Genomic DNA, 61,357 nt, shown 5'->3' with positions numbered 1-61,357 from the left:
GGTGACTGAACGCTGCAAGCCGGAGGACACTGCCCCCACCCCAGTGTCCGGCTCTCTAGTTTCTAGGTGGGGAGGCACTGGAAAGCATTAAGCATTTCAAATAGGAGGGGACAGAAAGTGGATTGCTTCCAGAACGCTGGTGGGATCACTGTTTACTTTGTATTCTGGTTATTTGCATTCACGTCTTATCTCCCCCTTTGGGCTCCTCTGAGTGCCAGAGCTGACTCATTCTGTCTTCCTCGGTCCCGCACTGACTCACTCATTCATTCCTCATCCTCCCATTCCACAAAGACCGGTTACAGTGTGGAGGCAGGTAAAAAGACCTGACCCGGAAACCAGGCTTCTGAATCGCATCCAGCACTGCTGCTTTCTAACTCTGGGCCCTTGGGCAAGCCTCAAAAACTCTGAGACCACGTTCCTCAAATTGGATAAAATAATACTAACCTCATGGGTTTGTCTATGGTTCAACTGAAATATACATATAAACAAATATATTAGATATTCAAAGGAAGGTCATTGTTGTTGGTTACTAAGTAGTTAAGAGAAATCGTAAATAGAAATCCGAAAAAGTCAGGGAGGATGTCCAATTAATAATTTAAATTCTCAGGCAAACAAGAAGAACCAGTCAGTCAGTCAGGGCGCGGGTAAATGGGTAGGTGGACAGGAGCACATTTTGAGACTAGGAGCCAGTGTTGCTATAAATAAAAAAGACAAAACAAATAGGGGTTTGAAGTAGCCCAAAGCACTTCCTGACTCACTCCTTGATAAAGGTAAGGATATAATTCGCCATTGGAAAGAAAACAAGGATGGAATCCTACTTCACATCAATAATCAGGATAAATCCAGAAGCATCAAAGATTTAAATATGAAAAGGGAACCGCAAAACTTGCAGAAGAAAAGCGTGGGAAGCTGTCTTCAGGAGTCTGCGGTGGGAAAGGTCCTTCAGCCAAGTCCAGAAGCTAGAACAAAAGATGGATACATTCAAATATATAAGAAGTCTTCTTATATAAAACCCAGAGCGTCTCACGCGAAGTGTAAAAACAAAAGATTAAGCAGTGCAAATTTGTAAATCTCTGTGCTCTTGACCCACCAAGCTCCTCTGGAGGTCAGTGGTCCCCAGGCCTGGCTGCTTTCTGGAGTTCCAGGGATGTCCTGGCCCCACTCTCGGAGATTTTGATGTAATCGATCTGAGGTTCCGCCTGGGGGTTGAGATACTTAAAGGCCCCCCGGGTGATTCTCTTGCACAGCAGGGGGCTGCAGCCACGACTATGCTCACGCTCACAAGTGTGTAATTCTTTTCAAGGTTATTCACGGACCTTTATTCCCAGTAGCAGGCGGTTCCGAGCAACCTGAGTGCCCGTCAATGGTGGGGCGGGGCGGGGGTTGGGGGCCAGGACAAATAGATGAGGACACGGGTCTGCCCTGGAGAACCGAGGCAGCTGTGAAAGAGAGATGGGGGAGGGGAGGTTGGAGTGGGGGAGGGGAGCCCTTCTCTGTGGACTGATGTGGAACATTCTACCAGATCCATCATGAGCACACAAAGCGAGGTACAGAGCGATACGTTCAGCACACCCTTCGGTGTTGCTAGCTTTGGGGTAAAGCTGGGCGTGTAAGTGGATATTTCTATTTGTTCATGCATGCATAGAAACCTTCGAAGTGCACACAAGAGAAAAGTCACAGTCGCACCTGTCGTGGAGGTGAGGTTGGAAATCAGGCGGAAGGGGAAGGGGATAGAAAGATGTATTCCGTTCTATTCCTGAGCCATGGGAAGGAATGATCTATTCAGAATAGATTAAGTAAAGTCCCCCGCCCCCACTCCCTCCGAAAGGTGGCTCCCATCCTGATTGTGCCTCCACCGCTCAGCATCCCCAAGGGGCGCCTTGCCTGGGCTGCGCCTTAAGCGGTTGTTCTCCTTCGGCTCGTTGTTGTGGTCGCCCCCTGCTGGACGGAAAGTGTAAAGGGCCGGGCTTCCGGGGAAGGGGATTCTGAGCGCCCGGAGGTCCGCTTGCACAGTAAAGGCAGAAAAAGAAACTTCACACCGGAACTAAATGCCTGTCAATCGTGGTTTAAGTCGAAATCCGCACAACATGGAAAGCAACCTAATTCATGGGTCTTTAGAAAGCAGATAAAGCTATATGACACTTTGTGTAATGCACTGTGTCAGGAGCTAAGGGAGTGTTATGAATTTGTTCATTCATTCATCCACCCATTCACCCACTTATTCCTGGAACCGGGCCTGTTAGGTGTCCAAGGGGATCACTAACTCCCTCGCCTGCAGGGGGCAGGCGCGCAATGTAAATGAGCTAAGACACCATCTGCAAGGAAAATGTTTCTGGGGAAGGTGATGCTCTCTACTCGGCCCTTCCTGGGCTGCCAGTTCCATCTTCAGAACTGGCCCTCAGCTCTGCCCTCCTTGCAATGCAGGAATCTTGGCTTGGTGGCTCTAAGCCCTCCAGTCGTCTAAGAAAAGCAAAACAGGGATGTCTGGGTGGTGCAGTCCGCTGAGGGTCGGACTCTTGGCTTCAGCTCAGGTTGTGATCTCAGGGTTATGGGATCCAGCCCCATGTTGGGTTCCGTGGTCAGTGTGGGGTCTGCTTGAGACACTTTCTCTCCCTCTGCCCTCCCCACCCTGCCTGCTGGTGCTCCCTCTCAAATAAATAAATAAATCTTTAAAAAAAGAAAAGAAAAGCATCTGAACCTCTTTATGAAAGCTCTTGATTCTTAAACTTTGTCAAGAGAGATGTTAACATGCAAGAGCTCCCTGTGTGCAAATTCAAGTTAGACAAGTACTCCTGTGGCTCTCACAGGGCTTACGGTCTGGTAGGGGAACAAGCCGTTCCTTTGGTGTGAACACTATTGCTTGTCAACAATAGAAAATTCTATTCAGATAGGCTTCCACAAGGGAGGGCAAGTAATGGCTCAGAGACTGAAAAGCCCAGAACTAACCGGGCTTCAGGCACGTCATGAACAGGGTTTACCCCTCTGTCTTTCTCGGTGTTTCTGTTTAGCCCTTCCTTGTGCATCAGTTTCCACTTCAGGCAAACGCTGCCCCTGTGACTGGCATAGCCCACCCCAAGCACTGCAGAGCTGACCTCCGACCCAGACCTCCAGTGATACCCTCAGAGAGGCTTTCCCCTGCACCCCAATTTAAAGAGCCCCTCTGTAATGTCCACTGGTCACTCTCTATCACATAACCTCCTTTTGGTTTCCGCGGCACTGGTCACTGTCTGAAATCGTCTTTTTCCTTAATCTCTTTACTTGCCTATTGTGCAGCCGCCCCCAGAAGAATGTTGGGTCTGTGAGGCCAGAGAGAGTATCTGTCCTGCTTACTGTTGTAGGCCCATGTCCAGACACAGCACTGATCCCAGACAGACGCAGAGTTTACCCTCGTTGACTGGATGGATGGAGGATGAAGGAGAGGGAAAGCCCAAAGAAGAGGATACTTGCAAAAGGATAAACATACAGATGAAGGGAATACCATTAAGAATCCGTAATAAACTCTTATATTGATGGCCAACTGCTTTTCTTTTTCTTTTTTTTAAGATTTATTTATTGGGGTGTCTGGGTGGCTCAGTGGGTTAGACCTCTACCTTTGGCTCAGGTCGTGGTCTCAGGGTCTTGGAATTGAGCCCTCTGCTTGGTGGGGAGTCTGCTTCCTCCTCTCTCTCTGTCTGCCTGCCTCTCTGCCTCCTTGTGATCTCTCTCTCTGTTAAATAAATGAAAAAAAAATTTTTTTTAAATTAATTTATTTATTTAGGGGAGCCTGAGTGGCTCAGTCACCAAGCAGCTGCCTTCTGCTCAGGTCATGATCCTGGGGTCCTGGGATTGAGCCCCACATTGGGCTCCCTGATTGGTGGGAAGCCAACTTCTCCCTCTCCCACTCTCCCTGCTTGTGTTCCTGCTCTTGCTATCTCTCTATCTCTCTCTGTCAAATAAATAAAGAGAATCTTTAAAAAAAAAAATTATTGGAGAGGAAGCAAGATGGCGGAGGAGTAGAAAACTGAAATAGCATTAGATCCCAGGAGTTCAGCTAGATAATCATCAAACCATTGTGAACACCTACAAACCCACCAGGAGATCAGAGAAGAAGAGCAACAACGCTAGGACCAGAAAATCGACCACTTTCGGGAAGGTAGGACGCGCGTGGAAGTGAGTCCAAAGCAATGGACAGATGGACCGCGAGGGGAGGGGCCGACTCCTGGGTGGTGGTGGAGCAGCAGAGCACAAAATCCGAACCTCTAGAAGTCTGCTCCACGGAGGGACATCACTCTGGAGGCTACGTGGGGGTGGAGCCCTCGTGGGGACAGTGTGGTCTCGGGTCCCGCGGGGTCACAGAAAGACCACGGGTGTCTGAGTGCAGCAGAGCTCGCAGGTATTGGAGCGGGGAGGCTGGCGGCAGAGCTGGAGCCGAGGAGTGAGCTCTCAGCTCGGGGTCACCTTAAACTGTGATCGGAGGCACAGTCGGGCCACTGCTCTCCGAGCAGGGACCCCACAAGAGGGAGATCCGGGGACACTCACCTTCCTCCTTTGGAGGCAGGAATCTGCTGAGTTTGGAGACTCCAAACGGGGAGACAGACACAGAGACGCTGGGTCACAAGCCAGGTGAGCTGGGAGCGCGGCTGGAGACCAGGGAGACGGGAGACACTGACGGCTTTTCTCCGCCGGCGCACTGAGGAGCCGCCCCAGCTCTGGGTTCCTCCAGCGGAGACTGGGCGGCCGCCATCTTTATTTCCGCCTCCGGGGCTCTACGGAAAGCGCGCGGGGACCAAAAGCTCCGAGAGCGAACCCAGCAGATGACTCGGCCCGGGCCCTGGCAAGGGCCACGCAATCCCGCCTGGGACAAAGACAATTAAGAATCAGGACAACGGGGGCGCCTGGATGGTTCAGTGGGTTAAAGCCTCTGCCTTGGGCTCAGGTCATGATCCCAGGGTCCTGGGATCGAGCCCCGCATCGGGCTCTCTGCTCGGGGGCGCGCCTGCTTCCCCTTCTCTCTGTCTCTCTGCCTACTTGTGATTTCTCTGTCAAATAAATAAAAATTAAAAAAAATTAAATAAAAAAGAATCAGGACAACAGGCCCCTCCTCCAGAAGATCAGCAAGAATGTCCAGACAAGACCAAGTTCACCCATTAATGAGAACTGTGGAACTTCAGAGTTACGGAGAAGCAACACATAGAATTCATGGCTTTTCCCCCATGATCCTCTAGTCTTGCAAAGTTAATTTATTTTATTTTATTTTTTTCTTATTGTATTTTTTTAACTTTTCCTCTTCTAGCTTTTTTAAAAAGATTTTATTTATTTATTTATTTGACAGACAGAGATCACAAGTAGGCAGAAAGGCAGGCAGAGAGAGAGGGAAGCAGGCTATCTACCGAGCAGATAGCCTGATGTGGGGCTTGATCCCTGGACCCTGGGATCATGACCAGAGCGGAAGGCAGAGGCTTTAACCCACTGAGTCACCCAGGCGCCCCTTCTAACATTTTTTTAACTATTTTATCTTACCTTTAAAAAAAAATCTTTTAAAATCTTCATTGTTATAGTCATATTTTATTCCTTCATTGTATTTAACCTTATTTTTTGTATATATACAGGTTTCTTTTCTTTGTAATTTTGGGATATAATTTCTTCTAGTATCAAAATATACCCTAAATCCAGCTCCAGCCTTATCACATTCTCTCCTCTTTTTTTTTTCTTTTTCCAACCAACTTATCAACTCCTTTTTTAGAATCTTTTAAAATCTTCATCTTTAGGGACGCCTGGGTGGCTCAGTTGGCTAAGCAGCTGCCTTCGGCTCAGGTCATGATCCCAGCGTCTTGGGATCGAGTCCCGCATCTGGCTCCTTGCTCCGCAGGGAGCCTGCTTCTCCCTCTGACTCTGCCTGCCTCTCTGCCTGTGCTCGCTCTTGCTCTCTCTCTCTCTCTAACAAATAAATAAATAAAATCTCAAAAAAAAATGTGTAAAAAAAAAAACTTCATCTTTACAGTCATATTCCAGCCCTTCATTGCATTTACCCTTATCTTTGTGGGTGTATATATAAGTTTTTCTTTCTTTAAAATTTTGGGAGGTAGTTTCTTCTAAGAGACCAGAATACATCCAAAATTGAGTATGTGGCTCTGTTCTATTCACCGGTCTAAATATATTATATATATATATACACACACACATACATATACATATATATTCCTATATATATATTCCCCCCTGCCTTTCTTCTCTCCCTGGTTTTGGGTCTCTTCTGATTTGGTTAATGTATATTTCTCTGGGGTCTTTGCCACCATTTTAGTATTTTATTCTCTCATTCATGTATTCTTATCTGGATAAAATGACAAGGCAGAAAAACTCATCAAAAAAAAAAAAAAAAAAACAAGAGGCAGTAATGATGGCTAGGGACCTAATCAATGTGGACATTGGTAATATGTCAGAACTAGACTTCAGAATGATGATTATCAAGGCACTAGCTGGGCTTGAAAAAGTCATGAAGATATTAGAAAATCCCTTTCCAGAGAAATAAAATCTCTTTCTGGAGAAATAAAAGAACTGAAATCTAACCAAGTTGAAATTTTAAAAAGCTATTAATGAGGTGCAATAAAAATGGAGGCTCTTACTGCTAGGATAAATGAGGTAGAAGAGAGAAATGGTAACACAGAAGACCAAATGATGGAGAATAAAGAAACTGAGCAAAAGAGAGACAAACATTTCTTTTGATGGCTGCATAGTAATAAAAAATTAAAAATAAAAAAAATAAAAAAATAAAAAAGAGAGAGACAAACAACGACTGGATCATGAGGGGAGAATTTGAGAGATAAGTGATACCATGAGATGAAAAAATATTAGAATAATTGGGATCTCACAAGAAGAAGAAAGAGAGAGGGGGCCAGAACGTATATTGGAGCAAATTATAATAGAGAATGTCCCTAATATGGCAAAGCGAACAAGCATCAAAGTCCAGGAGGCATAGAGAATCTCCCTCAAAACCAATAAAAATAGGTCCGCACCCCATCATCTAATAGTAAAACTTACAAGTCTTAGTGACAAATAGAAAAATCCTATAAGCAGCTCGGGTAAAAAGGTCTGTAACGTACAGACCTGGTAGAAATATTAGATTGACAGCAGACTTATCCACAGAGACCTGGGAGGCCAGAAAGGACTGGCATGATATATTCAGAGCACTAAATGAGAAAAATATTCAGCCAAGAATACTATATCCAGCTAGGCTGTCATTGAAAATAGAAGGAGAGAAAAAAGCTTCCAGGACAAACAAAAATTAAAAGGATTTGGAAACACAAAGCCAACCCTACAGAAAATATTGAAAGGCATTCTCTAAGCAAAGAGAGAGCCTAAAAGTAGTAGACCAGAAAGGAACAGAGGCAACAGATACTAACAGTCACCTTACGGGCAATACAATGGCACTAAATTCAAAAGAACAGCAGAACAAATCAATGAAACTAGGAGCTGGTTCTTGGAAAGAATTAATAAAATTGATAAACCCCCGGCCAGACTTATCAAAAAGGAAAGAGAAAGGACCCAAATTAATAAAATAATGAATGAAAGAGGAGAAGCCATAACAAACATCAAAGAAATACAAACAATTGGGGGGCACCTGGGTGGCTCAGTGGGTTAAGCCGCTGCCTTCGGCTCAGGTCATGATCTCAGGGTCCTGGGGTCGAGTCCCGCATCGGGCTCTCTGCTCAGCAGGGAGCCTGCTTCCCCTCTCTCTCTCTGTCTGCCTCTCCGTCTGCTTGTGATTTCTCTCTATCAAATAAATAAAATCTTTAAAAAAAAAAAAAAAAAAGAAATACAAACAATTATAAGAACATATTATGAGAAAATATGCCAGCAAATCTGACAATCTGGAAGAAATGGAGGCATTCCTAGAGACATATAAACTACCAATGTTGAACGAGAAAGAAATAGAAAACCTGAACAGACCCATAAGCAGTAAAGAGATTGAAGCAGTCATCAAAAAGCTCCCAAAAAACAAGAGCCCAGGGCCAGATGACTTCCCAGGGGAATTCTACCAAACATTTAAAGAAGAATTAATACCTATTCTCTTGAAACTGTTCCAAAAAAACAGAAATGGAAGGAAAACTTCCAAACTCATTTCATGAGGCCAGCATTACCTTGATCCCTAAACTAGACCAAGACGCCATCAAAAAGGAGAATTATGGACCAATATCTTTGATGAACACGGGTGCAAAAATTCTCACCAAAACACTACTCAATAGGATCCAAAAGTACATTAAAAGGATTATTCACCACAACCAAGTAGGATTTATTCCTAGGCTCCAAGAATGGTTCAACATCTGCATATCAATCAATGTGACACAATACATTAATAAAAGAAAGAACAAGAGCCATATGATACTCTCAAGAGATGTGAAAAAGCATTTGACAAAGTACAACATCCTTTCTTGATCAAAACTCTTCAAAGTGTAGGATAAAGGGTACACACCTCAATACCATCAAAGACATCTATGAAAAACCCACAGTGAGTATCATTCTCAATGGGGGAAAACTGAAACCTTTGCCCCTAAGGTCAGGAACATGGCAGGGATGTCCACTATCACCAGTGCTATTCAACACAGTACTAGAAGTCCTAGCCTTAGCAGTCAGACAACAAAAAGAAATAAAAGGCATCCAAATTGGCAAAGAAGAAGTCAAACTCTCACTCTTTGCAGATGATAAGATATTTTATGTGGAAAACCCAAAGACTCCACTCCAAAACTGCTAGAACTCATACAGGAATTCAGTAAAGTGTCAAGATATAAAATCAGTGCTCAGAAATCAGTTGCATTTCTATATACCAACAGCAAGACAGAAGAAAGAGAAATTAAGGAGTCAATCCCATTTACAATTGTACCCCAAATCATAAGATACCTAGGAATAAACCTAACCAAAGAGGCAAAGAACCTATACTCAGAAAAACTATAAAGTACTCATGAAAGAAATTGAGGATGACACAAAGAAATGAAAACATTCTATGCTCATGGATTGGAAGAAGAAATATTGTGAAAATGGCTTTACTACCTAAAGCAATCTACACATTTAATGCAACCCCTATCAAAATACCATCCAATTTATTTTTCAAAAAAATGGAACAAATAATCCTAAAATTTATATGGAACCAGAAAAGACCCCAAATAGCCAGAGGAATGTTGAAAAAGAAAGCCAAAGCTGGTGGCATCACAATTCCAGACTTCAAGCTCTATTACAAAGCTGTCATCATCAAGACAGTATGGTACTGGCACAAAAACAGACACATAGATCAATGGGACAGAATGGAGATCCCAGAAATAGACCCTCAACTCATTGGTCAAATAATCTTCGACAAAGCAGGAAAGAATGCCCAATGGAAAAAGGAAAGTCTCTTCAACAAATGGCGTTGGTGGGGCGCCTGGGTGGCTCAGTGGGTTAAGCCGCTGCCTTCGGCTCAGGTCATGATCTCAGGGTCCTGGGATCGAGCCCCGCATCGGGCTCTCTGCTCAGCAGGGAGCCTGCTTCCCTCTCTCTCTCTCCCCACCTGCCTCTCTGCCTACTTGTGATCTCTGTCTGTCAAATAAATAAAAAAATCTTTAAAAAAAAAAAAAAAAACAAATGGCGTTGGGAAAATTGGACAGCCGCGTGCAGAAGTATGAAACTGGACCATTTCCTTTCACCACACACAAAAATAGACTCAAATGGATGAAAGACCTCAATGTGAGACAGGAATCCATCAAAATCCTCGAGGAGAACACAGGCAGCAACCTCTTCTTAGAAACATCACCAAGGGCAAGAGAAGCAAGGGCAAAAATAAACTATTAGGACTTCATCAAGATCAAAATCTTTTGCACCGCAAAGGAAACAATCAACAAAACCAAAAGAAAACTGACAGAATAGGAGAAGATATTCGCAAATGACATATCTATGTCGTTTGACATACTAGATATGTATGTATGTATATGTGTATGTCATACTAGTATGACATAGTAGATAAAGGGCTAGTATCCAAAATCTATAAAAAAATTTTGTCCAAGTCAACACCCAAAGAACAAATAATCCAATCAAGAAATGGGCAGAAGACATGAACAGGCATTTCTGCAAAAAAGACATCCAGATGGCCAACAGACACATGAAAAATTGCTCCACATCACTCGGCATCAGGGAAATACAAATCAAAACCACAGTGATATACCACCTCACACCTGTCAGAATGACTAAAATTAACAAGTCAGGAATGACAGATGTTGGCAAGGATGCGGAGAAAGGGGAACCCCTTACACTGTTGGTGGGAATGCAAGCTGGCACAGCCGCTCTGGAAAACAGCATGGAGATGCCTCAAAAAGTTGAAAATAGAGCTCCCCTATGACCCAACAATCTCACTACTGGGTATCTATCCTAAAGATACAAATGTAGTGATCCGAAGGGGCACGTGCACCTGAATGTTCATAGCAGCAATGTCCACAATAGCCAAACTATGGAAAGAACCTAGATGTCCATCAGCAGATGAATGGATAAAGAGGAAGTGGTATATATATAAAATGGAATACTATGCAGCCATCAAAAGAAACGAAATCTTGCCATTTGCAATGACATGGTTGGAACTAGAGGGTATTATGCTGAGCGAAATAAGTCAATCAGAGAAAGACAATTATCATATGATCTCCCTGATATGAGGAATTTGAGAGACAGGGTGGGGAGGGTGTGGGGGGTAGGAAGGGAACAAATGAAACAAGATGGGATCAGGAGGGAGACAAACTATAAGAGACTCTAAATCTCACAAAACAAACTGAGGGTTGCTGGGGGGTAGGAGGGTAGGGACAGGGTGGTTAGGTTTTGGACATTGGTGAGGGTATGTGCTATGGTGAGTGCTGTGAAATGTGTGGGACTGATGATTCACAGACTGTACCCTTGGGACAAATAATACATTATATATTAATAAAAATAATTTTTTAAAGAGTTATCTATTTGAGAGGGACAGAGAGAGTGAGGGGGAGGCGCAGAGGGAGAGGAAGAGAATCCTCAAGCAGACTCCCTGTTGAGCACAGATGCAGGGCTCAATCCCAGGACCCTGAGATCATGATCTGAGCTGAAATCAGGAATCTGCCACTTAACCAACTGAGCCACCCAGGAGCCCCTGGTCAATTGATTTTCAATTCAATTGATTTTTAATTCAAGTGCCAACATCATTCCACAGAGAAAGAATGACCCTTTTCACAACTGGTGCTGGAACCACTGAATAGGAAATGCAGAAGAATGAAGCCAGACCCCTACCTCCCACCATATACAAAAATTGGCTCAAAATGGATCTTTTTTTAAAAGATTTTATTTATTCAGTTGAGAGAAAGTGACCATGAGTGAGGAGAGGGGAAGAAGGAGAGGAAGAAGCAGGTTCCCCACTGAGCAAGAAGCCTGATACGGGGCTTGATCCCAGGACCCCGAGATCATGACCTGAACCAAAGGTAGATTCTTAACCATCTGAGCCACCCAAATAGATTTTCTAAGAATTGCTCTTAGAAGGATACATGACCTTGGATTAAGCAATTATTTCTTAGCTATGTTGCAAAAAGCAGAAGCAACAAAAGAAAAAAATTAGATACATTGGACTCGCCAAATAAAAAAAATTTATGATTCAGAGGCACCAGCAAGAAACTGAAAAGACAATGTGCAGAATGGGAGAAAGTACATATCTGAAAAGGATCTGGAATCCTTTTCTAGGATATATAAAGAACTCTTACAGCCAAAAAAAAAAAAAAAAAAAGAGACAAGTAACCCAATTTATTTTTTTATTTTTATCTTTATTGTATTTTTTGAGAGAGAGAGAGAGAGCGTGAGTGAGCTCAGGTGAGGAAAGAGGCAGAGGGAGAAGGAGAGAGAGAATCCCAAGCAGGCTCCGTGCTCAGCACAGAGCCTGACCCCGGGCTTGACGGGGGCTTAACATGGGGCTCCACACACAATTAGACACAGGGGTTGATCTCACAACCTTGAGATCATGATCTGAGCCAAAATCAAGAGTCGGACACTCAACCGACTGAGCGACCCAGGTGTCGCTCACACATAAGTTTTTAAATCTGTTATAGGAAATGGGCAGTGGATAGAAACTAGGGTGTGTGAGCCCCCTAGCTATTTCATAGTACTGCCTCTTTGGGATCCCCCCCCACCGTGCCTGACGGGGTGGTTATACCATATATGGATGTAGTAGCACATAGTATTAGTACCAGTGGTTACATGGCACATAGCTTATATAATAACTGGATCATGCAGTATCAGCAAGAGGAATGTCTTCTTGGTTGTGCACCAACCACCATGCTAAGTGCTTTACAACTATTTTCTCAGCTGATTCTCATTCAGCCAGAGTGACATTATCACTAACACCCCAATATGGACGAGGGAACTGAATTCCCCGCCCTCCCCCAAAGTTACCCAGCTAGAACATGGCAGAGATACTAGTTGGATGCAGGCAGTCTGAACTCAAGGTCTGAGCCTGCCCACCAGGAAGCAGTTTGGAGACCTTGACATTGACCCAGGGTAGCCCATCAACGCATGCCTTGAGACCATCAGAAAGGCTGTGCTGGCTTTTTAAGACCATCACTTTGGCACAGGTTTTCTTTCTTTCACTGCAAAAACCTTACAGACTTGGTGAGGTCAGCATTGTCCTGGTTTCTGCATTTTCCTTGGGGCTACAAATACAAAAGGCAAGAAAGAAAGAAAGTCTCACCTCAGCTGTAATTAGAGATGGGAATAAAACATAACCCCAAAACTTGCTGTTCTCAGCAAGGTGGTTGTCATTCTGAAGCAGGTGCCTTCATGGAATGAATATTTATAGAAAGTGGTATTTATAGAGTCGTGTGCTGAGCTCACCCATTGTCAAATCTCTGAGAAGAGGTTCCCAGGAACGTTCGAAAAATAAAGTTGCTGAGCCAGGGACGAGTGCAAAACAGAACACTTGCATGGTCTTTTTCAGGAACTGGGAGTCGCTCGGAGAGAACTCCACTCAGGTCCCAGGAATCCGGCAGGAAAATGCTGGAAAGTCCACATAACCTGGGGTCTTAGCTGCCTGTGAGTAGGACTGTGGTCTGATGGCTAAGGGTTTGTACAGCTGCAGTTGTACAATCTGGGCTCTGCCATAGCCCTCCCCAGCCTGTTTCCTCTTGCCCAACGGGTACCTCCCACAGAGGAATTGTCTGAGCGTCACATGTGGAAAATACATGTAAGGAGATTTACAGAAGCTGGTATTTTAAGTGCCACCCCCCACATCTGTTTGCAATCTTTTTTTTTTTTTTTTTTTTTTTTAACATATAATGTATTATTAGCCCCAGGGGTACAGGTCTGTGAATCATCAGGCTTACACACTTCACAGCACTCACCATGAACATACCCTCCCCAGTGTCCATAACCCCACCACCCTCTCCCTACCTCTCACCCACCTGAGCAACCCTCAGTTTGTTTTGTGAGATTAAGGGTCTCCTATGCTTTGTCTCCCTCCTGATCCCATCTCGTTTCATTTATTCCCTCCCTACCCCCAACGACCCCTAGCCCTGCCTCTCAAATTCCTCATATCAGGGAGATCATATGATAATTGTCTTTCTCTGATTGACTTATTTTGCTCAGCATAATACCCTCTAGTACCATCCACGTCGTCGCAAATGGCAAGATTTCATTTCTTTTGATGGCTTCATAGTATTCCATTGTATATACATACCACCTCTTCTTTGTCCGTTCATCTGTTGATGGACATCTAGGTTCTTTCCATAGTTTGGCTATTGTGGACATTGCTGCTATGAACATTCAGGTGCACGTGCCGCTTCAGATCACTACATTTGTATCTTTTTTTTTTTTTTTAAGATTTTATTTATTTATTTGACAGAGAGAGATCACAAGTAGGCAGAGAGGCAGGCAGAGAGAGAGAGGAGGAAACAGGCTCCCCGCTGAGCAGAGAGCCCGATGCGGGGCTCCATCCCAGGACCCTGAGATCATGACCTGAGCCGAAGGCAGCGGCTTAACCCACTGAGCCACCCAGGCACCCCACTACATTTGTATCTTTAAGTTAAATACGCAGTAGTGTGATTGCTAGGTCATAAGGTAGCTCTATTGTCAACTTCTTGAGGCTTGTCCACGCTGTTTTCCAGAGTGGCTGCACCAGCTTGCATTCCCACCAACAGTGTAGGAGGGTTCCCCTGTCTCTGCATCCTTGCCAACACCTGTCGTTTCCTGACTTGTTAATTTTAGCCATTCTGACTGGTGTGAGGTATCTCACTGTGGTTTTGATTTGTATTTCCCTGATGCCAAGTGATGTTGGGCACTTTTTCATCTGTTTACAATCCTTAGCTACTTTACTGGAAGTAATGTCCTTCATCAGAGTCCATGAGGAAACATACACTACACACATACACACACACACACACAGTAGAACCCTGAAGAATATGGGTTTTAAGCAGGCAAGGCCGCCTAGAGGGTGGAAGGTAGGAGGCAGGAAAAGCCTCCTACTGGTTTTTTACAGTACAGCATTATAAATGTATTTTCTCTTCCTTGTGATTGTTTTTAAAGATTTTATTTATTGGAGAGAGAGAGTAAGCATGAGCAGGGAGGAAGGGGGGAGGGGGAGGGAGAAGCAGACTCCCTGTTGAGCAGGGAGCTTGAAGCAGGGTTTGATCCCAGGACCCTGTAATCATGACCTGAGCCAACAGCAGAGGCTTAACCCACCGAGACACTCAGGGGCCCCTCCTTGTGAATTTCTTAATAACATTTTCTTTGCTCTAGCTCACTTTATTGTAGGAATACAGTGTATCATAATTAAGACATACAAGATATGTGTTAACTGACTGTTTATATTATCAGTAAATATTACCCAGGCAACTGTTGGTTATTAATAGTTAAGATTTGGGGGGAGTCAAAAATTAATATGCAGATTTTCAATGGTGCAGGGGTTCAGCTGCCCTCATTGTTCAAGGGTCAAGTGTACCTATGTTCTCTCTCTCTCTCGCCATAGAATCATCAACTGTATAAGCAGAGAGAATGAAATGGAAGGTATTGGATGGCCCAGGGGTGGGAGAGCTGAGAATCCAGGCAGGCTGGTGAAGCACCCCAGAAATGAAACACAGCACAGAGGGGCGCCTGGGTGGCTCAGTCGTTAAGCATCTGCCTTCAGCTCAGATCGTGATCCCAGGATCCTGGGATTGAGCCCAGCATCAGGCTCTCTGCTGGGCAAGGAGCCTGCTTCTCCCTCTCCCACTCCCCCTGCTTGTGTTCCTTCTCTCGCTGTGTCTCTCTCTGTCAAATAAATAAATAAACCCTTTTTAAAAAATAAAAATAAACAGCACGGAGACTGGCATCCAACCCTGGGCCAGAGGGACTCAGAGGGATGGACGGATGCTAGGGTCCTGGGCCTGGGGCCGCCCCAGGAAAGCTGGAGCATGGAGGGGGTATACCAGCTGGAAATTTGCTCCAAAGAAAAGTAGAAAGAACCCACGCTTTTCTTGCCTCCGACTCTCCATTCTCTACCAGTGTCCCCCATTGACCAGATCCAGTGGGAAGCCACTGGGAAGGGAGCCTGGGAAATACAGCCTGCAGGGGAGGCCCTCCCACCCCCAAAGCGATGGGCAGACTGCGGTTCTGAAGCGGCACCAATGGCCAGACCCAGGGAAGAGAAAGATGGGCTTTACCGTGGTGGTCACAGCACACTTTGAGACTCGTGTTCTGATTTGGGGATCGTGCTTAAAGGAGGACACCAGCTGACAGAGCAGTACTCAGTGCTTGGTGTTCAGGACAGAGGGCATGCGGAGCCACTGGCGTGCTCTATCCTACCGCAGAGCAGGCTCGTGAAGGGTGTGAGAATGACCCCTCCATTTGCCGGATGATCGTCATCCTACCGCAGAGCAGGCTCGTGAAGGGTGTGAAAACGACCCCTCCATTTGCCGGATGATCGTCTTCTTTTATGAACCTCCTGAAAGCAAATCAAAGTCAGTTACAGGAAGACAGAGTTGAAGTCCGTATAAAGAAGTTCTTTCTGATGCCATGGAAAGGGCTCCTCTGCGAGGCAGTGAGCTCCCCGTCACAGTAGAAGAATCACAAGTGTTCACTCTGCAACTGGTGATTTTTGCCATCTGGACTGGTTTCTGGTTTTGCCACGGAGGTTTCGGTAACACAGCACATCAGTTACATTTTTACACTTTCTGTCTTCTCTCCCTGACCCAGGATATCAGTCCCTCAGAGGCAGGAACATATTTACAGAGTCACGTGACTTTAAGTTAATGTAATATATGAAACTCTCGGTTTTGGGTTTAACAAAAAACAAACAAGCAAACAAATCTACCGCAGAAGTTTTTCAAGTGGTCATTTTCCCTGGAACTTTGAATACTTTCAGGTTCGGCGAAGATTGTTTTCTGAACCATTTATTTCAGGCTGGAGAAGGGAAACCAATTCACGGAGGAGGCTCACGGGGAGGAAGAAATTAATGTGGACAATATGCAAATAAAAAGCCACAATTCTCTGCTGCATGCCGTTAAAGTGAGCCTCCCTTCCGTGGGAAGCCACCCAGAACAGCAGCTCACAGTGAGCGGAGAAATACTGTGTAGTTAATTAACAGTGAATATCCTATTTAATTCGAGAAGCACAATGCATCAGAAATTACATATTAAATAGAATTACAATTATATACATTTTTAAAAAACCAGTTCCCTTTTTGGACATTTAATAAACAGAGGAAAAGGCAGGGAAAATAGCAGAGAAAAGAGAAAGGGAAACAGGAAGAAGGGAAGACCAATGGGGAACTTCAGAAAGACAAGGAGGCTTTCTTACCCTGGCAATCAGGACTCCAGCCAATCACCTCACAATTATGTGAGGCCAACCAGTCAGCTGTCTCGGGGAGTCCCCTGAAATGCATCCTTCCCATGTGGGTTTCACACGACCTGAGATGTGTGAGTGGACATTCTTTCCTCGGTCACGGCCTGGTGGCACAGGACTGTGTCATCTCCCTGTTCTCCCCGACAGACCACGTTACCACACATCCGTGACAGTTCCCCATTTCCTGCTCTTTGGTGCAGCTGGAGAAACTAAGGATGTTTTCTGAGCAGCGTGATGGAGAATCATCCCCTTTCCCCCTGGGGTTCACAATCCTTCCCACCTTGCCTTCCGGGGTTCAATAGCTAAATTCAGTATCACCTGACCTTGGACTCCGAGACTTCCCAGACTTCATGAAGACCATGTTCATCCCTTCTTGTTACCCTCACGTTCCACAGTGTACACAACACTTAATTGAATCCATTAATGGCAGTAATAAACACAACCACCAGGACCAAGCCTGGGCAAAAACGCAGAAGTCCCTGGATAAGCATCTAGGCCAGTCGGTAGGGGAAGGAGGGCATAGGGGTGGGGTGGAGGGTGCTCACGTGTTCTACACACAAGACAGGATGTATCTGCTAAGCTCATGAGTCAAGGATACGGAAGCTGGCTCAGAGAGTATCTTAAAAGATACATGTTTAAAAATTGAAATTTGGGGGTTGCCTGGGTGGCTCAGTGGGTTGGGCCGCTGCCTTCGGCTCGGGTCATGATCCCAGGGTCCTGGGATTGAGTCCCGCATCGGGCTCTCTGCTCAGCGGGGAACCTGCTTCCCCCGTCTCTCTCTCTGCCTGCCTCTCTGCCTGCTTATGATTTCTCTCTGTCAAATAAATAAAAAAATAAAAATCTTTTAAAAAATTGAAATTTGGTTAGAAATTCAAAGTTAAGGGTGAGTTTATTTTCCCCTAAGATTTTATTTATTTATATGACAGAGACAGACACAGCGACAGAGGGAACACAAGCAGAGGAAGTGGGAGCAGGAGAAGCAGGCTTCCCAGGGAGCAGGGATCCTGATGTGGGACTCGATTCCAACACCCCGGGATCATAATCTGAGCCGAAGACAGATGCTTAATGACTGAGCCATAGTGTCCCATTAAGGGTGACTTATGCATTAGCTCATTCTGTTTGGTCATCCATTCTTTTTTCATTCAATGAATGTTCCTTCTCTGATCTGATAATACTAGACACAGTGCTTAGCACAAGCTGATCAGCGGTCGGTATCACCATGTCCTTGCTATCGGTGGGGAGGCTGGGGCTCAACCATTTTTCCTCTGTCACGCGTGCGGCCAGTAAAAGGTGCCAGGCCTCCAACCCAGGTCCTCATGTACTTCCTGCTATGCAATACCGTGGGTTGGGATCCATCTTCCCCTTCGACCTGAAGTTCAGACTCTCCACATTGACAGGATGAGGCAGAAAGCGGACAACTCTAAAAGCCACTTTGGAAATTGACAGAGAAAGGGACAGAAAGGCAAATTTTTCCAGGGTAGGGAACCAGAGAGCTGACAGCAAACGGAAGGCACATCAGATGGAATCCTAAAGAGAATTTCATTAAGAGGGAACCAAGTTAGAACCAGCAAGGGCTACCGAGGCACCTGGAGATAGCGAGAATGGAATGTCACCCCCTCCACCAAACCTGGAGACACAAGGGCAGGAAGGAGTATTCCCAAGGCCTGAGGCACTGGAGCGTGGCCATTACAAAGGCTCCGCCTTGACCTGACATTAGTCAGGCTCTTCCTTGACCTCGGTTTCCATCCTGTCTTTGGCCTGCCAAGCCCAGTTTTAGCAAAGAGTCCTGCCAAGTCCATTTAGGGAGAATCCCCCGACCCTTGGTGTCTGATCAAATTCCCCATTCCCCACCTTGACATCTGCAGCAAGAAATTTCCACCTGGATGGCTCCTCTGGGCAGATTTCCACCCACCACCCCATCCAGCTGTAAACCCTCCGCTGTCTCTACTCTATTCGGAGGTTAGCTCAGAGTCTCTCTTTTATTGCCAAATCCCCCTTTTTTAAACATTGGGTAAAATTGTGCTTTTTAAAAAAAATTTATTTACTTATTGATTGATTTTTAGAGAAAGAGAGAGATCGGCAGAGGAGGGGCAGAAAGAGAGAGAGAGAGAGAATCCTAAGCAGACCCTCATGGCCAGCATGGAGTCCGACACGGGGTTCAATCTCATGACCCTGAGATCACAGCCTGAGCTGAAATCAAGTCAGATGCCTAATGGACTGAGCCACCCAGGTGCACCTTCTATTGTCATAGTCTTAAAACAATCCTGTCAGAATGATTTCTTTTTAATAGGATGACCTGGCAGGAGCTGTTGTCCTGGAAGGGAGCAGCCACTGACGGACACTCAGCCCAGAGCACAGACCTTGTAGGGGGAAGAAATGACCCAACATGTCCCCTCCCACCTCCCACTGGCTGCAGCCAGCAAGAAGTCCTAGGACAGGGAGCCCAGGTGGTGTCCGCCAATGCCAAACATCTGGGATCTGGAGAGCCTAGAGAACGGAGGTAGGGGGTGAGCAAATGGGGAGTAACCAGCGCACCCTCCTTGCTCATGGGTGGCATAGTTGATGGGGTCAGAATTCTTTTTCCCCCTTACGATGTTGAGAAATCTCTGAGATGAAAGCCAGAGGAAGTGGCAGGGATGGGAAAAGGAACCAGCGCACCCTCCTTGCTCATGGGTGGCATAGTTGATGGGGTCAGAATTCTTTTTCCCCCTTACGATGTTGAGAAATCTCTGAGATGAAAGCCAGAGGACGTGGCAGGGATGGGAAAAGGACATGGCAGGAGGACGGTGTGGGTGTCAGCCCGCCACGGGGTCAGAGGCAGTGTGCGGGGGGCAGGGAATCGACACCCAGACCAGGCCAGCCAAATCTCTAGACGCCCAGGAGGTGACCAGAAAAAGGACTTTGCACCAGAGTGAAGGTCAAGAAGGCTGAGATGAGGTTTGGCGGACAAACATGACTCCACAGCTCTCACCCACGTTCAAGAAAATCCCAAGAAGCAAGAGGCGACTGTGCCCCTCAGTCTGCTAGATGAGAAATGGTCACTTGACAAGGTACACACCCTTCCCATCCTCTCCCCTATCACTCACTCATTTCCCTGGCTGTTCTGCACAGGCGTCAGCACCTTCGTCAAAAGCAAAAGGATGGGGACACCCAGCCAAAGCCACCTACATTTTGCCTTCAGCCCCCAGACTTCTCAGACACCCTAGCGTGTGCAATTCCACTGCAGAGCCCTTAGGGGATTCGTACAGGCTCCACCCAGAACCTGGTGATGGGGTTAATTCCCCTGGGCTGTCCTTGACCAGTGGGGTGCGGGAACCCACACAAAAATGTGTCCCCCTATTGTTTCCTGGGTGGACAGTTCTTAGACACATTACAGGGCTCCTCAGAGGCTTCATGGGATCAACCATGGCAGTCACCCCTGCTGCGTTGGTGAACTTGAGGGTACATCCCTCTGATTCCCTGCCCCACACCCCATCCTGCATTCTTACTTTCTGGAATCACATGTATTACATAACTTGGAAGAGAAAAATACGACGCTTTCCAGTTGAGCTCAGCCTTCCGGGAACCAATCACATGGGAACGGCCTGGCCTTGAGTACACAGACTCATAATCCAAGATTCCCCGTCAACAAACATGTCTTTATTCCCGAAATGCTGCCACTTGTGAGTCTGAGGGATTAAAATAAGAATGGACTCCATACTAGTTAAGACTCAATTGTTGCAAGTGAGAGAACCAGAAATCACACTGACTTTAAGCCCATAGCTTGGAGAAGAGAAAGGAAAAGGAATGTACTGGCACAGCGTAACCATCTCCTGCAAAGAACTCCGCGCTTACATCCTCCCTCAGTTAGCAACAAAGAAGAGAGAGGACTCCTCGCTCCTGGCAACTGTATAAAAATACCAGGGAACAATTCTGATTGGCTCTGCTTGGACGACACGCCCACCCTTTCAGCCAATCACGGGGGTCAAGGAATCGGCACTCTGATTGGCTAAATATGGGTTATATGCCCACGCTTGGGGGTGGGTCTCTCAGACTGGCAACTTCAACAGAAGCGCCTGGAAAGGATTGTGAGCAGAAACAGCTTCCTTAAAGGAAGGTGCAGCCGATGCTAGTGGTGTTCCAATCGTGTTGCTCAGGCCTCAGTATCTGCAGTCCTGGGTCGGAGGGCTTTGCCTTAGATGGACAGGGGATGTTCTGTCCTCCTGCCCAGCAGGCTGGAAGTGTGGGCTGATGCGCCCTGTGAGCAGCTGTCAGCCAATACACGCCAGGAATGTGGTGTAAGTCCCCGGTCTGCCCCACCCCTTGGGCAGGAAAGCTCTCCAGGGTGTGTTCGCCGATTTCCGAGAGTCCCGATGTATAAAGCTCCAGCCACCCTCGAAAGTGGCTGACTTTGCTTGTGCCGCCGGGACCGCTTCCCTCTGCTGTCTTGCTTCCTCCTCCCAATCACTATTTCTGCACTTTCCAAGTTAGCTACTTGAACTTGAATCTCAGCCTCTTGGGAAACCCAGACTAAGGGGGGAAAGATGCGTAGGGGCGAGGCTATCACTTTACAAGAGAGACAAAACAACAGTTGTCACCTACAGCCCTGCTCCCTCATTGACTTGTCCTCTGCGGCATCTTAGGTCAGGCGTCTAACAGGCAGAGCTTGGGACCTGGACTCAGGTGAAGAGGAGGAGCCTCAGATATTCACATGGGGCAGGATCTGTGGGTGGGGTGGGGGGAAGGCAGCATCTTCTACTTGTGGATTGCAGCTTGGAGGAAAAGGGAGCCTCAAAGCTGCTAAAACTTGACACAGACAACAAACATATACAAAGTGCGACTCAAACAAAATTACACACACACACACACACACACACATATGTGTATATACGATACATGAGCTTTTCCTTCTTAACGTTTATGGTGCACTTATAGAATTTAAAATAAAGCTGCCTCAATCACCCATTGCCAGACACCCAGCTCGGTGCTAACGGGTTTCTGTGTTCCCTGACACCCCATTTCCTACCGTTCCCTCCAGGGGCCCATTGTTCCAGCCATGTGGAGTTCTTCCTGGACTCAACCGCTGCCTCATCCCTCAGCCTTTTGTACACCCGCTGTTTCCTCTGCGTGGGCTCCCCTTCCTTCTGCACCTGCCTATAGGTCCCCTGCTTATCCTTGCAAATAGCCTAGATGTCAGCCCCCAATCGGTAGGGGTCATGAGCAGGTAGGCTTTACACCAGTATGCCAGGGAAGTTTAGTACTTGAAAAAAAGGAAATGAGTTCATGAAACGTACCATGCCAACAGAGTAAAAAAGGAAAATCTCTGGGGACCCTGAGATGTGCATGTGACTGACAATAGCAGTGAGCCTGAATCGCGTACTTACTCCAGCGCCCCAGGCACTGTGCTAAGCTCTCCGCATGCAATAATTATTAAATCCTTCCTGAGACCCAGACCCTCCTTGGCAGGCTCTGTAGGAAATCCCATTTTGCAGAGGAGAACAGCAAGGCACAGAGAGTCTTGGTAATTCACTCAAGGTCACACAGCTGGTAAATGGTAGACACGAGACTTGAACTCCAAGGTTTACACCTGGTATCATTACTACACGCTGTGCTGAATAAATGATTGAATGGATCAGCAAAACCAAACCGACGTAAGATCCAGAGAGAGGACAGCCCTGCTGCATCACACAGGGCCATCTGGGTCAGTCTGTGCAGTGGAGGACAGAGCGATGGGGACAGGATGCCCAGGGGGTCGGGCTGTAGGCTGCAGTCCATGATGTGCTCCCCCCCCCCCCGCCGCACCCCCACCCAATGAGGCAGACTCCCAGGGACTGAGCGTTCCTCCCTCCCCTGGGTCCCCACAATATGGGGCCACGTCCGCCCTCCCCTTATCTCATCCATACTGCAACTGCATGCTCACGTGTCTGTCTCTCCCACTTCGGATCCAGGCTGGGCTTCACTCAGACGTTTTTGGCCAGGACTGATCTGCTCTGACTAGAAATAATCCACTTTTCTCGAAGAAAAAAAGAGGAAGAGGATTCGAGACCCCAGCAGCCCTGTGTGAACAAGGCCAGACCCCACTCCAGGAGGCAGCAAAGCAAGAAGCCCGTTGCTGGCAGGAGGTCAGAGCAAGACCAGCTGCTCAGCTGACAAGGTAATGACCAGCCCCTTGCTCTTTCTCCCAAGTAGGGTCAGGCCTGGGCCTGGGCCTGGAGTCTGAGCTTCCACAGGACCTAAGGGGTCCCTGCATCCAGGACTGTGGGAAGCCAGACAGCTTGTAGAAGAGTGAAGAGGTGATTTTGAACAGGATGATGTGAGTTCTGAGAGAATGTGTCTGAGAGTGCTACTAGATGCTCTGTTCCAGTGGAAAGTGTGCTGTGATCGATTAGCGATGTCTGCCATCGGTATAGGATGAGAAGTGGAAGCCTGTATGCTCTGTGTTCATCGTCCCAGTTAGCAGGGCTGTGGGAGAAGGGAGCTGGGCGGATTACTGGCAATAATAGCAGCTACCATCTATTAAGCACTTAGAATGTGCCAGAAATGATGTAAAGTGCTTTTCATTTGATCTGCAAACCAACTCTGAGATAAGTGCTGTTTTTGCCCCTTCTTTAGAAGAACAGTTCCATAGGGCACCTGGGAGGCTGGGTCTGTTGTGCATCCAACTCTGGGTTTCTGCTCGGGTCATGATCTCGGGGTCATGAGATTGAGCCCCACATCTGTACCAGGGTCTGCTGCTGGGCGTGGAGACTGCTTGAGATTTCTTTCTCCTTCCGCCCCCTCCCCCACTCTCTCTCTCTCTCTCTCTCAAAAAAAAAAAAAAAAAAAAAAAAAGGTCAGGGGCGCCTGGGTGGCTCAGTTGGGGAAGTGTCTGCCTTAGGCTCAAGTCATGATCTTGGGGGTCTGGGACCGAGTCCTGTGTCGGGCTCCCCGCTCCGTGAGGAGCCTGCTTCTTCCTCTACCTGCCGCTCCCCTAAAATTGCTCTCTCTTTTTCTTTCTCTCTGACAAAAAAAAAAAAAAAAAAAAACTTTAAAAAAAAAAAAAAAAGGTCAGTTCCATGAAGGCGGTGATTTTATTTATCTGGGTTGTTTAGTGCTGTATCCCCAGCCACTGGCAGAGTACCCAGCAGGCACTCAATTAAGCAGTTGCTGTTGAGTGGATTAACGCATTTTACAGCTGAGGAGATAGATGCCCAGAGTAGCCACTAACTCGCCCAAAGTCACACAGCTAGCAAGTGCTGGTAAGCTAGTAAGTCGTGCAGGTTGGACGGCATCTCTTGTGGAACTTTCTGAGATAACGGAAATATCCTGTAACCTCCCCCGTCCATTACAACAGCCACTAGCGCGTGGCTCTGTGGCACACTTGAAACGTGGCTCCAGAAACTAAGAAACTGAATTTTTAATTTTATGTGATCTTAGCTAATTGGAATTGAAATGGCCATGTGGGGCTGTCAGCGGCTGTTTGGGCACAACGCAGTTCTAGAGCCCGAAGGCTGGCTTGCCTCCCTAGATGGATCCCCGGTGCGGGACTCAGAGCGTGACCCAGGAACTCCGCAGATGCGCGTGAATGCACTGGGACGTTTCCAGTGATGGTTCCACCAGGGAGGGCAGGGGTGTAACCGACGAGCGGACATCCCAGCAGCTGCGTTTGTGCTCCTCCGGCTGCAACAATTCTGGGAAGGCTTTTGTCTGTGTTGTCTAATTTTGCACAGGGGAAGTGTGAAGATTCCCAAGGAGGATACAGCGCCATCAGGGCTACCTGCTGGCCTTGGACCCAAACCAGGTTAGCAAACCTGAAATCCCGAACATTTCATGTTAACCGATGGCAGAAGGGGAAGCACGTGGGGCATCTGCTGTGCCACGGAGGAGTTGGACTGCGCTAGCTGAGTTAGGGACCTCTGTGCTAAGCGGCAAAAGCCGAGACATAGTCGGCTCCGGGTGAAACTGTGACTGCAGGAAGCTTCCTGGACATCTTATCTGTGGCACCTGCTTCCCCTGCCGCTTTGTCCCTACCTCTGTCCGGGGGATGGTATGTTTCCTTCCCTCTAGTCACAGCAGGATCTGGAGAAAGTGCCCAAAGCTGATGAACACTACTAAGGTGTCTTTGACGAATAGGATGTGTCCACTTCCCGACAATTTCTATTTTGACAGGAAGCAGGGGCTTGGGCCAAGAGCAGCTCCCCAGAGGGGGGTCAGCCTCCCTTAGCAAAGGCTCAGATGCAGGCAGAAGTATTCGGCGGGCCCCATGGGAAGTGCTGGTCATGCACGACGTCATTTAACTCCGTCTCAGAGTGTGGGGAGCACGTGCGACCCCATTTGGAGATGGGGAAACTGAGGCACGCTGAAACTAAGTAGCTGGTCCAGTTCGCAGCTGGGGAGCAGGGGTCTGGCCAGGGCTCAGACCCAGGGAGAGCCGGCAGAGAAAAACGCTGGGGATGAGAGGGAAGGAGGAAGTGCCCCTTGGAGGGGGGCATTTTTTCTTTAATCTGAGATGAGGATTTGAGGACCCAGAGGCCGGGGCCGGGCTCCTGCCGGGCTCTACCCATTTGCTGGCCTGATCCTCCAGAAGCATCTGTTGCTTCTTGTCCTCAGGTCTGAACAGTTACAGACTTCCGAGAGCAAGCGGGCCAAGAATTCTGCTTGACTTTGGGATCCTGGTTGGCCCCGGGGCCTGCTCCTTGATGCCGGGCTGCGATTTTTCTAGATTACTCAGCCTTTGGGAGGGAAGCTGGGCCAAGGACAAACCCTTGGTGAGAAGAACAGACTGTTGAGAGAACAGACCCACCTCCTCTGCCCTCCCTCCTCCTCCAGGAGGCTGGGGAGCCTGCAAACTCCCTGCAGGGGTGCGGGGCTGCCTGAGCTGAGCCTTCTCTCCATCCGCCCCTGCCAAACCCAGCTGCTCTTGGGGAGCCTAGCTGGCAGCTCACTGATGCCTTTCCCTGCCTCCCCTTCTTACGGGTGGTGACCTCCTGGCAACCAGAAGGTCAGCGCCAACTCAGGAGCCCGAAAAGAAAGCAGCTGGCAGCCCTTTCAGCAAAACTTCTAACGCTCTGGTTAACTCTGGGCACGGACCCACAATGGCACGGGGGCTTTGTCCTGCTTCCTGCACTTGCCCTCTGCATGGTACTGGATGTGCTACGCAGTCCTTCAGGGCCTCTGCTTCCTCATCTGTAAAGTGGGGAGAACAGGAGCACGGACCCCGAAGGCTTCCCCGGGGATGATGCAGGCCACTGAGGGAGTGGGGCACAGGGTCTGTGCGTTACCCGCCATTCACCTGGGCCTCGCTTGCCTGTGCCCCTCCCCTGCCCTTTTTTCGACCTTCTGTGAATCCAGATGACCTGTTCTTTACCAGGGACCCTCTGCTGTGATGTGATTTTGAAGTATGGAGAAGAGTGACATGAGTGACATGAGTCTTGCCTGTCCCTCTTTGGTGACAGTCTCACCTGCTCCATCTGGCCAGCGGTGTCACAGCTCCACACTCAGGCCCCATGCTTGGGGTTTAACGCTCTGAGGTGGTTGTCTTGAAATTCTTAATAATTCTGTTTTGGGGGTTTGGATTGTGTAAGTGAGGCCGAGTGGGACAATGGAGCATGTGCTGGTGGGCTTGGTTCAGAGGTTTCCGTCCCTGTCATGCAGTGGGGACCTGGGCACAGGTGCAAGAAGACTTAGAGCCAAGCCTCTGGGCCCTGCCCACCAAATTACATGGCCCCAGGCACTGTGGGGGTCTGTATGTGCCCCACAAGTACACCGCCCCCCCGCAAGGCACACGGCACAAAACAGTTAATAAAAATCACCAGGACAGATCAAGAGAGATGGCAAAGAAAGGGAGTAGCTTTTTCCTGCTTTCTGATAAAGGGCCCTGCATTTTCATTTTGCCCCGACTCTGCAAACAAGGTAACTGGCCGCGGTTCCACCTGATGCACGAATCTCAGACATGTCAGGGGGTGGCCACTAGGACAGCTTTGTTGATTAGATTAGAGTCTTATTAGTACGTACTTCTCTGGCCCAGCAACTCGGTGTTATCATTAGAGACGTGCACATGGGCGTGTGTGTAAGAATGTTCACCCGTGTTGTTTCTAACAGTGAAAGCGGCTAGATGCCCCACGGTGAGGGAGGGTCCCGCACACGATGAAGGTGGAGGGCTTGAAGCCACTGTCGGAAGCATATCGCAGGAGAGAACTTACTGGCATGAGAAAAACTCATGATATTTGCAAAAGAGGAAAAAAGGCAGTTAGCAAAGGGCCTGTGCCATATGACTTCATTTGCATAGCTGCGTGGGGAATATATGCCTGGGGAACATACTGGGCTGATTTACACCTAAGTACTGACAGCTGTTCTCCTTGGGTGGGCGCTTTTTTTCCCTTTCGTGGGTGTCTCTGTTTCCAACTTCCGTGCAAGGAGTGCACCTCACCTTTACCGTGGCCCAGAGGCACGATGGTGCAGAGGGCAAGGTTAGTTTCGACCTGCAGAATGTGGGGCCCGACTATCTGGGTTCAAACCCCGCTCTGCTCCCTACAAGTTCTGTGACCTTGGGCAAGGGATTTCACATCTCTGAGCCTCATCTTCCCCATCCATAAACAGGGAAAGTAACAGTACCTGTTATAAGGGCAGGGAGCTTAGAGCCATGCACAGCACATAGTAAGTTGTATGTAGTGGGGTTATTTTCATAAAGAAATTACATAAGAGAAAAATCTGAAAATGCCACAATATTAACAATGATTATTTTGGATGGTGCAGAAGTGAGTGGTTTATTTTTCCTTTTGGACGTTTCTGTCTTTCCCAAGGTAAGCATGCACTTCTTTTATAACGTGAAGGAAAATATTAAAGAAAAAAGAGGTGAAAAGGTGGTGTGCTAAGTGCTGGGGAAAACAGGACGAAGTCAGGTTAGCCACCTCTGCATGCTTTTCAGGCCAAGATCAGGAGTGGATTCTGGAGCTCGTCTCTGGCCCTAATTTCAGACGTCCCATCATATTGTGTACCTTCTCATTCATAAAGGATCCAACAGCTGGTGGACAGACGCTAATGCCAAATGATAGGGTCTCAGATAAAATACTGCAGTTAAAGCTCTCAGATAGATAAATATCCATACACAAGCGTAGAAACATACAGATATTGTAACTCCATGGAGAAACATACAGATATTGTAACTACTTGTGTCATATCTATGCTTCTATTTACTTTGTATATAATATGTATATATAACGAGAGGGACTCTTTCACTACGCTATTACAAAGAGTACTTGCCACCCACAGCCCCCAAATATAACCCCAAGTGACTGACCATGATATGATAATTGCTCATTTACTTGTTTGCCTCCCTCCCTAAAATTCCTGAATATGTCTTCTTTCTATCCCTGGCATGTACCACAGTGCCTGGCACATAATAGAAGTTTCCTAAAAGTCTGCTGAATGAATGGATGGATGAATGAATGAATGCGTTCAAGTAATAGCAGAGACTCATGGGTCAAGATACACAGAATGAGATGTGGGATTAGCTGTTTTGCGGTGGAGATAGGTCAAGGGAGGGTCAAAGATGAGCGAGTAAGACTTTATAGTAAAGATGAGGCCTGAGTAAAGTACTGGAGGGTGACCGTGTGCTTGTCCCCACAGAAAAGGGAAAAGAATTGAAAGAAGAGTGGGACTAGCATTCAGAGGACCCTCTAGGTGGTTCCGGGGTTCCTTTTACCCTAATTCGCTTTGAATTTAAAAGATACTTTCTGTACTTTCATTTCTCCACAAATTAAGGATATTTAATACAAATCCCAATTATCAAAAGTGAAATTTTTCTAAGTCCCATAAATGTAATGCTTTTCAGAAAAAAGCAGGGCGTGAATGGGTGGTGGGCTCAACAGGGGAGGGAAGGGCTAGCTGGCTCTGCTCTCAGCGGACCCCCTTCATAGGCGGCGAGGAAACAGGCTCCGATGTGACCTCACTCCCAACAAGGTGAGAGAGCTTACCCAGGCGAGCTTACCCCACCTGAGTGCAGGCCTTATTTTGTACCACAGGTGACAGAGAGCCACCACCACCCCACCCCCCACACCCCAGGGCAGGCAGCCTCTGGGGACAGGTGCTCCCTGAGAGTCCCTGAGTCCAGGTCCAGGCTGCTCAGGGACCACACGGTTCCTCGCTGGGAATTAGGCTATGGAAGGGGCCTGAGTTGAGTGTTGTGTGTAGCACAGAAAGGACAAAGACAAGCCTTGAGTATTTGCCTGGACATGCTAAATCCCCATTCCCGGTTTTCTTTTCTGTCCTGGCCCAGCTTTGCAGCCCTGAATCCTTTCCAGAGAGTAGAAAAACAAGGAGAGAGAGGGCATTTAGTTTGTTTTTGTAACAGCTTTATTGAGATAGAATTCACATACCGTAAGTTTGCCCTTTTAAATTGTACAGCTTAAGGGGGTTTGGTATATTCAAGTTCTACAACCACCAACAGCATGGAATTTTCGGACATCTGCATCACCCAAGAAGAAATCCCTTATACTTTAACCGTCACCCCCACACCCCCCCCAACTCCTCAGACCCACGCAACCACCTGCCTACTTTGTCTCCATGGACTTGCCTGTTCTGGACACTTCATAGAACTCAAATCCTACAATCTGGGTCCCTTTTGTGTCTGACTTCTTTCACTGAGCCTAGTGCTTTCCAGATTCCTCCAAGCTGTACAGACAATGTCTGGGTGATGCTTAAATTCACTGGTCCCGCAGACATGTATTGGTTACTGAACACCTACTGTGTGCCAGTCCTGGGGGCCCGGCCAGGAATAAGAGCGACAGTGAACTCTTTCCTGGAAGGTTTCTAGTGGGGAAGAGAGAAAATACACCAAGGGAATCAGTAAGTGGCTTGTGATATTCCACGGTGCAGAGAGCTGCGTGCAGTGCAAAGCTAGGAGTGATCAGAGCAGGAGTTGGGGGGTGGGGAGGGAAGGTGTCCTCACCTCGAGGGGCCAGCGGGGGCCTCCGCTTGGGGTGAGCGCAGCGAACTGATGAGCTCAGCCTGGGAGCAAGTGCGGGAGCCAGGAGGCCGCCGCGATGACCCCTAGGGCTGCGCCGCGGACCGTGGCGGACCCCAGCGGGCGTTCCCAGGTGCGAGCAGGAGCGAGGGCGGAGACCGGGGCCTGCGGCCGACCGCGGGCGCCCCCACCACCGACCGCGCGCGCTGACCCCTCCCGCCCGCGCCCACGCACCGCCCCTCGCCCGGGCCCCGCGCGCCCCCCTCCCTTTCGGCCCCGCGCGCCGCCCCCTCCCCCTGCGCGCCGCCGCCCCCCCCCTTCCTGGGCGCAGGCCCCGCCTCGCCGCCGCCAGAGCCTACCTCCTCGCGGCCGCCGCCATTGGCCGCGCGCGCCGCCTCCGCCCTCGGCCTCGCACTTCCTGGCGGAGCCATGGCTGCGCAGCCGGCCGGCCCCAGGACTCCCGCGACCCGGCCCCGCCGCCGCGCCCGCCCGGTCCCGCCGCCGCCAGGGGTCCCCGCGCCGCTTCCGTAGCGCGCCCTCCAGGTGGGCCTCCGCGCGCGCGTCGGGGGGTCGGGGTCGGGGGCCCGGGCGGGGGGCGCCCACCCTGGCGAGCGGGGAGCCCCGGCCGCGCCGCCCCCTCTCCCTCCCGGCGTCCCCGGGTGCTGGGGGGACGCGGCGGGAGGGGGAACCGCAGGTGAGACAGGTGCGGCCTGCGCGGCCCGGCCCGCGCGGCCCAGGTGAGTGTCCCCGCGGGCCGCCGCGGGCGCCGGCCGGGCCGCGATCCGACTCCGCCTCCCTCCGCCGCCTCGCCGCCGGCTCGAGCCGGCCCGGCGGCCGTTGTGCCGACAGTTCGGCCCGGGGGTGCGGGCGCGGGTGCGGGCGCGGGTGCGGGCGAGCGGCCGCGGCGGCGCGAGACCCGGGGCTGGTGAGTCGCTGCGGCGTCCGAGTCCGTTTCCCGATCGCCGGGGTCGGCAGGTTCAGGCCAGAAGCCGGGAAGCGGCGCGCAGAGCAGGCTCCCCGGGGACCCTCCGTCCGGATGTCGCCTCTGTTCCCGTGTTTACTCAGAGACCTGTTAACGCGGAACCGGGCATCGCCCCTGCCTCTGTGGATGGCCTTGACCCCTTCGTCTGCCTCCGCCGGGAAGCACGGGAGGCGGCTGACACCCAGCGCTCCTGCGCGCGTTGGCCCCAAACCGCTTGCCCCGAGACAAAAGGGAGCCTCCAGCAGGGGAAACTCTCTCAAGAAATCTTGGCCTAGAAACGAAAGCTTTCATCGCAGAGAGGGAACCTGAGCCCTGGCTGGCTGCAGGGGTGGTGGGGAGAGAGGGACCTGCTGCTTTCTGGGGTGTGACCTTGGGCGGGCCTCTCTAGCACCTGAGCCTGGGCGTCGGCGGTGATCGCGCACCTGTCTCAGAGAGTGAAGGTAGTACGGCCCGCAGGCACTGCGTGAATATTGGCTTCCTGCCCTTCCCTCCTGGACCCCCCTGGCAGCCCCCAGGCCGTTAGGTCAGAAGGGACCGGGTGCTACAGCTGGCCTTTGTCACAAAGTTGCAAGTTTGTCAAGAAAAAGCTGGTTGTCCTTTCCTTTCCCCAGGGAGCTGGACAGGATGCGCTGTGCCCCAGGTTACTCCCTTGGAAATGCTGGAGCCCCCACCCCCACCTCGGTGTGACCCCCATTATCTTGACACAGTGCTTGCTTCTTGTGACATTGTTTTATTAGCCAAGGCTGTTTGTTCAGTAGGTAACAAATGGACTCTTCGTAACTCAGAGAACAGGGGGAAATATTCCTCCTTAAACCCAGTCTGTAACATGTAGCTGGCATAGTCCTTCCTCTGTGCTCCTAACCCCCTCCCCCCCCCCCGTGGTCCCCCAAAGCCTGGCTCTGTGCTATTATTAGTGAATTAGTTGGCATTTCGAAGCGGGAAGAAACTTCCATGTTGCCTGATACTCCAGCCCATCCCATAGAGATGATTATGAGGTCTAGAGAGGTAGATGTAACCATTCAGTTTTATACTGGACGTTCTAGGCAGGACGTACTGCCTGTGGGCATGCTTTTTTTTTTTTTTTTTTTTTTTAAAGATTTTATTTATATGGCAGAGAAATCATAGGCAGGCAGAGAGAGAGGGGGAAGGAAGCAGGCTCCCCGCCGAGCAGAGGGCCCAATGCCAATCCCAGGACCCTGGGACCATGACCTGAGCTAAAGGCAGAGACTTTAACACGCTGAGCCACCCACGAACCCCACTTTTTTTTTTTTTTTTTAATGGACAGGCAGGGTAGCTTGGGGGTTGAGAGCAAGGATGCCTCCCTGGTTGTAGTCCCACCGCGCAGCTCCTTCCTGTGTGACGCTGGGCAAGTGACCATATCACGATCAGCTTTCTCCTCCATAAACAGAATAATAGTTCTGGCCTCCTGAGGGTTTGGGGGGCATTAAATCAGTGAAGACCTAGGAGTGCACTTGTAGGAAAACCCCTGTGTCTAGAATGTGACTGTATTTCTTTTGTGGTTGTCATCACTGCATCACAGCCTGGCCTTTGCTGTGATATTTTAAAAGTAAGAGACTCCCGAGCCCTGGGCCACAGTGAGCAGAGCTTGTGGGTAAAGGGCGCACGTCTGCCCACTTTGAAGCTGGACGGGCTTAGGTTGGATTCCCTGCCGTTTACCAGCTTTGTGACCTGGAGCCCAGTGTCCTCACCTGTGAACGGGATGTGACCTTAGCCTGGTGGAGTAGTTGGGCTCAAATGAGATCACACACATACATCCCTTAGCCATATTCCTGGGTCCCAGTCCAGGCTTTGAAATGGTAACTATTGTCATTATAATTTAGATCCAGCCCAAGGCTTCCAAGAAGAAGAAGGCCTCCTCCGGATCCCGCAGATATTTGTGGGACAAGGCCTAAAAGACGCGACGTCAGGTTTTATTTTATAAATGAACAAGGTTAGATGCTCCATCTGATTCTCATTCTAACCTGATTTTTTCCAACTCTGTGTCCGAGAGCTCTTGACAGTCAGTATACGGTCTTCTCTCCCTCTTTGCTCCTGTGGCCGCACCCTGGCTGTGGCTGAGCTCCCAGCAGAGCTGTGATTCCTGAATGGCCTCGGGTTTGGTCTCCGATGCTCAGAGATCCTGTTCTCGTTCCAGGGCTGCGGTCTCTTCTATGATGGAGGGAAGCCGGCAGACGCGAGTGTCACGGCCCTACAAGATCAGCGAGTCCTCCAAGGTCTGTGAGTGGGGGCTCGCCGCGTGCGCAGGTCGCCTTAGCAGTATGGCGTTTTTCTGATGAGTTCGTGCCTGACAGACTGATTTTCTGTCCCTTCGCGGGGGTGGTGGTAATCTCCTTAATGACGAATCGGGGAGGTAGCAGGAGCACGGAATGGAGAACGTGCCCTAAACTCAGAGGAGTAGGAGGTGGAGGGGGGACATTAGAACTAGACCTTGACCCATTAGTTCTTTGCCTCAACCTGAAGACGTGGCTGGGACGAAAGAAAAGCCACGGCATGTCTGTCCCCACATGGGGCTCAGGAAACTCCCAAGGACACATCCATTGACAAGCCAGTCACCCACCTCATAGTGGGGGCAACATGTTGCCTGCCTGGCTGTTAAGGGCCCAGAATTTTCCCCCAGTCGTGACTTGCTGGGACCCTACGAGCAAGTGAGGGTGTGTTCCCCAGGGCCAGGCTACCAAACTGTGCTGTACTGGCCACATCAGGATCACCCCAGGAGATGGTGAGGGGAAAAGTATGGAATTAGAAATGCATATGCCCCACTCCATCCCTAACTGGCTAAATTAAAATGTGAGAGTAGGACTGGGAATCTATACCATCAGTAGACTCTTCACATGGCTGGGAGCAACCCCTGTCCCCCAAAGTACTAGACATAAGGATTGGGGGATCGATTTGCAAGGCAATCTCTGTTTACATCTGTCCCTCTCTAAATATTAACAACACCCTCTTTTCTTTTAAAATGGCTCTCTTGGAGATTAATAAATGCTATGGTTACCTTAGATCATGCCTTTTCCTTTTTTTTTAAAGAGATTTTATTTATTTGACAGTGAGAGAGTGCGTACAAGCAGGGGAGAGGGAGAAACAAGCTCCCCACTGAGCAGGGAGTCCGATGTGGGGCTCGATTCCAGAACCCTGGAATCATGACCTGAGCCAAAGGCAGTTGCTTAACCAGCTGAGCCCCCCCCAGGTGCCCCCAGATCATGCATTTTCAATGCAGCCGCTATTGCTCCCAAGGGGCCAAAATTGGTCCTTGGAGGTGCAGAAAGGATCCTACTCTTTTGTGTGTGTGTGATTAGAGCACAGCTATGCATACGGTTCATGCGCAGATATGCAGAATATATGTGGTCTTTAAATTGCACAGGAACTGTTAGGAAAAATAAGCTTACAAGACTGGAAAAAAGATTAAGGAACAGCACTTTACAAAGAGAGTTGTGAGCAGCCTTTAGACTTGAGGGGAAAAAAGGGGCAGAGATTGTGCAGCTGTGCATGATAGGAAACCGGAGTGTAATTTTCAGGAGAAGTTGGTTCTCCAGAGAAGTGGGCTCCTGTTTCCGTGCGAGTTCCCGGGAAGGCTCTTGCCAAGCCCGGCTTTATCCGCTGTGAAAACCCAGAGCTGTCTGGAGACTGTTTCAAAGAGGCTTTGTTTCGGACCCTGGCCACCGAGACAGGGTAGCTTTCTCAGTGTGATAGTGCTAGAAGTCTTTGTCCCTTAAAGCCACATCCTGAGTTTGTTTCTGTCTGAACCTATCCCTTGGTTAGATGGTATTTAAGCTTCTAACTTTTTGTATTAGAGAAAGAGCCCAAATGGTAAGTGTATCTTCAGTTTTCCAGACGTTAACACATCAGTGTAGCCAGCACCTGTCCCGGTCTCCAGCTTCCAGGACTGGAGTTTTGTCTGCCCTGGAACTTCATGTAAATGGGACCCAGGGGGGTGGGTACGCCCGTGTACCTGGCTCCTTTCACTGGTTAGTCCGCTTCCGAGGCTTGCTGTGGTGGACAGGGAGGTGGTTCCTTCCCAGGGCACTAACGTCTTCCCTTCTGTGACGGCCACTGTTCATTTTTCTGCTCTGAAATGTCTTCATCCATTTTAATGGTGATTTTTTTTTTTTTTTTTTAATATGAAATACCCCTTTCTAGCATTCTGTCTGGGTTTGCTACTGAGTGGCTGTGTTCCTTCACCCGCCATTGATGAAGGCACTAAAATGGGAAATAAATGAATGAACAGGATTAAATACCATCAACGAATGTAGGGGTTGGGCCTTCCAAATTACAGAAAACGCTGCGAGACTGTTACTAATGTCCCTTTAAAATTGGGAAGTCATGTTTGTCTGTTTTTTTTCCCCTCAAAAGTTTTCATCTCTGCAGCTGCATGAAAATGACCAGAAACGGGGGTTGTAGTTGAGACCCAGGTGAAGGGTGGAGTGTGCCTACTTAGCATGGAGACCCAGTTTTAGAGAGAGGGGCTGCCCTGCTCCTGGGAGCAGATGGTCCCCTCGGCAGCTGTCATCTGGGGTTGTCCCCACCCCCCCGCCCCTTGGGGGGCTGTTTCTCTTTTCACACTGCAGATGGGGGTCCTGTGTACACCCATTTAAGTGTGGTGGTTCTGTGTCCCCACCAGCTTAGAGACTGGGCAGCCCGCCCACTCGATGCTCCTCGCTTCTCGGGATTTGGAGCCTTTGCCGTCACGAGTTAGCCTGTGCTGCCATAGTGCTTTTATCCTTCCTTCTTCGGTTGCACGCCCAAGAGGGGCCCCCAAGCCAGGATCCCAGGCCCTTTCTGCTTCATTAGAAGCCCAAACCAAGGGCGCCTGGGTGGCTCAGTGGGTTAAGACTGTACCTTCGGCTCAGGTTATGATCCCAGGGTCCTGGGATCAAACCCCACATTGGGTTCTCTGCTTGGCAGGGAGCCTGCTTCCTGTCCTCTCTCTCTGCCTGCCTCTCTGCCTACTTGTGATCTCTGTCTGTCAAATAAATAAAACCTTAAAAAAAGAAGAAGAAGAAGCCTAAACCAGCCCAGCCTGTTGCACTCTCTCTGCCAGTGACCAGAATAGACCGAGAGACCGTGTGTGGGACCTCAGAGAAACTGTCCTGTAATGTAACAGCCATAGAGCCTGGCTCTCGGCGCTTGGAAGGGCAAGAAGCTTTGGACAATATGGGTCTGGTGTCCTCAGTGGAGTGTGAGAACATGGCCCGCGCCTGTGGTCTAGGTGGGGTGGTTGGTGTGGGAAGTGGCCGGACCAGGCAGGGACCGGAGGGAAGGAAAGTACTGCTGTCACAGATGCGTGGGAGGCAGGAGGCAGAGAAGAGATGAGACCCACGCCATAGGGCATGGCTTGATAGGGGACCTGCAGGAACTCGGGGAGCCCTCAGCCCATCTTCCCTCGCCTGCACCCACTTCCCCTTGCAGGCTTAAAGCCCAGCCAGCCCTTGCCTCAGGCACCCTCAAACAGGCCGGTGACCTCGCGGATGTGTTTGGATGGCCTTGGTCTCCCTGTGCAGAATTTTGTGGTCGTTCCAAGGTCAACAAAGCAAGCAGCAGGCAGATCCTGAATGCCCGGAGCCTCAATGGCTTCCACGGGTAGAGGAGCTGCTGTCTCGGTCTGATGCGTCTTTGCCTCCTCCAAAGCACATGGCAGGACCACAGCACTCAGTCCATGTCTCCCAACCGGAATTGCTAGAATTTATCCATTTAATTGTTCATATTAATTATTTTGTTAATTCTGCCATTGTGTGATGGTGAAAAGTTTGGGCTCTTGAATCAGACCTAGTTTTAAATCCCAGCTGTGCCACTCAGTCACTGTGGGGCTTTGGGCAAGTTTCCTCATCTCTCTGAGCCTCAGTTTTCCTCATCTGGGAAATGGGCATTGTAACAGCCCTTCCCTAAAGGGTCATCATGACCCTTGAATGAGCGAGGGCACAGCGTGGGACACATCTAAGCCCTGCCCTGGGAGAAGACCATGCTCCTGCATATTCACGATTTCTCTCTTTTAGTCTCGGTGACGACTAGTGAAGCCATGTTTCTGAAAGGAGGAGCCCCAGAGCTCCTTATTCTGGAAGCATTGCAGAGTCTCTGGGACCAGACACATCCCTGGATCATCAGTAGAAGTGGAGGCGGGCGGTGGGGGGGTTGTCCCTGAAGCATGGCTGGGTGCTGAGCACTTTTTAATAGAGAGCAGTCTTCGTCTGGGTGTGAGGCTTTGGTGGGCACTCCAGCTGTCCTGGAAGCAGCTCCGTGCCACAGTGTTTCCTGAGCTCCCCTTCCTGACTGCGAAGTGCCCTCTTCTCACTCGTGACACTGGGAAGTGGGGACTGAGAAGCTACTGTGGTTTCCCGAGACCACAAGCTAGTGAGTAGCAGAGCTGGGATTCAAACCCAGATTCTGTCTGAGTGTAGACTAGGCTGCCCGGAGCCACTTCACCTTTCTGATAGGACAGCAGGTTTTTCTCTTCTTCCTTTTTTAAATTAACATGTATCCTCGGTTGCAGAGGCACAGGTCTATGATTTATCAGTCTTACGTAATACCCGGTGCTGTTCCGTTACGTGTCCTCCTTAAAGGACAGCAGGTTTGACACCTGTTTGTTCAGGACCCACAGTAAGAAAGAAAGGGGGCAGAGAGAGAAGAAAGAAACGTTCCAGGAATTCTATTTAGAAAGAAGAGAGGAAGGATGAGAGACAGAGAAGGTAAGACTTTCAGAATTGTGTATCTAATGAGAGAAAGTAGAGAGGAAGGGAATGCTAGTCAGTTCTCAGGAACTGCACCTGATATACCACATGTTTTTTAAAAGATTTTATTTATTTATTTATTTATTTATTTATCTGACAGATCACAGGTAGGCAGAGAGGCAGGCAGGGGGGTGGGGGAAGCAGGCTCCCTGCTGAGCAGAGAGCCCGATGCGGGGCTCGATCCCAGGACTCTGGGATCATGACCTGAGCCGAAAGCAGAGGCTGTAACCTACTGAGCCACCCAGGGGCCCTGATATACCACATTTTTTTAAAAAAGATTTTATTTTTAAGTATTCTCTACACCCAACCTGGGACTTGAACTCCCAACCCTGAGATCAAGAGTCTCCTGCTTCTCGGACTGAGCGAGCTAGCCGCCCTGTTAGGACTGCCTTTGAAAAGAAAGAAGGAAAGCTGCAACACACACACACACACACACACACACACACACCCTCATTCCCTGCAGGCTCTCTGACCTGCCGTTCTTTTCTCTTTCCCTGTGCTGTACGTAAGTGCTGGTTGTGGAGCACCACACGGACCCCGGGACCTCGCGGCTGGGAGCAGGGGCGTGGCGGGGGAAGGGTTGGCATGCTCCCCCCACCCCCACCCCGCGGTGAGCAGACCCCCTGAGCTGTGCTCTCCTCCGCAGGTGTACCGCTGGGCCGAGCACCCGAGTACGGTGCTGCAGCGGCTCAACGAGCAGCGTCTCCGCGGGCTCTTCTGCGACATCGTCCTGGTGGCGGACGAGCAGCGCGTGCCAGCCCACCGCAACCTACTGGCCGTGTGCAGCGACTACTTCAATTCCATGTTCACCATCGGCATGCGCGAGGCCTTCCAGAAGGAGGTGGAGCTCGTTGGCGCCTCGTACATCGGGCTCAAGGCCGTGGTGGACTTCCTGTACGGCGGGGAACTAGCGCTGGACGGCGGCAACATTGACTACATCCTGGAGACGGCGCACCTGCTGCAGATCTGGACGGTGGTGGACTTCTGCTGCGAGTACCTGGAGCAGGAGGTCAGCGAGGAGAACTACCTGTACCTGCAGGAGCTGGCCTCCATCTACAGCCTCAGGCGGCTGGACGCCTTCGTCGACGGCTTCATCCTGCGCCGCTTCGGCACGCTGTCCTTCACACCCGACTTCCTGCAGAACGTGTCCGTGCAGAAGCTGTGCGCCTACCTGGGCAGCAGCGAGGTGCAGCGCGAGTGCGAGCACGACCTGCTGCGGGCCGCCCTGCAGTGGCTCACGCAGCGGCCCGAGCGCGAGGCCCACGCCTTCCAGGTGCTGGAGAACATCCACTTCCCGCTCATCCCCAAGAACGACCTGCTGCATCGCGTCAAGCCGGCCGTATGCTCGCTGCTGCCGCGGGAGGCCAACTGCGAGGGCTTCATCGAGGAGGCGGTGCGCTACCACAACAGCCTGGCGGCCCAGCCCGTGCTGCAGACCAAGCGCACGGCGCTGCGCACCAACCAGGAGCGGCTGCTGTTCGTGGGCGGCGAGGTGTCCGAGCGCTGCCTGGAGCTCAGCGACGACACCTGCTACCTGGATGCTGCCAGCGAGCAGTGGGTCAAGGAGACACCCCTGCCGGCCCGGCGGAGCCACCACTGCGTCGCCGTGCTGGGGGGGTTCATCTTCATCGCCGGCGGCAGCTTCTCCCGGGACAATGGAGGGGATGCGGCGTCCAATCTTCTTTATAGGTATGACCCCCGCTGTAAACAGTGGATCAAGGTGAGATTAAAGCCGGATTACTTCTTTACTCTTGACGACTTTCGGTCGCTTAACCTAGCTTTGACTGCCCTCCCCCGCCCTTTCCCCTCCCCTTACCACCGCCCCAGGCCTGGGCCACCATCCTGTTTGGGCCTGATGATCAAGGGACAAGCACCCGTGGTTCCCGTGCTTCCCCGTGCCCGCACCCCACACGGGGCTCCCGCGCGCCGCTCGGCTGCTGTCTGCAGGCTCGGTCACCATCTGGAGCGGAGCTTGCTTGATAGAATGTTCTGGGGCTGCAGAAGTGCTCCCAGCCCACGCCCGCCGATAACCTAGTGCCCAGCCACATGTGGCGATTGAGTGCTCAGAATGTGGCCAGTGGGACTGAAACACCGAGTTCTCTGTTTATTTCCTTTTAACTGATTTATGTCCAAGTGGAAACAGCCACATGAGGCTAGCGGCCGCCGTGCTGGGCAATGCCGGTCTAGAGGTTTGACCCGGAGTTCAGACCTCGTTCCCTTGTCTGAGAGTCTCCCTGGAGCTCCCCTCCTTGGGAAGGGTTTGGAGCTCCTTGAGGGTGGTCACCAAGGCTCCCGCCTGCCAGCAGGTGTTGCACGTTCTGGGGTGTGTGGCTGTTGGCCACAGAATTGAGTTCAACCCCGGCTTGCTAAGTCAGAGCTGTGGATTTCAGACTGGTCCTTGCCCTGCGGATTTCTGCTTCTGCCTCTGGAGACGGGGTGGGAGGGCATGTCCTTCTAAGGTCCGAGGCTGCTTGGCGCTCAGGGCGGTTGGCAAGCGCCTGGCACAGGGGAGGTGGGCCCTTCTCTCCCAAACATTGCCACAGGCCACCACCCTAGAAAGTCAGTCTTTCTACCCACACTTCAGTGTTTTTATTTAACTTGGTGGGTTTTTTTGTTTTTATTTTCTGGGCACAAAACTCAGAATGGACTCCGATGACCTTTCTGTTTTATTCTCAAAAAATAAAAATCTGAAACCCACCCCCCCCCCCCCAAACTAGAAAGTGGCTCCCAGCTCTGGAGCCTGTGCTTAGCAGCTTTGTAGCGGGGACAACCTGAAGTCCTCCGGGACTGTGTTCATTTCTGTGTTGTGCCTACGTTATTTAAAAAAAAAAAAAAAAAAAATCTGGTCTTCTGCTTTATAGTTTCCCATTGATTGCTGTTAACACGCTGGCACTCAGCATTAATTTGAAAAGTATCTGATGTGGGGAAGAGTAAAAGGAAAGATGAAACTGGGTGTTCTGTGGAACTCAAGTCCACGAGGTCAGCCATGTGGCCAGACGAGTTAGGGAAACCGTGTTCTCCATTCCCTCCTTGGGGACTTGCAGTGCCCGGGGGTTCCTGGGAGCTATGAGAAGTACCTCTCAAAAGCCTCCCCATGCTTCAAGTTCATCCATCTTCCTTCTCCGAAACACACTTGGCCACCGCTTGACCCTCCTGGGCTGTGTGTTCCATAGAACTTCTGGGAATGCTCACTGTTGATGTCGTCCGGGTCTGGGCAAGGGAAGGTACAGGTGTCCCCCTCCGCAGGTGGCTTCCATGAACCAGCGCCGCGTGGATTTCTACCTGGCCTCCATCGAAGACATGCTGGTGGCTGTCGGTGGCCGGAACGAGAATGGAGCTCTTTCTTCAGTGGAGACGTACAGCCCCAAGACCGACTCCTGGTCCTATGTGGCTGGCTTGCCCAGGTGATGGGGGGCTCTGTGGTGGTCTCCTCCAATAGGGATGACTTGGTCCACCTCGTTTTCTAGATATTTTGATCTTTATTCCAGAAAAAAATCTCCGGGCTTGTAAATAACCGTGAGCAGAACGTGGGGACAGAGGGCATGTCGGTGACCGGTCAGGGCTCTGGTCTCTGACCATCCGGGTGCGGGGGTCAGCTATGCCGATCAGGTGGCTCTCCCTCCATGTCCGAGTCTGTTCGCTTCCGGAGTTTCAGGGAGAGGGTATCAAGTTCAGACATTGAGGGCTTTCCGAGGAACGTCCCTGAGTGTAGGCTTGGGTTCTGAGAGGTGACAGATGTGTGACACGAGTCAGTGTCCTCCCCTGGGTCCCTCCTGCTTCATCTGTACAGCGGGTGTGTTCACACCTGCCCCACAGGGCTGTCAGGGCGAGAAGCCCCTACACATGGCACCAGCATCGGGGAGTGCCCTGGGGCTTGGGGTCCTTCTCCGTCGCCCCGCCGAGGTGTGCACGGAGCAGCGCTGGACCTCATCATGGATCCAGCAGAGCATGCTTGCCGCTGGTAGTAACTGAACCTGCAGCTCGCTCTGCGAACAGACTTGCTGTGGGTCCGGGGCAGCCACCTTGCACGGGTCCCCGGGAGCTAGCAGGGCACGCGAGCGCCCACGTACTTTGTCATGCAAACCAAGGTGGCAGCGAGCGGGGAAGGTTAGGCGTGTGAACACCGACCGTGTTGGAGGCAGACCAAAACCTGTGGCCTCCCTGGGTTTAGGTACTGTTTTTTGTCACCCGATTTCACAGGTGAAGTGAGGCTTCACGGTAGTGGTTAAGAGCGTCTGCTGCCGTCTGGGCCGGCCGGTGTCACTATGTACCTAAACGCCACAACCACTTGGGTTTTTTCTTTCTAAACGGGCCTGAGCCGTACGAGGTTGGAGGAAATGTGGCCCGCGATGCCGTGCTCGTTGGTGTGTGTGTGTAACGGCACCTCGGTGAACCCGCAGCCCTACCGAGAGCTGCCTGGGGCTGCTCCCCTCCCGCAGCCCCGAGCCGCCACACAGCCGCGCTCCTCCGTCCCCTCCCCTGCTCCTGTCCCCTGTGTTTGCACTTGGGTTTTGTTCTTTACTTTTTGGTTATTACCTGAACTGCATTTTTTCGAGAAAACTGAACATTGAGCAGAAGGTACAGATGTTCCCATCGACCTTCCCCTTGGAACCTACTCCCCCCCCCCCCCCCCGTGGTGGCATCCTGAAGTGGCGAGCTGCATTTGCTACAGCCCCGAGGGGCCACATTACCTGGGGGGCTGCCCCGAGTGAGGGCTCACGGTCCGGTCTGTGCTGTATGTTCTGTGGCTCGGGACAGAAGTGTGGCAACACGTGTCACACAGAGCATCTCTTGTGCTCCGCAGTCCGTGCCGCCCTTACCGCGAGCCCCTCCCGTCTCCAGAATGTCAGAGTTGAATTATACTTTGGTTCTTGTTTGAGCAGGGGCCTGTGTGTGCCTCGATGGCACAGCCTCGTGGTTTTTTGGAAGGAGCAGCCTCGTCTTTCTCCCCGCCCCTGCCCCCGGGGAAGCGGAGCATGAGGCAGAGCCCCACGGCCTGGGGAGCCTGTTTCCCCACCCGGCTGGGCCCCACCTTACCTAGTGACAGCTGTCGTCTGTGAGGCGGGCACAGGCTGCCTGCCCCCTGTGTGGTCCCCTCAAGTCCCCACCGCCCCCCCTCTTCCCCAGAGAGCGGGTCGTCCCACTTTAGCAGAACAGAAGAGTGCAGGCCCGGTGCCGGGAGGCCCAGCCCGGGCCCAGCGCTGAGCCCCCTCTGTCTCTGCCCGCCCCCTGCCCCGTCCCTCCACAGGTTCACCTACGGCCACGCGGGCACCATCTACAAGGACTTCGTGTACATCTCCGGGGGCCACGACTACCAGATCGGCCCGTACCGCAAGAACCTGCTGTGTTACGACCACCGCACGGACGTGTGGGAGGAGCGGCGGCCCATGACCACGGCGCGCGGCTGGCACAGCATGTGCAGCCTCGGCGACACCATCTACTCCATCGGCGGCAGCGACGACAGCGTGGAGTCCATGGAGCGCTTCGACGTGCTGGGCGTCGAGGCCTACAGCCCGCAGTGCAACCAGTGGACCCGCGTGGCGCCCCTGCTGCAGGCCAACAGCGAGTCGGGGGTGGCGGTGTGGCAGGGCCGCATCTACATCCTGGGCGGCTACAGCTGGGAGAGCACCGCCTTCTCCAAGACCGTGCAGGTGTACGACCGCGAGAAGGACACGTGGGGCAAGGGCCCCGACCTGCCCAAGGCCATCGCCGGCGTGTCGGCCTGCGTGTGTGCCCTCAAGCCGCGGCTGGAGGACAAGAAGAAGAAGGGGAAGGGCAAGAGGTACCAGGACCGGGGCCAGTGACCCCACCCCCACCCCCACCAGCCCCGCCGCAGCGTCCAGGCCAGCAGGACTTCGTAGCGTCCTGGAACCATGATGTACTTCTTAGCAGCTTTTCTTTCTTGTTTTTTTTATTTTTATTTTTATGATTCTTGGTATTTCTATGGTATCACAGTAACCGATTAAATATTCTATATAATTTTACATATTATCTTGCTTGACTGCTTAACCCTGGGCCCAGGCATGAACTAGCCCCTCATATCTGCGTAGGCGTTCTTCCCTCACCTCCCCGAGGGGGCCTCCTCCCCATCCCCCCCAAGGGTACCTGGGGCAGGGGTGACGTGAAATCTTGGCCCATGGCACTGGGGGCCCTGGTGGGGCCAGTTCAGAACCCCCAGTCCACGCCTCCCTCAGCTTGGCTGAACTGTTAGATGGATTCCTGGGCCCTGCCTCAGGATTATCCATCCTAAAACTACCAGCAGTAGGGGTACAGGGGGTGCTCCGAAGCTATAACCAGGTCGCGGGCAATGTCAAGTGCGTTCTTGTTAATGAGTGGGGACTCGGAGACCCTGACAGGGCAGGACCTGGGACTTCTCACCGGAGAGATGTTCCTGCCAGGATTTCCTGAGCTGGTGACTCTTGTTTCTGAGTTGTCCTGTCCCCCTGATGGGTAATCTTCCTTAATTCTAAAAGGGTCTAGGTAATCAAGAAACTGGAAAAAAAAAAAAAAAAAGGCATGAAACTCTTACATTTTTCTGTAATTTGTGCACTTTTTCCCCCCAGAACCCACTTCTTAACTTACATTACTGAGCCCCCCAAATCTGTTCATTTCTCAGGAAAGAAAAAGTGTCCATCCTAGAATTTGCTGTTGTTTTCTCTGGCTTAGCTCCAAGAAGCCCTCGACAGCCCCTCCGTGAGTGAGCCGAGCACACCTTTCTCCTGGAGGAGGATGTCAGGTACCCTCCCCACCCCCAAAACTCAGCCGTCCACTGCGAGGTCGTTTTGTGCTGCTGGGCAAATTCTGTAACAAGTCTTAGCTGTTCCCTCATTCATTGCGCGGTGGGTCACAATCACTGCCGCCCAGGGCTCGGCTCCTTCAGTCCATATAAGCTGTTAATGTGCGTTGAGCACCTCCTGGGACGTGTGACCGCTCCGTGCTAACTCCCGCAGGTCTCACTACCAGGGTGTGCCCTCGGAGGAGAGCTGGGGACGGGGACTCCCACCCCAGCTCCTGTGGGCACGAGGATGGGGGAGGAGAAGTGCACTTGCTGAGGGAGGCGTTCCCGATCCAGCCTTGGCAAGGATCTCACTGCAGAGATGAGAATATCTCGAGATTTATTGTTAACCTTGGTACTAGACTCTGAAACTCCGTTAACGTAGTTACTTAAAAAAAAAATGATCTCTTTACTGTACTTGCTTTCCTTCCCCTTGAAGGATTACTGTGATTTTGAGGGGCTTTGGCACTGAAATCTTCAGTACCTAAACCCGTCCCCTGTGTCGTTAGTGGGGTGAGCGGTCTGCTGACTTAGCTAGCTCTGTGCACGTGGAAGTCCCTAGAGGCTTACAAACTGTTGAGAGGTTCTGCCAGGCATGCAAACAATCAAACCAAAAACAAACTGTACACTCTTCTTGGAACTCCACAATACTTCAGTGAATTAAAGGCTCTGAGAAGTCCCACGTTAACTGTTAACCTGCCATCACTCCACCATTGCCAAACTTCGCTGAGCCCGAAAGCCTTTTTTGTCTCCTGCCTTGTCCAGCCCTCCACAAACGTGTTTTGCAGAACTTCTGCCAACTTTGGATAGCTTACCCTCTTCCTATTCCAGGAAAAGTGTTGCTAGTAGAGGACCCTACAGAAGGCATGGAACCCGTGGTCTGTTCTCAGTCATGAACAAAGAGGTGGTGGTTTAACCGGAGTCCGGGGTCAGGTGGGGAAGAGCAGGTAGATTCCATGTGTGCTTTGGGGGAGCAGGATGGCTTTGACCTTGGGAAGAGGAGAGCCGCCCATTTTTAGCTCAAGCCAGATCTTTTATTTCTGATTACCATGACGTGTCTGCAGACCAGGGTGCAGTGCTGGTCACTATTCAGATTCTCTTGTGCCTTGTGGACTCCGGACAATGTCTCGCATCTCCTCCTTCGTGCTGTCACTCTTGCCACCCTGAAGGCAGTTTGTCATTTGCATGGTTTAGACCCCAATATTGTTAAGGTTGAGAGGCTTCTTCCCATGGACTGGCTTCTCACAATCGTTGGTGGTTTTCCTGTGCTAAGGAATGTTGTCGAGCCCGTCGGTGTCTGTGGAAAGGAGCGTCACGACCAGGAGGCAGCAGCTGCACAGACACTGGCCTGCTCGGTGGTGGGAGCCGTGACAGGTCGCTGGCGTCCCGTGTTGTTAAGGTGGCAGCCGCCCTGCGGTGCTGTCCAGCAGAGAATGGGGGACAATGCTGCGTAACCCAGATGGGCAGTTGGCTCGGGGCTGCAACCCAGCAGATGGCTGTTTGAGCAGCAGTAGCAGTGACATGGTTTCCAAGCCTGGTGACAGAGGTTGGGTTCTCGTAGACCGTCATCTTGAAATGCAGTGGCACCGTCTGCTGCCTTTGAGGACTTTGGAGAAGGCAGGGATCGTTTCTTTCGAGCTTTCAAGATAAGCATAGTGGGCTTTCCTACAGGTTTTTTGCGGGGGGTTCTCATTTTTAAAGAACTGGAGTTTCCGCTTTACATCAGCTGTTTAGTTTTGAGTTTGGTCCTTACCCAAGTCTGGAAACCTGTTGGCCTAAGACGAAGATGTCATTCTAGAAGGGAGGGGAAAAGAGGGCGGGAGAGTTCGTGGTTCCTGCCCGTGGTCTCCCTAAGGCTTGAATAGACAGAGGTTGTCTCAGTGACTTGCGTGCCCTTCTGGCTCTGGCTACTTCGGGATTTTTAACGTTTTAGTTGTTAAGTGGTCACATTTTAGCATTTTAGAAAGACTGCAGGGTAGGACTTTCAGATCTTGATCTGGGCAGAACACCTGGGTGTGTGAATAGGTTCTGAAATACAATCACCGAAAAGCGGGTCTCCCAGTGACTTAGCCCAGAGGCCAGCCCTAGGGGTGTTCAGTTTTGGGTGGAGACCCAAATGCCAAAGTGAGTGGGGTTCCCATCCCTCCCCTGCGCTCCAGGGTCCCGCTCTGTGAGCTCGGGAGAGCTGACCTGCGGTTCAACATAGCTGGCCCCTCAGGGGACCTTCCAGCGCTTTGCAGCAGTGTGGGAAGTGGAAGGCCTCCACCCCTGCCCCGGGTAGACCTACCAGCTTCCCCTTTACCCTGCTGGTCCTCGGCCGTGGCTTAGTCCAGCACCCGCCGGAGGAGAAGCTCCAGGGCCTTCTGTCTCTCGGAGCTTCCCTGGAGTCTCGGGCAGTTCCAGCCTTGGCATCTTCAGAGGGGGAGGGGAGGGGGCCGTGTCCTGGCCTCCAGAGGAAACCTCTGGAGTGTAGGCCAGCTCCACTGGCCCTCGGAGATCCTGCCCTGCGCGTCTGCCAAGCCTGGCAGTTTTTAAAGTTTTTTGAAATGTTTTGATACTTTTTGATACCATTTGCTAATAACCGTTTTGTAGGTCATTGCCGGGGTTTTCCACTTCCTGTTACCCCCTGCCCTGCCCCCAGCCCCTTGAGCTTGCAGAGACAGCAGGTGCCCTGGGGTCCGGGCCGGGGCCTCGCCCACCTCCAGTGGCTTTGTCTTGGATCTTCCTCTCCTCTGTGGCTGTGATCAGATACAACCCTTGAATTTTGTAAGGTCACGGGTCTCCCCTGCCAAGCCCCGCCCGGCCTATGACCGTGACCGTCTCAGGCCCCCAAGTGAGCAAGAGGGCACCGATTTGCCAAGAAGGCACTCTCGTTCCCCTAAGGTCCTCTTTGTTTCTCCCGAGGCTCCTACCTCAGCCGTGTGTGTGCACAGAGGTGAAACCATCCCTGAGGACTGACCCACATGTCGCCTTTCTCATACGGGTCATTGCTCAACCCCGGGCGTGCCTGGGTCCCTACCGGCTTCTGTCCACCCCTCTTAAAGACATTTTCAGCACCAACTCTGTAACAGCAAACCGCCCTGCACCTTTTGGAACGACTCCCCTCAGCTTGGAGGCGAATTCCGCTCTGTTTGAACAGGAATAGAATTTATGGCTTCTGGGGGTGTGTTGGGGTCTCAAGAAATTGTGTCTTTCCGTTGCCTCAGTTAAAAGAGGTAAACCGGTGTACGAATGTGGTGGAATGCGGCAGAGGGCATCCACCTTCGTGGCCGTTTTCTTTGAGAAAAGGAGCTCAGCTTCTCATAGGGACTTGATGCCACCTTCTTACGTTTGCTTGCGATGGAAGGCTGACTCAGATCCTTCAGGGTTAACTGAAGTCAGTCATTACCTCCACCCCCTCGCCGCCCCCTCCCTTTCGAAATTAGTAAGATATTTGACGATTAAGCGATTTGTTGGGTATGTTCTGGCTACTAATGTTACCAAAATCTGTAATTGTGTGTATGTGTGTTTTAATCTGTTGCTTTTGTATTTGTAATTTTATGACACGCGAAGGTTTTCTGTGTCTTATCTCTTTTTAATTAATTTTCTGCACGTTGGTTTTTTTTTTTTTCCTTTGTTTTTAATTCCGTACAGAATATTCAGTTCTCAAAACACATTAAAATGATTTGCCTGCTAGGGTATGGTTTATTTTATAATTATATTCCTAGTCTTGTGTGGTTATTGTAATGATCTTCAGGCCTGTTTTTTCTGTCCGGTCGAAAAAGAACCCTTTGCATGTTAAGCCCAAATATAATTTGGAAATTAACCAGACTGCCTTTTAGTGCTGTGGGAAGCTGGGACATTTCGAGGCTGCTTTCATTGTGCTTCTAATTACTATATTTTGCCAGGAATTTCATTCAAATCCTTGATTGCAGGACGAGGTCTGTGACCTGAAATGAAGCTGTTTGCTTAAATTTGTGTCAGTTGGGGTAATTCGATTAGAGAAGAAAAACAGAAACCAAGGGAAACCTAGCTTATGGCAAGCAGTTTATTATCTTTATCGGAAAAATAGCGTAACATTTCTATAAGAACAGAGTTGGCTCCCCGTCTGCTGAGGCCCAAGAAGGAAATGTGGCCCCGCGCTCGCCCCAGGGGTTTCACAACCAACCCCCACCCCCACCCCCGCCCGCCCCAGCGGACAAGCCCAGTCAGAGTTGGGACACCTTTTCCCTGTACCTTTAGTAACTCAGCTTTGGGAGGTCGGAGGGAGGTCCCTGGCACGCCCGTTGCCCCTGGGCCTGGACCAGAATTTGCCTCTGAGCCAATGAGCTGCCCCAAACAGGACCCTGGCCGCCAGATGCTAATTCGGTGGGATTCTAGAATCTCGGGTTGGAATTGGCACTCTTCCCATTTTCCGGGTGAGCACTCCAAGGCTTGGGTCACATCAGCGAAACCCTAAGTCGCATGACCTTACGGACCCAGCTGCTCTGTGCCGGTCTTGTCTTGGGTTCTCTGGAAGCCAGAACTTCGGGCAAGGCCGGTGAGTTACATGGGGAGGTGGTCCGCAGAAGCTGGAGTGAGACAGGAAGGGGGAAAGGCTGATGGGCAGGAGCTTTCTCTACAGCTGAGAAGGAAACCGCTCCCGGGCCGTGGCTGGGAACAGTAATAAGCATTTACTTGGAGGACAAATCTGAGGGGTGACTGGGCTCTGCGGGGTCACTCTGCCCTGGGCCTCACGTGTGAGCGGGGTCAGGTGGGGCTCTGGGAGGCTCACTGCCAATTGGGGCTCCTCCAGCCCCCCTCGCTCAGGCCGCCCTCCCCCTCCCGCCCCTTTGCTCTCTGGTTTCTCCACTTGGTGACCTTCCCCCACTTCTAAAGATTTTTTTTTTTTTTTTTAAAGATTTTATTTATCTATTTGACAGAGAGAAATTACAAGTACACTGAGAGGCAGGCAGAGAGAGAGAGAAGGAAGCAGGCTCCCTGCCGAGCAGAGAGCCCGATGTGGGACTCGATCCCAGGACCCTGAGATCATGACCTGAGCCGAAGGCAGCGGCTTAACCCACTGAGCCACCCAGGCGCCCCTAAAGATTTTTTATTTATTTATTTGACAGAGAGAGATCACAGGTAGGTAGAGAGGCTGGCAGAGAGAGAGAGAGAGAGAGGGAAGCAGGCTCCCTGCTAAGCAGCCCGATGTGGGACTCGATCCCAGGACGCCGAGACCATGACCTGAGCCGAAGGCAGCGGCTTAACCCACTGAGCCACCCAGGCGCCCCCCTTCTGTCCCATGGCAGCCAGAGGCTCCCAGAGCCCGCGGCCCCAGGGTGGTGAGCAACAGCCTGGAGTGTCAGGGAGCACCTCTGCAGCTCATCGAGGCCACCCCGTCCAGGTTTGGGGGTGCGAAGCGTAGGGGACACCTGTTGCTGGAACAGAGACAGTGAGTGGCCGTAGCAGAGGTGTTCGTGCATGTCGACCCCAGGAAGGAGAGTGGGAGCCAGCTCCTCTGTGTCTGAGAGACCTCGGGCGCAGGCAGAAGTGCCGTGGCAGGGGGAGCCGGCATGTGCCGCTGCTGGAGCTGGGCTGTAACCCCGGTCGGCCAGCCCGGCCTCTTGCAACTCTTCCAGCTGCTGAGAATGACCACCATTCGGTCTCCATGTGAGGTTTTGTGTCCCAAAATCCCCCAGGATGCACATTTGTGACGTCAGGGGCTCACCAGAGAGGTCCGTAGCTGTCCCCGGCCTCAGAGATGGCAGTGGGGGGGGCAGTCTGTATGGGGCTGGGTGGAAGGCAGAGTGGGCGCACAGGCCCATCTCTTTGGAGCCCCACACGGACAAGGTGCTCACCACCTATCACCCAAGGCCGGGCCATCATCTCAAGGACCTGTTCTCATCCTTGAGATCACCTCCTCTGAGCACCCGAACAGCTCAGCTTCAAGGCACGAAGCTGTTGCACTGTGCCTGCCAGACACCACTGCGGGGGACTGGGGACACGGTGGCCAGTGGAGAGACAAGGACCCACAAACACTGGTCAGGTAGGGACACCCTGATCCGAATGCACTAAAACCCATTGAACTCGACTCTTTTAAGGGGTCAGTCTTATGAGATGTGAATTCTATCTCAACAAAGCCGTTTTTTTTTTTCTCTTATGATTTTATTTATTTGACACAGAACACAAGCAGGGAGCAGCAGCAGAAGGGGAGGGAGAAGCAGGCTTCTCACTGAGCAGGGAGCCCAACACGGGGCTTGATTCCAGGACCTTGGGACCACCCCCTGAGCTGAAGGCAGATGCTTAACCACTCAGCCCTAGATCTTTTCATTTTTAAAGCCGCACTTTGGGCGTGTGCCTGGCAGCTGAGGGAAACAAAGGCACCGAGAGGGAGCTGGGCCCGTCACAGAAGGCCTAGACAGAGGAGGGAAGTGACCTGCCCTGTTTTCAAAGCATAGTCTGGGCCTGTGGTGGAGAGCAGGGATGGGGCAGGGGCCGGGAGGAGGAGGGAGCCGGCTGTCCGCATGCGGCTGTCCGCCTGCGGACTCTGCTGGCCGGAGCGTCCCTGAGAGACCCCGCCCCCCGGGAGGGGCCATAGCTGCCCTGTCCCTCATGCCCTGAGATAAACAACAAATGACATAGACCTGGAGACATCTTCCTTGTAGCTCAGAGCTCCGTGGATCAGAAGAGCGGCCGGTGCCCACCTAGGAGGTCCTACTGCATCCCAAGGTGGCTTAGTCAGGGTCTCTTGCGGGGGTGGGGTGGGGGGGCGTGGCCTCACGTCACACCACTCAGGAGGGGAGGCTGGCCCCTGCTGGCCCGTGCTGGCCCCGTGCACCGCGCACCTGACCTTTCCCACCTGGGGTCTTAGAGACGGCTGAGCTCTCACCTGGCAGCTCAGGCCCACCCTGTTCCAAGACAGGAAGTGGAAAGTGCCTCTGTCCTTTTCTTAAAATTTAACTTACAGGGGCGCCTGGGAGGCCCAGTCATTAAGCGTCTGTCTTCGGCTCAGGTCATGATCCCCGCGTCCTGGGATCGAGCCCTGCACTGAGCTCCCTGCTCAGCAGGAAGCCTGCTTCTCCCTCTCCCACTCCCCCTGCTTACGTTCCCTCTCTCGCTGTCTCTCTCTGTTAAGTAAATAAATTAAATCTTCTAAAAAATTAAAAAAATAAAAATTAACATACAATAAAGTATTCTCTTTGTGTACAGTTCTGTGAATTTTATCAAAAGGCCAGGCAGTCGTGGACTGTAGAAACTAGAGCCCAGCACTTGATGAAGGGAGAAGCGAAACGGCTGTAAGCGTACAATGAAATATTACTCAGCCGTGAACAGGAATGACGCTGTGATCTAGGCTACAATGCAAAGGGCCAGAATGGACAAATTTAGAGAGCCAGGAGGTAGATTAGGGGTTGCTCAAGGCTGGCATAGGGATGACAGGGATAGGAAGCAGTAGCTGACGGGTACCAGCTTCCTCCTCACAGTGATGAAAATATCCTAAAATCAGCGGTGGTTCTGGGTGCACATATTTGCACCCATGAAAAAAAATCCTTGAACTGTACGCTTCGATGGGGCCAACTCTGTCGATGGGAATTCTGCCTCGATAGAGCTAGTTCCCTAGGATTAAGCAATAATTCAGTCCATTCCCCGAGTTCTGAGCTTGGTGTCCCAAATAGCTCCAGGTTGAGAGCCAGGAGACAAAGCTCCCTGCTTGGGTTCTAAAACGGGACAAAATGATGAGAATAGAGGTAGCCTTCAATTTGGACCTGTGGGGTGGGGGGAGCTCAGGGCATCCTCCAAGAGCACCTTAGGGCAGGGCTCCTCAAACCATGGTCTCCTTGACCAGCGCCATCGCCTTCACAGGGAACACCCCAGAACACTCAGCGCCTCCTGGTGGGTGTAACTCCGGCTCGATTGTGGACCACTGCCCTCTGGAGGTACCGTCTCAGGTCTCCAGCCGCACGTCCTCCGGGGCTGTGGGTCTTTGCCAAACCAATGTCACTGGCCAAAACCTGAACCACAGGGCTTCTCTCTGGCCAAACACAACCCAGTCTAGGGGTAGCTGCAGCTTCCAGCTTCAAAGACTGGAAAAGGTCTTGGAGCAAACTTCGGCCGGGCCGCGCACCTGCTGCATCGCAGAGAAAGTGAACCACGCTTGTGGGCTGCCTGCTGACGTGGGCAGGAAGCTGCCTTGCGGCCCAGCCCTTTGACTGAGGTCCAGCCTCCTCCGGCTCCACAGGTCACTTGACCAGGCACACCACAGGAGTGACTCATCCTCCCCCGGGGGCGCGGCCCCACTCCTTCAATCATGGCAAGGCGCTAAAAATACAGGAAGCTCCAAACTTCTAAGCTCTAGGCCTTTTTTTTTTCTGTTCCAGGCTGAGGTTCAAGAGACCCAGATCCCCATCCAGTGTTCCTAACGTGGGAGCCTGGAGCAAGGCTTCGCTCAGTGCCTCCTGTTTATGGAACGACACTAGATCTCCCTGTGATGTCCACAGAGCGTGGGCTGTGAGTCATCAGGAAGGCAGTTTTTGGCTATGGCTCGGTCCATACCCCCGGACAAGGTACCTCATCTCAGATCATCTGGGGCCATGAGAGGAGATGGCTGGAGGCGACTCGTGTCCCTTGGCGTGACCGGCAGAACCCTGGTCCCCTAAGCAGCTACTTAAGGGGCTCTGTTGGCACAATTCAATTTTGCTGACCCTCCTTGAGAAGATCGGATCTATGTAGGTGACCAAAGTCATGCACTGGTTTTGAAAGTTTAAAAAAATGAAATAAATAGTTCTGGTCGGGAAAGGTTTGGGAAATCCTGGGGACAAAATCCTCCTCTTAGAGACTCACACCAGGGTACACATTTGTATATCACAGCCTCCAAAAGGCCCATTAGATACCCACCTAACTTTGCTTAACCCAGTCTTTTCCAAAACTTGTCTGCCCCTGGCCCCCGCCCCCTTTGTGCTCTGCTAGTAACAGCAGACACTGTGTCAGCACATTACCCTTTGGGAAATGGAAAGCTGAAAGATTTCTGTGTCCCATCAACCCTGACCGTCAAAGAGCAAGGGCTGGTTTCATCCCTCACATGGAAAGATGTCACAATAATATCAAAGGAGATATTTGTAGAAGACTTTGTAAGATCTGTTCCCCCAGGGAGGGCACTGGTTTGATGTGGTTACTGTGTTTCAAGATCTGGCTTTCAATTTTGGAGGTCTAGAATCTTGATTTAGTTAATGCATCTGTGCTGGTTAATTTTTATGTGTAAACTTGGCTGAGCTGCAGTGTCAAACATTATTCCGGGTGTTTCTCTGCAAGTGTTTTTTGGTGAGATTAATAACAATAAAATTGGCGGACAGTGAAGTGAAGTAGGTTGCCCTCTATCGTTGTGATGGGCCTCATCCAATCAGGTGAAGGCTTTACTAGAACAAAGGTGAAACTCTTTAGAGCAGGAGGGAATTCTCCAGCAGACTGCTTGCAGGCTGGAACTACAACATGAGCCCCTCCGGAGGGTCCCCAGCCTGCCAGGCCATCCTGCAGACTCTGGACTTCCACCTCCATTATCACATGAACTGATTCCTTAAAATAAATGTCTTATCTCCGGGGCGGGGAAGAGAAGAAAAAGAAAAAAAAAGAAATTTCCATCTCTGTATATGCACACCCTATTGGCTCTTTTTCTCCAGAAAACCCTGACTAATACAGCATGCTAACTTGAGATGGAGACCACCTTAAGCATGAAGACGCTTATTAATATTCATAAGAATGAAGGATTAATGCAGTTCAAATACAGGAAATGTGCACAGGGTAGAATATCGTACAATCACTTAAAATAATGTTTATGAGGGTTTTCCCCCTTTTTAATAAGATAGAAAAATAGTTACATGGAAACAGCCAGGATACAAAATCAGATAACCGATGATAAGAATGTTAACACTTATTTCCCGAGTGGGAGCTAAGTGCCAGGCATTGTCTTGGATGTTTTCTTTTCTTTTTTTTTTTCTAAAGATTTTGTTTATGTATTTGACAGAGAGAAATCACAAGTAGATGGAGAGGCAGGCAGAGAGAGAGAGAGGGAAGCAGGCTGCCTGCTGAGCAGAGAGCCCAACGCGGGACTCGATCCCAGGACCCTGAGATCACGACCCGAGCCGAAGGCAGCAGCTTAACCCACCGAGCCATCCAGGCGCCCATGTCTTAGATGTTTTCTATGCCTCATTGAACTCAGCAAAATTCTCACTGTTATTTTTGTTTTCTTTTTTTAAAGATTTTATTTATTTATTTGACAGGAAAAGAGAGACCGAGAGAGGGGGAGCATAAACACAGAGAGTGGGAGAGGGAGAAGCAGGCTTCCCGCCGAGCAGGAAGCCCAATGTGGGGCTCGACCCCAGGATCATGACCTCAGCTGAAGGCAGACGCCTCATGATGGAGCTGCCCAGGTGCCCTGTAAATCCTCACCGTTAAGTTAAAAAATATATATTTTTAAAAAGATCTGAAGCTTGTATGCCAAAAACCAACAGCATTTGTTTTTGAAGAGAAATGAGATTTTTCTTCTTTTTATTTGGTTTTACCCTGTTTAGCACTTGAGCTTGAATTGCCTTTATGGTTGGAAAGAATCAGAATGAACTGGATTTTTAGGGCGCCGGAGAGGCTCAGTCGTTAAGCATCTGCCTTTGGCTCAGGTCTTAATCCCAGGGTCCTGGGATGGAGTCCCACATCGGGCTTCCAGCTCCACAAGGAGCCTGCTTCTCCCTCTCCCTCTGTCTGCTGTTCTCTCTACTTGTGCGCGCGCACTCTCTCTCTCTGTCTAATAAATAAATTAAATCTTTTTAAAAAAGGGAAAAAACCCTGGATTTTTAAAAGTGGAATGGAACCTCAGTCTCCTGCCTCTGATTCTTCTTCCTATTAATCTAAGGTCACAGCATCAGCAATGGCAGGTGGTAGCCCGCCCTTCTGCCTCTCCTGGGAGGCCACCATCCCCAGAATCTACCCATGAAGTTCAAGTCAAAATTATTGTTTAACTAACACATCAGTAGTGCTTACAGGAGCCGTATTATCTTATATGCAAGTCACTTTTATTTAATCCTAGAGCAAGCACAGCATAGTAATTACCTACTAAATGGTAATGATGTTTTTATTATTTTTTAAACTTCCATTAAAAAAAAAAAAAAAAACCATCTTAAATTGGAAAGAAACAATCCATGTCACAAGCCAGTTAGTCAAAAAGTGTTTGTTTGGCATTCACAGAACGATCATCTTAACACCCACCTCTGACAAGACACTTAACACTTAACAGACACCTCGCAGAGCAGTTTGCATCAATGTCTCAATATGTATTCCTTGCCACTGTGCTGGAGTTTCATCTTGTTATCACAGGAGTGCAGGTGAAGAAGCAGGGCCCGAGTCAGATGAAACTGCTTCTTGGGCTGGGGCAGAGCTAGAGTTTAAGCCTAGGAGCATCGAACTCAGAAGAGACGCACTCTCGGCCACCAAGGTGTTGCCACCAGAGGAATGTTCTTAACTTCCACTACAGTGTTCACGGGAATGAAGGGTACAACAAGCCGTGCACACTGTGCCTCGAGAGGAACACTCATTCCCTTGGCTTATGTTTCTCTCTCCCATCATTTTGAAAGCAACCAGAGAGGTTCTACATGCAGTTGAACATCTCCTCCCCTGGACTGCCCCGTCTTCCCAGTCCAACAGATCAAAAATATGCCATTAGGGTAACATGGCCTGTCTCTCACTTCACACATCAGTTTTGGATTCCATCACCTCAGGATCTTGCAATTCTGTCCCCTGTTACCCTGCTTCTCTCCAGCACCTTATTCAGGCCTAATTGGGAAGCCTATGAATTTTCTCTAGCTTCAGGTATGGCTGTATCCAGGAGTTCACAAAGTGTCTCCAGCCTGGGATTTGGTTACAGGCTCTTAACAAGCTATAAGTCCTCCCACCTTTTTGTGTTCCTCTAGCCTCCCCACCTTCCCACCCTGCACCCCCCACCCCCGTTTATAGGCTGATGCCTGAAATATTTTCCTGAAATGAAAATCTGATCACCATCCCTATGCCAAAAGCCATCCATGCAGGATAACAGTTTACCTTCCTGCCTTGGCACAATCTGCCATCTGCCTAGCTCCCCATTCCTACCTCCCATTGTTTTTTCCCATATGCCATTTAAAGAAAAATTATTCTAGGGGCGCATGGGTGGTGCAGTTGGTTAAGGATAGGATTCCTGGTTTCAGCTCAGGTCATGATCTCAGGGTCCGGGGACCAAGCCCTACCTTGGGCCCATGCTGAGTACAGAGTCTGCTTGAGATGATCTCTCCGTCTCCCTCTGCTCCTTTCATTGCTTATGTTCTCTCTCTCTCTAAAATAATTAAATAAATCTTGGAAAAAAAAAAAAGGGGAAAATTATTCTGAACTTGGAACACTGAATGACCTTCTGATGTCACATCTGACTACTCACGCAACGTCCTCATGTCTGCTCAGAGCTCACCTGACTCTCTGAGGCATAAGGACCCTGGAGAGCCTGCCTTTGGACTTTTTGATTCAGGGACCTGAATCCGGAGGGAGCTCGAGTATTGACATTTCTGACAATGACCCGTTGCTGGTGCTTACATTCAGGGACCCCACTTTGAGAACCACAGCCCTAGGCCAAGGGTTAGGGAACTTTCCTGGAGAAAACCTGATAGTAATGATTTTGCACTTGGTGGGCCGGACAGTCTCTGCCGCAGGTCCTCAGTTCTGCTGTTCCCAGAGGAAATCAGCCACAGACAGCATGTAAACACATGGGCATGACCATGTTCTAATAAAACTTTATTTACATAAAGTGGTGGTTATTCGGCCCCTGTAGGCTGTGGAAGTTTACTGCTCTGGGGAAAGGTCTTCGTGTTTGACTTACTACTTACTATTAGGGCCTAGACTCTTCGGGTGAGATGTTAACTAGTAGAGTACTAGTAAGTTACTGATGATTTTTGTCCCATAGAGACGAGAATGAGTTACGTCTGGAAGAAAATGTAGCCTGAAATGTGAGTATCTTATTGCCTCATGGGGCATTAACTGTTCCAGGTCGGCCTCAACAATTTTCTTCCTTTCATTAACCTAATCAACTTCAGTCTCGTGTGTCCTCCCCTGAACCCCCTTCCCATTCTGCTGCTTCCCTCGATCCTGAGCTAAGTGAGACCCTGACATGGCTCGCCATGTATTTCCATGAGGTCGCAGCTTTAACCTGCCGAAAATGATGCTTGCACAGTAGTGATAACAACATATTTATGGCCAATTTGGTGGCCAGAGACAGGGTCCTCATCCAAAGTAGCAGAAGTTTAAAGGTGGGGTGTGGGAGGGTCTCAGTTGAGTTTCAGGCTGGGGGTCCCCGGGGGTATGAGTAACATTGTCAAGCTTCTCTCTGCCTCTGTCGTTGTCTCCTGCGCTCGGTCTCTCCCCCGTCATCCCTCCTCTCCTTTCTCGCTCTCCTTCCCTCTCTGTCTGTCTGTCTGTCTCTCCCTCTCTTTCACCTCTGCTGACATCTGCTTGGCTTCATCAGAAGCAGACACCTCACACGAGCACACTAGAAGCCTTGGCACTGAGCGTGTGGCCCCGTGATGGTGCTCATTTCTCTTGGTGGCTCTGGTATATCCCGGGAGGGCGTTGATTGACCAGTTGGACCAGGGACCTCCACGCACCAAGCACTGAGCCCACCTGATGAGAAACAAACTCTGCTTAGCTGGGAAAGCCACCTGCTGGAAGGAGCCAGATTATTCCAGAAAGGGACTAGGGTGCAGGGCAGACCAGTACTTCTCTTTGGCCGCTACACACTATTACTCGCTTTACTACCGTTTCTACTACAATGACAAGGACTCCTCCCCGCCACTACTACTCTCTTGTGTTGAGTGAGTTCATGCAAAGGACCCAGCACTATACCAGATACTTGGCCCGAACAGCTCTACACAATCCCTCCTGGCATTAGCTCCATTTCACGGGTGAAGACACTGAGGTTTGGAAATGCAAAGTACTTCACCCAAGTTCACACGGTGAATCAGTGGCAGGACCTGAATCCAAAGCTTATGTGGTTTCCAGGAATGCTGGGCTGGGATGTACACCATGAATCAGCAGGAGTTTGCTAGCCTGGAGTGTTAGGGAGGGGCGTTTAATTTTTATTTATTATTATTATTTTTAAATGACTTTTTTTTAGGATTTTTTTTTTTTTTCATTTGACAGAGATCACAAGTAGGCAGAGAGGCAGGCAGAGAGAGAGGGGGAAGCAGGCTCCCTGCTAAGCAGGGAGCCTGATGCGGGGCTTGAGCCTAGGACCCTGAGATCATGACCTGAGCTGAAGGCAGACGCTTAACCCACTGAACCACCCAGGCGCCCCAGGAAGGGCGTTTTAGACAGAGGAAAGGGCACTGCTGAGCTACGGAGCTGTAAGAGCTCTTGTCGCCTCTAGTGGCCGGCCAGCCTGTGCACACCAGGGCAAGGCCAGAGGGTTCCGGTGGGGGTTCTCTGTCCAGGCTGCCTGTTAGCACAGTGTGGGGCATGGGGCAGGGGGAGGTTCAGAAAATACCTGTGCCCAGGCCCACATCTGGAGACTTTGACTTTGGCTGACTGGTCTAGGATTGGGTCTGGCATCCGTGTTTTTAAAATTTAAGTAAAAACAAAAGGCAAAAACTCAGGGGGTTATGTTTATTTACCATCATCATCATTGTCATTATTTTTATTATTTTTCTCTGGAGTTTTTAAAAAAGATTTTATTCATTTTATTTACAGGGAGAGAGAGGGCAGGCAAGGCCAAGTGCCTGTGAGTGGGGGAGGGGCAGAGGGAGAAGAAGAGAAGCAGACCCCCACCGAGCCCAGAGCCTGAGGCGGCGCTCCATCCCAGGACCCTGAGATCAGGACCTGAGCCAAAATCAGGAGTTGGGATCTTAACTCACTGAGGCACTGGGTGCCTGCTTTGTTTCATTTAAGATTTAATTAATTAATTTGTTTGAGAGAGACAGTACAAGCATGAATGGGGCAGGGAGTCTCAAGCAGACTCCGTGTTGAGCTCAGAGACCTTCTGGGGGCTCGATCTCACGACCTTGAGATCATGACCTGAGTAGATAACAAGAGTCTGTTGCTCGACTCACTGAGCCATGCAGACGCCCGGGAATATGTTCTGTGTGTGTTTAGAGACTGTTTGCTGCTATAGACTGAACGTTCCTCTATACTCCCCCCACCAAACCCATGTGTCGAAATTCTACCCACCCAGTGTGATGGAGTTAGGAGGTGGGGCCTTTGGGAAGTGACTCACGAGGATGGAGCCTAGTGGGTGGGGTTAGTCCCTGATCAGGGAAACCCCGGGAGCTCGCTCCCTTCTCCATCTGCGAAGACAGAGTACAGGTGCCATCTGGGAACCAGGAAATGGAGCCTCCTTGGACATGGAACCCATTAGTGTCTAAATCTTGGACTTCGCAGACCCCAGCCCTGTGAGAAATGTATTTTTACTCTTTATAAGCTATCCAGAATTACAAACTTACGTGATTCTGGTAGGGCAGCCCCAATAGACCACGGCATCTGATTATTTATGACTGTGTGACTGGTCACCAGAAATATAGCAGCTTAACACAACCACCACAACTTAGCTCCTACGATGTGGTGGGCTCCACTGGGCCCTTCTTTTCTCTGTGCAGCAAGAGCTGGGGCTGTGGTCATCTGGGGTCTCAACTGGGTTGGGACATCCCAGGGGGCTCCCGCACGTGGCTGCCAGTAGATGTGGCCGTGGGCTGCGGGCCCAGCTGAGGAGTAGGGCAGGAACATCTCATTCTCCCTCATGTGACCTCTCCATGTCGCTCAGGCTTCTTACCCCACAGGGGCTGAGCTCCATGAAGAAATCCTCCAAGTACTTGAGAGAAAGCCTCAGCCTTGGAACACAGACAGTGTCACTTGCACTACATTCTGCTGGTCAAAGCAAGTCCTGGGGCCAGTAGTTCCAGGACAGGGAAGCGGACTCCATGTCTCAAGGCAGAATGTCAGAGAATAGGCAGCTGCCTGTAATCTTCCACCCAGATGGCTCTGGGGGTGTCAATGCAGGAAGAAATCCCTAGGGTCACTTTGAGTGCGGTGGAGCTAAAGGCCAGTAGGCTTTAGAGCACATCTCAAGTGGAAAAAAGAAAAAAGTAAAAAACAGGCTTGGAACTAACAGATGAAGAGTCAAAATCTTTTTTTTTTTTTTTTTTTTTTTTTTTTTTTTTTTTTTTAAAGATTTTATTTATTTATTTGACAGAGAGAAATCACAAGTAGGTAGAGAGGCAGGCAGAGAGAGAGAGGAGGAAGCAGGCTCCCTGCCGAGCAGAGAGCCCGATGCGGGACTCGATCCCAGGACCCTGAGATCATGACCTGAGCCGAAGGCAGCGGCTTAACCACTGAGCCACCCAGGCGCCCCTGAAGAGTCAAAATCTTGATGTTTGCTTGGAAGTAATGGTTGTCAAGAGATCAAAGCGATCTTGGAAATTTGGGCACATCCTCCAAGTGTCCCTAAAGAATCCCCAGGTAAAGAAAGTGACTTGTCTAGTCTCTCCAGAGACCCCATTTGGGCTCATTAACCCAATTAATAAATTGTGTTAATTAAATCAATACATATTTATGGAAAGCTTAGGTGACAGGTGTTGTCCTGGGCTCTACTCTGCTTTCATGGAGCTGTTTTTCATTTTAGGGCCGAGACATACATTAAAGAGAAAATAGATTAAATATGGGTATGGGAGGGATATGTCCTCGGGCAAAGAAAGAAACAGGAAGAGGATAAGCAGTTGGGGGGGGGCGTGGGGGGGCATTCCGCTTTATCAAGGGGAAGCAGAGAAGTCCTCATGAGAGTGAGGGAGTAGCCATGGGCATGTGGGGAGGACATTCCAGGTGGTTAGATGAGGAAGTGCTAAGGTCCTGGGGCAGGAGGAGGAGAAGATGGGGGGCAGGACCAGATTGTGGAGGGCCTTGTACTCAAGAGTCATGGGGGCCAGTGGAGGGTCCTGAGCAGAGGAGGGACAGGATCAATATACTTATTTTTGTAGGCTACAAGAGATTGGAAGAATGTGATGGTGGTGTTCCCCCCCCCCCCCACACACACACACACTCTGAGCTGTCTGTCTGGCAGACAAGAAAAACCCAAGTTAGCTGAAAGTCAATGAAAAACAAGCACTTCTTGGCTGGCTGGG

The 61,357-nt window shown here is 50.5% G+C and overlaps 1 protein-coding gene across 3 annotated transcripts; it reads left to right on the top strand.

Annotated features, from left to right (window-relative positions):
- The first annotated feature begins 30,171 nt into the window (after positions 1-30,171).
- Positions 30,172-45,555, top strand: KLHL36 (kelch like family member 36). Of its 3 annotated transcripts, none has more exons than XM_059152603.1 (6): positions 30,172-30,280; positions 32,875-32,953; positions 38,106-39,179; positions 40,706-40,863; positions 42,708-43,241; positions 44,076-45,546. In XM_059152603.1, the coding sequence occupies exons 2-6, from the start codon at positions 32,891-32,893 to the stop codon at positions 44,158-44,160; spliced, it is 1,914 nt and encodes a 637-aa protein (XP_059008586.1). In that variant the 5' UTR covers positions 30,172-30,280; positions 32,875-32,890; the 3' UTR covers positions 44,161-45,546. The 3 variants fall into 3 exon arrangements, with proteins under 3 accessions (XP_059008586.1, XP_059008588.1, XP_059008587.1); XM_059152604.1 differs by lacking the exon at positions 30,172-30,280 and adding an exon at positions 30,456-30,474 and having other exon boundaries at positions 44,076-45,555; XM_059152605.1 differs by lacking the exon at positions 44,076-45,546 and having other exon boundaries at positions 30,174-30,280; positions 42,708-43,443.
- Positions 45,556-61,357: the final 15,802 nt, after the last annotated feature.

The sequence above is a fragment of the Mustela lutreola genome, chromosome 16 (assembly GCF_030435805.1).
Source record: "Mustela lutreola isolate mMusLut2 chromosome 16, mMusLut2.pri, whole genome shotgun sequence".
NCBI classification, from domain to species: Eukaryota; Metazoa; Chordata; class Mammalia; order Carnivora; family Mustelidae; genus Mustela; species Mustela lutreola.
Note: the sequence above shows the minus strand (reverse complement) of the source record. Positions and strands in the feature narration are given on the sequence as shown.

Bases quoted from the DNA above. Each gene is read 5' to 3' on its own strand.
- KLHL36 (XM_059152604.1), top strand. From the start codon at position 32,891: ATGATGGAGGGAAGCCGGCAGACGCGAGTGTCACGGCCCTACAAGATC. The intron at 40,864-42,707 runs GTGATGGGGGGC...GTCCCTCCACAG, and splicing joins TATGTGGCTGGCTTGCCCAG to GTTCACCTACGGCCACGCGG. The intron at 43,242-44,075 runs GTACCAGGACCG...TTCATTTCTCAG, and splicing joins AAGAAGGGGAAGGGCAAGAG to GAAAGAAAAAGTGTCCATCC.